The sequence below is a fragment of the Canis aureus genome, chromosome 12, assembly GCF_053574225.1.
Source record: "Canis aureus isolate CA01 chromosome 12, VMU_Caureus_v.1.0, whole genome shotgun sequence".
In the NCBI taxonomy this organism is placed as follows: Eukaryota; Metazoa; Chordata; class Mammalia; order Carnivora; family Canidae; genus Canis; species Canis aureus.
Window position 1 is genome coordinate 36,384,422 of NC_135622.1, and position 72,089 is coordinate 36,456,510.

General features: G+C 35.0%; 2 long non-coding RNA genes across 3 annotated transcripts in view; both read right to left on the reverse strand.

The window, feature by feature from the left end:
* Positions 1 to 10,815: 10,815 nt before the first annotated feature.
* Positions 10,816 to 30,122, reverse strand: LOC144324674 (uncharacterized). Its single transcript, XR_013390099.1, has 3 exons — positions 29,980 to 30,122; positions 11,373 to 11,467; positions 10,816 to 11,066 (listed from the first exon to the last, which is right to left on the reverse strand). It is a non-coding gene; the product is annotated as an uncharacterized LOC144324674 (long non-coding RNA).
* A 29,025-nt stretch (positions 30,123 to 59,147) lies between these two features.
* Positions 59,148 to 72,089, reverse strand: part of LOC144280988 (uncharacterized) — a 19,328-nt gene continuing 6,386 nt past the window's right edge. For both annotated transcript variants that reach the window (XR_013349439.1, XR_013349440.1), the window contains one exon: positions 59,148 to 59,833. This is a non-coding gene — a long non-coding RNA (uncharacterized LOC144280988). The remainder of the gene's footprint in view (positions 59,834 to 72,089) is intronic.

The window sequence follows — 72,089 nt, forward strand, 5'->3', positions numbered from 1 at the left end:
CCACTCTTACAGACACTAATTAGTTTGGGGTGAACTTGAGCATTTTTAAAAACTCCCCAGGTGATTCTAATGCATGGCAAAGGTGCAGCAAACCATTTTGGACTTCTATTCCATATTGTCAAGAAGCCTCTCAGAGCCAGCTGTTTTTCTCTAGTGTCACCCTGAGAAGGCAGTTGTTATGTCCCAGGAATGGTTTAGAATTTAGCCAGTTCTCATGACTCATGACTCTGCTCATGACCTTCTGGTTTCTACACTGGATTTCTTGAATGAAGAGTTGCTGGGTGAGCTGGTCTGACATCTAAGAGGAAGTGGAAAAACTGAAGGGTTGCCCTGTATTGCTCTCTTCCTGCATTATTACTTAGAGTCCCTCTCAGGGCCAGAGGACACAGGGAAGGAGAGTGAGCTAATACTTTATGTATGAACAGAAATGAAACCTGCTGAAAACATTCATGGAGTGTGGGGAAGGTGGAGAGGTAGCAAATAAGAACTTTTGTGGAAAGTTGCTCTAAGCTTTACATTTTATGACAACCTCCTTTAAATTCTAAGAGCCATATATTTGGAGGGGTAGGACTTTCCCCCATGTTTTACTTTTAGTTTTTAAAATAGTCATTGAAAAAAATAAACCTGCTTTTGAATTACCTAAGTGTTTAAGTTCATCCTGGAAAAAAAAAAAAAAGTTCTTATTGGCAGAAAGTCTTTGGTCTCTGTTGGTTGGCTTCCTAGTTCCTCTTGCCTTAGTCTTTGTTCTTTACCTGCCACTCCCAACCTTCCTTGCTCCGTGGGGTTAAATCTTAGGCTTAATTGGAGGCTTCTACTCATTTACCTAGGTTAGATTTAAAAGCTGGCTAGACCAAGAGGGCTCAAAAATATGGGCCTCTTTGTCTGTAATATTTTCCAATCACTTGGTACATACAAATTGTCATGTTAATATTCTCAGTAGGTGACGGCAAAAGGAAAATCAAAGTGGTCATTTTATAATCATCTGTTAGGCCATATGAATTAAACTACATTCAACTGGCCCAACATCTCGTAACGGTCAGCATTGTTTTTCTTTCACTTGCAGCTCTCCATATTGAACACGGTCATTCATGGAGCTTTGTGTTTTAAAGAACCCTCTCAGAACACTTTTATAAAGACCATAGGATGTAACATTTTGGTTACAAAATAACATTTTGTAAATTTGTACCAAGGACCTAACAATCTGAGTTCTTTGAGCAGTTAGGTCTAGTGATGTATATAGTAAATTGATATTTCTTGTAGTGCATGCTTTTAATATATATTTTTGTTATTTATGTTTCCATGAAAAATCTGTCTTTGCTTTGGACATATGTACCTTTCATAAGATTTAAAATTTTCTTTATAGATTTTTTTCTATTTTCTTATTCGACAAGAATACTCTTTTCCTCCACCCTAGCCCAGCACTGTGACCCTTAATCATCCTAGAAGGGGAGACTCAGGTCTAACTGACCTTTCCTAGGAGTTAAGAACAACGATGTTTGCTGAGAAAGCCATCAAGGGACAAGCTCACTCCAACACACGTTTCTAGGGTCTGGGCATGGCATCACCCTTATTCAAGCATATGAGCATAAGAGGATAAACATACTCTTGCTGGTAGAAGAGTGCCCAGGAACTGGCAATCTTGTTGACAGCAATAAACCCTTTATATTATATTATATTATATTATATTATATTATATTATATTATATTATTTATATCATTTCATATTCACATGAAAGTATCAAGAGAACATTTCTTTCCATGTCAGGAATGTCAGCCGGAATCTAAGAATCACTATAGCCTTAAGGAGCCAAATTTTAGGGGTATGCTTTCCAGTGAATGAGGTAAAAATCTGTTTAGGTACTTTCTTTTGTCCTTTTGCTTCCCCACACCCAACCAGGTTACATTCTGTTTACCCCTAGATTGTTTAACTTAACCAATGTCTCCCTCTGGTTCACATAGAAAAGAACTAGACCTAGAGTCTGGGAGTCTGGGACCCTGGGCTCTAGCTCTGTTCTCCCACTGACTTGTACTGTGAGCTTGGGCCAAAGAGTCCTGCTACTTCTCAGTTTCATCTTTTGTGGGTCACGTGTTTCACGTGTCCCTATTGTCTCTTCTGCTTCTGTTATTCCAGGGTTTTTGTGTCAGCTCTCCATGAGTACAATCTTTCACAGTGGGTGTGTGTATTAGCAGCATCTGAGACAGAGAAATTTGAAAACGTGGGTTGAGATTTGAACCCTGTCAGGCACTCTGTTGTTTTACCCAGTTTTACATTCTAATTACTTACACTTAAACTCTATTAAAAATGGGAACAAACTTTATTTTGAACAGAGAATGTTTCTTGTAAGTATAAACAATAGCTTTGATTCTAACAAGCTTCTTTGTTATGAGAAATAATCACTCATTAACAACCTATCTTATGACTTGCACGATGATGAAATGTTTTTTGAGAGTACTCTGCCACACTGGAATTCACTGGGGGTGAGAAATGTGATAAGGAATTTAGTTTGCTGATTGAAATAGGATGAGCATTAAAGTGCAAACCTCTATATTCCAAATCTGCTAATGCCTGCCTATTCCTTAGGCTACTAAAGGTCTCCCAAACTTTGAATTACTAACTTTATAAGTAGCATGCAAGATTGAACATACTACACTGTTAACTTCTCTAATTGTATTTTTAACTAAAAGCAAAAGTCCATAAACATCTAGCAATACAGAAAAACTGAAAATTTCTGGAGCATGTTTCTAAAGACAAATGTCAGATCAACTATTAGCATATATGACTAATAACATTGGCAATGTACTAAGTGTTTTATAGCAGTTTACACCTTTCAAAGGGCATGGTATATGTTATTTTATTTGTTACTCTCATCTACCCCAGGATATGGGTAGAGAAAGCATTATTATTGAAAATCTGAAACTGCTCTAAAAATATATCTTAAATAAATAGTAGCAAAAGTTAATACTCCAGTGAAAGCATACTGACATATGAGAAAATTACACAACACACAGACACACATACATGCAGAGAGAGAGAGAGAAAGAGAGAGAGAAAGAAAGAGAGAGAGAAAGAAAGAAAGAAAAAGAAAGAGAAAGAAAGAAAGAAAGAAAGAAAGAAAGAAAGAAAGAAAGAAAGAAAAGAGAATAATCTGAGTGCTGAAAGGATCTCAAAGCAATGACACTCCATTACTAAGGAGCACATCTAGCTCCCAGAATTGGTTTCTACATTCCATTCCCCACTGAAAAGAACTGCAACTCATTTGACAAATAGCTGCAATGGCTGATTTCTAGTCTGAGGCAGGAAAAACATAAGGTGAGCCTGGAATATCTGTAGCAGAAAGCAATAGGCTCAGAAACAATAAGTTCATTTGAAAATGACATGGAAGACAGCTTGAAGGGGCTCCCACTGACCAAAGTTGGACAGTTTGAGCATGAAAGAGTTATGGAAATGGATTATAACACACTGATACTGATATTTATGAGGTGGTAGTGATGCCTGTGAGATTGTGTGTGTGGAGGGGTACAAAATAAGGCACTTTTCAGAAAAATAGCAATTAGTGAATGTGAAAGAAATGGTAGAATTAAGAAATCACTATTAGCAACCCTCAATGTAATAACTAAATTGGGCAAGGATCTTTTTCAGATGGTAATACTTTTAGATGAAATGCGGTTAGAGAATAGGATATTTAGTCAAACTAATGATTCACTCCCACAAATTATTTACAAATTGAATTTTTAAGGAGAAATGTGCTTTATGAATAGAGAGATCTGGCGGTCAGCTCCTTAACAGTCAAACAGCATGATGGTTAGTGCGACAATTTGATTCCTTAGGCTCCTAATGCTTTATAATAAAAAGTACCAATAACGCTTTTGCTATTCTTTCCAAATATGTTTAACTTCAATTCATTCCTAAAAAAGCAATCAGAAAATTCAAAATGTAATCTGTTCTTCAAAATAATGGCTTGTACTCCTCCAGAAAACAAAACACAATGTCTTGAAAAACAAAAGAAACAGACATAAAGGTATGTGACTTCTAGAGAACATTTTATTGAGAATGCATTATTTTATTTTTAAAGATTTATTTATTTATTTTAGAGAAAGAGAGAGTGCACAGAGTGCACATGTGTGTGCATGCACATACACAGGCATAGGAACAAATGGGGGGGGCAGAGGGAGAGAATCTCAAGCTGACTCTCTACTGAGCTTGGAGCCCCATATGGGACTTGATCTCAGGGCCCATGAGATCATGACCTGAGCTGAAACCCAGAGTCAGACACTTAACTGACTGAGCCACCCAGGCGCCCCATTGGGAACATTTTAATATGGACAGTAGATGGTATTGTTAATTTTCTTGATAGGAAGATGTTTTTATCCTTAGGAGATGCATGATGTCATATTTAGGGCTGAAGTGTCAGGATTTATGTAACTATGTATCAAATTGCTCAGGAAAAATGTGAGACAGAGAGAGAAAAAGGGAGATGGTGAATATAGGTGAAGGGCATTAAAATGTTTATTGCACTAGTCTTTAAACTCTTTGTCAGTTTGAAAAATTCAAAATATGAATCTGAGAATGAAGAAACAAATATAGCCAGAGGTAGATGTCAGGTATAATGAAGACATTTGATGAGATGCATTGGCCTAAACTCTTAACTAACACACCTGCTGAACTTACCCAGTTCACAACTGCTCAGTAGGAGATGGGTGATCAGAAGCTTTCAAATACATTCTCTTGTACTGAGAAGACTGGCAGAGAGTTCTCAGGACACAGAATAAAAGTCCACACCTTCTTGCTTACCTGCAACTGCAGTTTCCAGAGCTAGACAAACTTAATCTCATTTATTCTAATACTAGGGCCTCCAGAAGGATGGAGGCGGAGTCCCCTCCACCATCAAGAGGGGACTTTCTCACTGGCCTCTTCTGGGAATGGGGCTCCAGTTTTCTTCTCTATCTCACCTCTCCTACCTCCTCACCCATTTTTAATTTGGTTCTGTAACCCCTCTGTTTCCACTCCCCCCTCTCCACCCACTCTTTCTTTTTACTTCTTACTCTGGTGCTGCCTCAATGATTGCAGGAAGTTCCTTTAAAAATAACTCTAGGGATCCCTGGACAGCTTAGTGGTTCAGCGCCGCCTTTGGCCCGGGTCGTGATCCTGGAGACCCGGGATCGAGTCCCCACATCGGGCTCCCTGCATGGAGTCTGCTTCTCCCTCTGCCTGTGTCTCTGACTCTCTCTCTCTCTCTCTGTGTCTCTCATGAATAAATAGGTAAAAATCTTAAAAAAAAAATCTTTAAATTTATCAGGCAGTAGAGTTTTCAAATTACTTTTTTTAGCTTTTTACCTTTTAATCCTTGTATCAGACTCTATTCCACCAACACCATGTGGATTATTTTTGAAGACCAAGTTTAAATTAATCATTTGAATTCACTCTTTATTGGAGAAATATCGGTAATAAGACACAAAGATGAATTATAGGTGTTCTATAAAGCATTCACATATCAAACTCCTAATCCACTTGAACTATAGAAGATATCTATCTTTCACTAGAAAAAGCTTTTTAAAGAGATAAAACACGGATCCATTCTTCTAGATATTCTAAAATGCCCCAGTTATGTTGATGGAACAAAATTCTTTCAAGGAGGAATATACACGTTCTTTCTTCTCTTAAGTGACTAGTGGAAGAAGATTCTAAAGACAGCAATTCATTTGGATCTAGAAATCAGCTATAAGGAGTAAGGAATTAAAAGGATAAGAAAAATATAGATAAAAATTGCAGCAGTCATGTTGGGACTTTAAAACAATGTGGCCTAGGCTGGCTAAAATATGGAAGCAACTTCTCTATCCATACAAAAGTTAAATCAACCCTATAATAAGCTTCACGACCTCATTATTTTTCATTTGAAGAAAAATATAGGAGAATCAATTTTTAACACTTGGAGAAAGAAATGGACATCATTTTTGTTTGCTTTCTGTTGACTGTTGTATGTGGGTATTTCCTTTGTGAATGTGCTGCCTAAGGCATCTTAATTATGTAATTTATTTAATGTTTCTTGGGATTTAATTTGACCAGTAATGCATTCAAAATGCATTTAATGTCAGTTTGTGTTCATTTAAGACTCTAGTGAGTCCTGGCATATACTTATAAACATGGAACTCCATATACAGAGTTCCTGGTTTTATATTTCAGAAAAAAGTCTCACTTTTATAGATCTGAAATAACAAGATAGTGATACAAATGCTGTATTTTCCTGATAAATAAACTATGCATGGATTTTTTTTCACTGCAAGTATTGCATGCTATTTTAATCTAATTAACTTAAACAATCACTTTTGAAAGCAGTTGTGGGAAAGACAGTATGTTGGTTGATGCAACACATGGTTCATGGTTTATGTTGAAATGAACAAGACACAAGTTGAAACATAAAGGAACTTTCAGTCTTATACAAGGCATGAAGTGAGCATGTTCTATCAGGCTGTGAACCAAAGTCGAAGTTGGGGTGTCTTTACATAATTCTAATTTCTGTAGACTCAGCATTTAGCAGTGACTTAGATACAGTCATACTTAGAAGGCAGTCAATAAATGCTTGTCGAGGCAATAAATATGCATAAATAAATACAGTGCACTACCATATAGAACCATAGACAAAATGCAATTAGAAAAAAAAAAAAAAGAAAAAAAAAAAGACACCTGGGTGGCTCAGTGGTTGAGAATCTACCTTTCACTCAAGGATTGATCCTGGCGTCCTGGGATGGAGTTCCACATCAGGCTCCCTGTGGAGCTTCTCTCTGTGTCTTTCTTGAATAAATAAATAAAATCTTTAAAATGAAAAAAAAATTAAAACAGAGGCAGGGAAGATCACCCCTGGTTGAGAATAAAAGAAAAGACTGTGGAAGAGGTACTACCTTAATTGAATCTTGAAAAATGAGTAAGTCTAAAATAGGGATGCGAAAGTGGGGTGGGGACATTGACCATGGCAATGAAAGTATTTCCAATTGATGACTTCCTAAGGATGTCCAAGTGTCTGTGAAAGTGCTTCTCGGTCTGAAAGCTGCCAGAATAAATTTAATATGTAAGGGAAATAGAATTTGAGGTGTTTCCTAAGAACAGTGTGGTCTTTGATTTAGAAATGAGAAATTGCTGAGGAATTGGATGAAGGTATCTCCAGAATATGGAGGAGGTTGCTGTATGGCAGTGGGGTGTATTGTAGGAAATAGAGTTTTGTTTTTTGTTTTTTGTTTTTTAAATCAGGCAGTCTTGGCTTGAAGTCTTGGTTCTGATTCCCACAGACTGCTATTTTGAGACAGTTTTTTAAACACTTTGAGCTTCATTTTTTCCTCTTTTGTAAAATGGAACAATTGTTACTGTCTCTCCAGACTGTTGTAAGGATTAAATGAGGTAATGTTTATATGAAGTATCTGACCCCTGGTGAGTGCTCAATATTCCAAAGTGGGCAAACTCTGAACCAATTATGTCATAACATTTCCCTTAAAAAGTGGAATACAAACACATCGAATTCTTTCCATGGTGTAGTTCTGTCAGTTTATCCTTGTATACAATATTTCTTAGAGATGTTTATAATTTATCTGTCTCTCCAGGGTTTTATTCAAGGCTCTGTACCCAAGAGGAACCTAATAAGTACTTCTTAAAAATAATTTCCACCAACACTTCATTCTGAGCTTGCTTTGGTTCCAAACAACTCTGAACCATATCAATATCACTGACAAGTTTCATCTGTATCTTTAATTACCAATTTGAATTGATAATGTGTCAACCCTGAAAACATTATCTCTAACAGTCTTATTAAGTAAGCAAATGCCAATCATGTGGTCTGCTGTTTAAAAAACAAAGTATAAAAATTTCTCCCTTAAATAGGCTTTTATTGTTTCACTGATTTTGCCAATTGCAATTGTAGTGTGCTATTTGGGTTATAATTATATATTCCCCCAAACAGCAAGAAGCAAACAGGTATTTGTAGTACATCGAGTCTCACTTAAACTTGCTGCTGACTTGTTGGCTCTTGGATCACAACATTCTCCTTTTCTAACATGTTTAATTACTTCAATTACTTATTATTTTATTTTATTCTATATTTAAATTACTTAGAGTTGCTTCTTTCTTTTGTGCGCTTAGGGTGTCCTTATATGTAGCAGGAGACTAGTATTGTCAGAGTTTAGTTAGGCAGAAGCCAGTACATTGGAATTAGAGTGACATTTTTCTTTATGCTGAACAAAAGGAAAGCTCTGGACTTTTAAGCCCTGAAGTGGAATTACTGGAATCTACTTCTTTAATATATGCAAGTAGCTGGTACCAGAGGCAGTGCTCCCTAGAGGATTAGTAAGTCAAGGACATTTTGTTCCATCTATAGGACAATATACTGCTTTTCCATTGTAACACAGGATCTTCATTTCTAAAAGCTGAATAGAATACTGCTTACAAAGGAAAAACAAACATTTTCAGCTGGTTAAATTCGAGATGTTGAGTAAATTCATTACAATGCCTGTAGCGTTTTTATTTGATCTTGAATTGGAAAGGTTTTCCTATTCTCAAAGCTTTTGTTTCTCAAGGTTTTGTTGAGATATCCAAACAAATACTTAAAACTATATTTGAAATACTAAACTTTAATATTCTTGTACTTAAGTATTAATTGCAGTTGTGTTGCTAGTTGAACCTAACCCTGTATTTGTTGATTATTTAGTCAAAGATTAATTATGTGAGGAATAGGAATATAAGCATCTTCCTACAATTTAACATAGTTATTTGGACAGTTGAAGTAGAAAGAATGATGTCTCTACAAGAAAGTACTCAAAGTAGTCATGGAAGTAGTTAAGAGGAAATTCAACACAGAAAGAAATACAGAAAATCAGCCCTGAAGGAAGGTAGTGCAATGGTAAATGTACAACTTTCCAAGATAAGGAGAACAGGCTTATGACATCTTGGTTATGTGAATTGTTTGTCTTGATTTCCTTATCTATTTGCAACTTTTTTTTCTGTCTTGTGTACTATATTTATGGAAACCATACTAAATCCAGAAATAAAGCAGATATAAATGCATAGTTAAAAATCATTTAACACTAATCATTTATTGTTTAATAAAGAAAAGTATTTAACAAAATATGATTAAATTCTTATCCCTCGGGCAGCCCAGGTAGCTCAGCGGTTTAGCACTGCCTTCAGCCCAGGGTGTGATCCTGGAGACCTGGGATCGAGTCCCATGTCAGGCTCTCTGATGGAGCCTGCTTCTCCCTCTGCCTGTGTCTCTACCTCTCTTTCTCTGTGTCTCTCATGAATAAATTAAAAAAGCTAAAAATTTACTTCTAAATTCTTATCCTTCTTTGTTCTACGAAAGCTTTTCAATATGAGCCTTTTAGAAGGCAACTTGGAACATATTAAGATAATGTCCTCAACTGCCCTTTCCAAGAAAAAGAAAAGTGTCATATTTACTTTAACTTTGGATAAAAGCCAAGGGCAAAATATTGAGTCACACTGTTATAGAGTCAATTTCACTGCACTCTACCACATGAATAGAGCCTTTTGGTGAAATGTTTGGATAAATGGGTAAAATCTTGCAAATCATGAGGAATGAAAGCATTTCTCTTATAGCAGTTGTTCCAAGTTTGGTTCTTGGATCAGCAATATTAGAATCCTCTGGGAACATGTGAGAAATGCAAAATTTCTGGTCCTGTCCCAGATCTCTAGCATCATGAACTTTAGATAACTCTGATGGATGCTTAAGTCGAGAACTATCATCTTAGACTGTCTATTCCCTGTATAAATAACCTCAGACGGGCTTCTAATTCTTTGTATCATTTTAAAAAATCATTTAAAATATACAAGTTTATTAAATAAAACTTGAAAATTATAAAATAGAAGATGAAAAAGCAGAGGAGGAAGGGCATGAGGATGATGAGGTCAACATATTTCCTCTCACTCAAATGCAAGAATTTTGACTTTTTTTGTGATTTTTCCATTAAACATTTTTCCCCTGCAATATTAATTTTAAAATATCTGTATATTACAGCCTACATTTTAAATGTCACAACACTTTTCTGTGTTATTATCTGGATGTATAAATCTCATTTTCAGATCTTCAAAATATCCCATTCATTTAACTATCTGCCTATGGTTGGACACTTCAATTTCACAATTATAGATAACCCTCTGATCAATATATGTGTGTATAAAGCCTTTCTATTTATTTATTTATTTATTTATTTTTAAAGATTCTATTTATTTATTCATGACAGAGAGAGAGAGAGAGAAGGAGAGAGAGAGAGAGGCAGAGACACAGGCAGAAGGAGAAGCAGGCTCCATGCAGGGAACCCGATGTGGGACTTGATCCCAGGACTCCAGGATCACCCCGGGAGCCAAAGGCAGTTGCTCAAACGCTGAGCCACCCAGGCATCCCGACCTTTTTAAATGTGCCCTTAGAGAGTCCTGTGAGTAGACTTCCTGGCTGAGTGTAGATGATTATATTGTAAGATGCTTCTATTGGTTAAATTCTGAACATTGTCTTAACTCTCCAAGACCCATTTATTTCTGAGGCATAGAATTTATTTAGCTCAGGAGGCAATCCTATGTAAATATTCACACCCTGTCCCCCATGCCCTCATTCTTTTTTTTTTTTTTTTGAGTATTTATATGTCTACTAAAGTTTGTAGCAAATCTTCTAAATTTTGTCCCATGCCCAATCTTAGAATCTAAATTTCTGGTACTACCTTCATCATCTCCCCATTGCAGGTCTTCAAAAGGTACTTTGAAAGAAAGTTTGGTATAAGGCTGGATTCCCAGTAGTTTTATTTTATTTTAAAGATTTTATTGATTGATTGATTGATTGAGAGCAGAGGGAGGGGCAAAAGGATTGGGGGAGAGAGAGAATCCTCAGTAGGCTCCACACTGAGCATGGAGCCCAATGTAGGGCTCAATCCCAGGACCCTGAGACCATGACCTGAGCCAAAGTCAGATGCTTAATCAACCGAGCCACCCAGATAGATACCCCTACCACCCTCTGTATTACTGTCTTTGCTTCCTTTTCAGGGTCTTGTGTGATTTTTTTCCTTTCTCTTCTTTATGTCTGCAAAAGAGAAATATTTGTAATTAGGAGATGGTTTTATATTTATTTTCCTAATCTAGGTTTAATATGTTTGCTAGACCTACCTATTCATTGGTTAGTTTGCAATCAATCCAGAAGCCCACAAAGGTCTTATTTCTCTGTATTTTTCTAACTTCCTCATAACTTGTCTGTGTCCCTATTTTCCAACTTCCCAGTGCTCTGTTCTTGCATCATTCCATTATTGATATTTTACACAGGAAAAGAAGAATAGAGATAGCCAAATATCATCATGCTCCATATCATCAAATTCTTTTTAAAATTTCTTACCCAGGCTTATCTTCCTGAGAGATATGGCTGTAGGTTAGAAATCTGGAGCCAGAGTGGGATATTCAGCAGACAAAGGAGCCCTGTGCTTATTCTTTCTGTAAATGGATTCAGAATAGTTGACAAATAAATATACTTTTTAAAAGTCATCTTTCCTTTACTTAAGGAGCACTTAAAAGAAACTACATTCAGTCTTTCAGTCCAGGGGGAATGTCCAATATAATGAATTTACTTCCACAGAAGCCTAAGAAAGTGAATTCAGCTTTGAAAGTGTTTAGTTTGCACCCAGGGAATAGTTTACATGCCTGGAGAAACTCTATCAAGATACAACAGGAATTTGGGAAATTGACTCAGTGCTAGGCTAATATTAACAATAATCCATCCAGCATTTTTGTACCCTACATCCTTATGTTTACAACGTCTTCAATACGCTACTTGCTTTCTACCACATGTCTCCAGATCATATTCATAAAAGAATTTCAAATATAACCACACAGGTCACTTCATTTTATCCTCTTAAAGATGGGATGAGAAAGCAAGTGGATGAACAAAATGAAATAGATAAATTTTTTAATAAAATAAGAGATTGGTTAAGTAACTCCACCGAAACCTACAAAAAGTAGAAATTGATTAATTTATTAATCAGTGGGTACCCATATATTGCTACTAAATGAAGGGAATAACATCCATAGACTCCAAAGTTCAGAAGAGGCCTGCTATGGTTATCAGAGAATAGTATCAGGCAAAAATATATCAAAATAACAGAAATTTCACCAAATTTCAGTGATTTCATTGTTTTAAACAGAAGCCTTATACATATCTATTTTAGAAAGAGTGAAAAGATGAAAGATGAAGAAAAGATGAAGACACTTAAATTTCCAGGAATTTTGAGATTGGGAGGTGAAAATTCTTTCATTAAGAAAGAGGTAGAAATGCAGTATAAAATGTAACAAGCATCTTAAATGCATAGCTGTGCTCACAAAAGCATAAGGGAAACTGACAGGGGCCAAAATCAAAGAAAGAATGGAAAGTTAGAAATGTGTGGGCCAAGAGGGAATGGTTGGCTTGAGAATATTTGCCAGTCCCCATAAAGCCTTGGCTTGTAATGGATGTGTAAGGACTGGATATAATTCTTTGGCCTCTGTAGGGTTGGACCTGATGTGCTTGCATAATGCTAGAACTTCTTTGGAAGTTTCTGATCATATCCTTTCTCAGAGCTTAGCTTCTCACCACTCTATTCATAAGAAGATCCCATAACAGAGGAGCTGGAGCCCCTAGTTTTATCATCCCTCCACTTTTACCTCACAGCTGGCCTAGGTAATAACAAAGATGAGGGATAGGTTTATATATGCAGCTTCACATCCAACATCAACTTGTTCTTCCTAATGCTCAGGCACTCCTGTGAAGTCCTGTCTTCCTAAACTCGTTTGCTACTTGTAATGATTTTATCTGGGTGCCTTATTTTCTTTTATGCTATGACCTTGCCTGTCTTTCCTGTTCATTCAGACATGTCTGTATAAGGATTTAGGTTAATTGAGGGGTACAGAATTTAAGTTTTGTCAATGAGTTTCTAGGTACTAGGAAAATCAAAGATAGTAGCTAAACACGAGTTTCTTTGTCTCTGAACAATTCAAATATAATCATGTTAGCTCTGTCTAAGCAAAATACATAAAAACCACTGATTGTGAAAGGACATGGAGGGCAAGGAGTGATGACTGCATGAACCTTATATGAAAGTCTTACATTAGCCCAGGTAACATGTTGTAGTGTATATAAGTTGCACTGGGGCTTTCATAAACATCCTTTTAGTTAATTGTGTCATTTTCTCTCCTTTCCTTATGTGAATAAGACCTGAGAGGGAAGGTAGCAGAATTCCTGCTTTGTCATGCCATGACTGTCCAAACACTACTAATTTTTATGAAACTATAAAAAATATGAAGAATGATGTTGCTTAATAAATGCAAGTCATTGTGAGAAGTCAAGTAGGTGCTCTTTTGGAGTTGGTTGAGAAGAATTGGAGGTGAGAAAAGAGACAAAGAGAATAGGTTTTAGCTTTTGGATCTGTGAGGCTTCTTATCTAGTATTCCACCCTAAGAAAAAAGAAGTGTATGATGGTAGTAGCATGGGGGTTATTGTACTTCTGCAGTCATAAGACATTCCTCATTAGGAGTGAGGAGAAGAAAATAAAAGGTGGGGAAATAGAGCAGAGGGATTAAGAATGAACAGCTGGGTTGATACATTGAAAACCTTTATATCATTAAGCTGCTGATTTATTCATTCAATAATGCATTCATATTCAATGTGGTTAGGGAAGACTGGAGGGACAATCCATTATGAACCTCTGTATCATATACCACGAAACACTTCATCAATCTCACTAATTTCTTCACATGTCTTTCCCTGAAGATTTTCAGCCACAGACTCTCACTTTTCCCCCAGGTAGGCTATTCCTGTGCCATTGCTTTAATTGCATGACTGCTCCTCATAACAGTAAATTAAAACATCTAAATCTGAATCTAGACAAATAATTTGTTCTACCACATTTCTCCCAGTGAGTTAAGTTAGGTAGTTTTTATAAAAGGACATGTGTTTAACAAATCTTGACATTTGGGTTTAGCGCATGAATTAGCCATTCTGGCCACGGCTTTGATCTGCATAGATGCTAGCTCAGCACTGAGAGGCTGTGTGGAATGTGATTCACCAGAGCAGTTCTGGGCAGAACCAATGACCTGGAAAACTCATTCTTGACCTTTCTGGCCACGGGTATCCTCTTATCTCATAGTGGTTACAATCGCCATGATCAGTATTTAATAATTCAAGTATATATTAAAATACCCAAATTCTCACCTACTTTAAATTGACTCTAAGTATTAACACAATGGTTTCTTTAAAGTAAAAATTAATGTTGCAATTTAACAAATAATTAACACAAGCCTGTAAAACAGCAAAAATTATTATACCTTTTCCCCAAAAAGGTTGAAAAAAGTGTAAACAGCTGTCATAGTAGAAAAGCTTTTCTAGATATAATGTGTAAAATGTAGGCGCTTTAATGTGCATTTATCAAGAGACAACAAGCAAAGGGGTTAGAGTGTGGCATTTTGAGTCAGACACACTTGGGTTCAGATGCTAAGCCTCATTTTCCTCATCTGTAAGATGGGGTTACAAATAGGACCTCTTGTGTAAAAGCACTCTGAGGATCAAATGAGAGTGTATGAGGCATTTAACAATGCATTACTCTATTCAGACACAATAGAGCTAGCTAGTGTCAGAATCTTTACAAATATATTGGTTTACAATCTATGGTGTTTTACCTTTCTGACTGAAGCACTCAACAGTCTGCTACGCATTCTATAAACTCAACTTATTAAGAATTTTTGCAGCAAGAAAGAATTTTTTAAAAATGAACTATACCACATATAGCTTTTTTTCGGGAATACAGGTCTGGGAGAACAAACTTTTAACTAAGGCTCTACCATATATTGGGGTTACAGCATACCCACTATTCACAACTGTTCCTCATCCCTGACCAAAGACTGCATATCAATAAAACCTTGTACTCTTCTTACTGTATTAGTGATGATCACTATGAATATTAAAGACAAATTTTTAAAAAGATTTTATTTATTTATTCATGAGACACACACACACACACACACACACACACACACACACACAGAGGCAGAGACACAGGCAGAGGGAGAAGCAGGCTCCATGCAGGGAGCCTGATACAGGACTCGATCCCAGGTCTCCAGGATCACACCTGGGGCTGCAGGCGGCGCTAAACTGCTGTGCCACCGGGGCTGCCCTAAAGACAAAATTTTTTTATTTTTTTTCTTTATTCATTCAAACCAATAAAGACTTATTAGATTTTTCTTAGGAGTTAAGCACCTGCTTTGCATTATGGGGGCTACAAAGGCAATGGGAACAGAGTCTTGGCCTCCACTTTCCACATCGATCATCAGCAGCATTTTTTATGATTCTTCTTTTTTCTAAATATAATTATTATTTTCTTAGTGTTAAAATTTGTATTAATCATTAGAGAAATATCTTTTATGCCATTCACAGATCCCTTCTTTGAATAAGTCACAGTGATGATGGATATGCAGAAGATAAAGCCTCCCCTATGATTACATAAAGTTCTTCTATTTCTGAATAAAAGAGAAACATGCATAAATGGGAAAACAGCTGTACTATGTAGTCAGCAAGTTGCATAGTTATCTCATCTTGCTGAGACAATGCAGCTTTGATTATACATTTTTTTGATAGTCACTACTAATAAGGATAGTTCTTAGGTGTTAATGTTGTAAATTCTTTAGAAAAAAGGTAAGTGAGCCTAAAAGATATTCAAGATATCAAAGATGGCAATGGTAATTTCAAGCATAACTCTCTTTCTATTGCTTAAGCTTTTATACTATAATAAATGTGGCAAATGACATTCTGGTATGGATTGGAATAATTCTGTCTCACTTCTTTGACCCTAAAGCAGTCTTTCTAACTTGGATTGAAAATCTGTACCATCAACACATCCTCTTACTGAACTCACATACTGTCTTTACTGACACTTCAAGACAGTGGTATAATTTTTCCTTCAAAAGAGTGAAGTTTTATTGATCTCATTCTAAGGAACTAAAGGAATTGAATGATAGCACAGGGAGGCTACTGCTGTCACCAGTACTTGTCATCATCTGCACAAGAATCAAGTCATGAGAGAAAGAGGTTTGAAATGCCATTGGGAAATCTTGGCTGTCTGCAAATGTGCACATTAGAGGCCAATGGTTTCACCCATGGCATACAAGTTTCCCAAGTGAAGTACTTATCAACCTTTTTCCATTTCAAAACACATGTAGAAAAATAATAATATTTCCTGGGGGTAAATCAGAGTAAATTTGGGAGTAGCTATACAAGATGTGGTGATAAAATAATTACATCTCTTTTTAAAGCAAAGTATTAAGAATAATACTTGATATTTAACTGGAAAAATACATCCAAGTAAAACCTTGACATTTCAAATGAGAAACCTGAGCTTGCTTCAGTGAACATAACTGTAATTTTAACAGATTTTTATACTTGAAATGGCCACAGCAATTTCTGATTAAGACTTTTTAAAAGATGTTAAAATGATGATGTCTCCAAAATTTGATAGTCATTACCAACAAGAAACTTTTAAATAGGTGATAAAAAATTTAAAACCATTATTATAAAAATTAATAATTGGAAATTAGGCTTAAAGAATATAGGCAGGGTTCTTGTTGAAATTTTCTGTGATAATAAAAAGGGATCTTGGATGTAGATTTTTAAAATAATTATGGAGCTCTGATTTGTGGAACATGTATACATTGTTAGAGCCGTCACCCTATGTTAGCCTGGATATCACTAAAAAGACACAAATAATAGAAGTACCAGAATAAAGACTTCAATTATTGACTATTGCATGGATAGCCGTCACCCTATGTTAGCCTGGATATCACTAAAAAGACACAAATAATAGAAGTACCAGAATAAAGACTTCAATTATTGACTATTGCATGGAATTGTATCCAAGGAATTGTACCCATCTCTTCCAATAGCCTATATATAGTTTGGACTGCTATTCTGTGTGGTTCTCCTTGAGTACCTCTATCAGTAACGCTGCCTTTTTTTTTTCAGAATGGCAGAGATACTCTTTGGCTCCATACTTGAATATCAGAGTTCATGGTGAAAGCCAGATATGGCTAGGAGTGCTTGCAACTTGAGAAGACCAGGCAATACTGTCATACCCCATTCCCCTTGGGCTGAGCTCCAGATGAGGAATCTAATAATCAGAGGTAATTGTCTTTGGGATTTCTACCAGCCTCTCACTACCACTAGGGTTGCCGATTCCAGAGGGTATCCTTATTTAACGGTACCTACCTCTGTAACTCTTTAGTAGCATACACAATTTGCAAACTTTTTATGAAGGTTTGCCATAGGGTCCAGAATAACTGATTGAATACCTATATACCTAATCATAGGATAACAGTGAAGTGCTCCTCCTTTCCTAAAAACTGGGAGATATTTATAGGAGAGTGAATAACATATTTATCTTATGAATTGCTGGTTTAGTTCCTAATGCAAAGAAAGAGCTCAATATTTTGAAAGAATAAGTAAATAATGCAAGAAGTAGGTTTGCTCCCTGATGGTTAAGACTACTCAAGATAATGCACTTGGGAGCATTAATGAGCCATGGGCAACACTATTGGAATAGTAGCTTAATTTATTCCACAAATTTATTCAGCAAATGTTATTCAACAAATTTGTTTATTTAACAAATAATTATTAAATTCTTACCATGAACCAGGCACTGTTCTGAGTGCTAAGGATCTAGTAGTGAATAGAAGAGTCATAAATCCCTCATGGGAAATGGAAGACACAGAAATAAACAGTATAAGTAAGTTCAATGTATATATGTTAGATGTTTATGAGATATGAAAAAAGCAAGATATTGATAAAGAATAGGGAAGGCTAGAGAATTTTAAAAAAGGAATTCTGAGAAAATGACAATTGAACAAAGACATAAAAGAACTAAGGAAAGAAGCCTACCAGTGTATGGGAAGAGCATACGGCTGGTGGAGGGAAAAGCAAAGGTAAAGGCCCTGAGACTAGAACACTCTGGTATGCTCAAGAGATGACGAGGAGGCCACTCTGGCTGGAATGGAGTGAGCAAAGAGGAAATTAACAGGGAAGAGTAGTGGTCCATGTCACATAGAACCCCGCAGGCTGCATTAAGAACATATTCTTTCAATCTGAGTGAGATAGATGAAATGCCAGAGGTAAAGGGGGTGAACAAAGGATTAATATGACCCAGCTTTTAACAGGACCTGTCTGTATGCCCTACTGAGAATAAACCAAAAAAGCAAAAAGACAGAAGCCAGCATACCAGTTAGGAGGCTTTTGTAGTAATTCAGAGGAGACATGGTAGTGATTTGGGAAAAAGGCAGAAGCAGTGCAAATGATGATGAGTCAGGTTTAGGATATGTATCAAAGACAGAGTGAGGAAGATTTGCTGATGGAGTCAATGTGGGACATGAAAGAAAAAAAGGAGTCAAGGCTGGTATTTGTATTCATAGCCTGAGCAACTGAAAGAGTTAAGCCATTGTGAAGACTGCCTTTAGATTTACCTGGTATAAACCTATCAGTGAAATTATTTATCAAAATGGGACTCAGAGAAACAACTTTGGCTATATGTCCCTAGTACTATCTTCTTTTAAAAATCATTTTGTAGAAAATGGCATATATAAAAGTTTAGAAGGTAATATAATAAACCAACTTCAATAACGATCAACATTTTGTAAGTTTTATATCTTCTATTCCCCTTATACACATTTCTATTTTTCTGGAGCGTCTTAAAGCATACTAGCCATCATGTTACTATTAGAGAACAGTCAAGAGAATGTGATGCCAGGTGACCCACCAGCGGGACCTAGGCAATCAGATGCTCCCTACTCTGCTCCCTACTCTGTCCCCTGCCCTTGGAATGTATGCTCTGCAGATTGTTCTCACAGTGGGGGCTTCTTCAAGGATGCAGCCTGGAAAGAGTAAGGTGTTGTTGAGACTATTTGGACTAAATATATGGTTGAACCAAGTTAAGTCCTCTATGTAACTTTTAAGATTCTGACAGGTGCAGATATCTACTCATCTTGTGGCCACTCAAAGTAGGCCTCATTTGTAAGTTCCCTTGTTTATTAAACGTGTCATCTACCATTGTGGAGTGGTCTACCTCTTCCTGCAGACTCTCCTTGCACTCTGGGTAGGGAGGCCAGTTTTAGATTTCACCCAGGCAGCTCCTGAGGTTGCAACCTAAGAGCTATTTCCCTCTTAACTCATTCAGTATACTTCACTAATTGACAATGAAATTTTTATGTACCCGTTATGACATTATTATACCTGAGAAAGTGTTTCTTAAAACCAGAACATACCCTACTACTCTATCTTTCTGCCATTTCTTAACACCATTTAATATGCTAGCCATATTCATATTTCCCTAATTGTCTCAAAATTATCTACTAACAAGTGGTTTGTTCAGATCAAGGCGCAAACAAGTGCCTCACATCGTATTTGATTGTTATGCCTTTTAAGTCTCTTTCATTCAATAATAGCCCCGTCCCTTATTTTCTCTCCATATTTCTGATTTTTAAATTATTATTATTATTAATTTATTTTATTTTACAGAAACTGGGTCATTTGTCTTGTAGAATGTCCCATATTATGAACTTGGCTGCTCATCTTTTCCTGAGAGATTTTTGTAAATGGCTCTCTACCTTTTTTTTTTTTTTAATGATAGTTTTTTTGCTGTTTGTTCTTTTTAAGGCTTGATTTAGTGCAACTTCAGTAGTTTTGGACAGAATCTACATAGGTAGTATTGATTACTTCCTATTGCACCATTAGATTTTTTAATCCATTGATGAATATTGCTTACATCCATTATTAATAAAATTGGGATTGCAAAATGGTGGCTTTCTAAGTCTATCATTTCTCCTGTAGTTTTATCACGCATTCTATAGGAAAGAACCCTCTCTTATCAAATATTTGATTACCCTGAAATAAAGTTTTAGAGGAAACAAAAAGGTATTTAGTATTTTTCTTTATTTCTTAATCTGCAGAATACTGAATTTGTCCATTGAATTGTCCATTGTGGTAAATAGTGACTTTTAGTTTCGAAAAATCATCATGAACTCATAGGTTATTATATATTTGATGTGTTGCAATCCATTGTAGTAATTTTTTTGTGTATGACTTATTTATGCTATGCTAGGCCAGTGAAAGCCCCCTTCTTTGTCTCTTTGGCATGGGTTTATTAGTCTTTGGTAGGTTTCTGGCATAAAATATTCATTGTATATTTCCTGTACCAGACATAGAATCAGCCATTTCTCTTAGTTTCTGTTAGTGTGAAATGGTATTCAAGGACCACAAGATGTATGTTAGGGGTAAATTGCTATAGATTGTCATTGTCTCTTGGATCAGAACTTTATAAAGGGAAAAGAAAAGGATACTAATCCTGGGATTTGTACATCCTGACATGCCTTACTAGAGATTCAGTATTTATTGGCATTTTGGTCAGGACTGATCTAAGTATTTCCAAAGGGAGCAGCATCCTACCTCTGGTCACTAAGCCCCAATAATACTCCCACAAACACTACCAATCACTGTTAAATTTAAATACTTTCAGGAGGAGTTGTTATTTTTGGTTGAGGTCCACTGAAGATTATACCCTCTCTTGGTTTCATTTCCAAGTTTACAAAAAAAAAAAAAATATATATATATATATATATATATATATATATATATATGAGTACGATTTTGGCATTACAATTGTTTTAATGTTTTTCTGAACATTAAGAGATGCTCTGAACAGAAAATGTGACCATCTGAAAATTAGATGAATAGAGTTATTCATTATAAAATTGGTATTAGATTTCATATATTAGCCTAGTGTGATTTTGTTTAATGATGGTGCTCATTGACAGACTGGGGGTTATACTGGGGTATACTGATACATTTTATTTTATTTCATTTTTTAGAAACACAAGACTGAGAACCAGAACCTGGATTTTGGTAAGTTTAACAAGATAATTTCACTTTTGAAGATTTATTATATTTTTCTTAGTCACTCTCCATTTAACTTACTTTGTACATATTTTTATTCACTTCATTCCTGGTGAAGAAAGTATGTATACTGGTGATACATAAACATTCCAGAAGAAGAAAAGGAATAACATGGTATTTGGAATTTCCTATTAGCCTATTTGTAGTGAAGAGCTAATTCTACAACAATTGCTCATTGGATCAATGGTTTCAGTTAGTACTTATTTGGTACTGGCCAGACAATCTGAGTTGGCCCAAACAGAAAAGGGGCATTTACTGGGTCACATAACTGACAGTCTGAGATTAGGACAAGCTTCCGACATGCCTTAGTTCAGATGCATAAATAAAGTTATTAGAAACAGATTCTGAGTCTATTGTCTCTGAGTTTGAGTTGCTGGCATTTTTAGTTTGGTTCCATTCAATGTCACAAGATGGATGCAGTTGGGCCGAGTCTTACCTCTTCCAAATCCCAGACACAGAAGATAAAGGGAGATAGAGATAGAGATAGAGATAGAGATAGAGATAGAGATAGAGATAGATAGAGATAGAGATAGAGATAGAGATAGATAAATAATGAGATTGAGAGTGAGAGATTTCTGGAAGCTCCAGAAAACATGCCTGCGTATCTCATTGGCTCTACCAGATTAGTACTCACTCAGAAATGATCACTTTGGCCAAGGGGATTGGTTCCTCTGGTTTATCTAAACCTATTGGAGTATTTTCATGGAGAAAATCATGAGGAGGCTTGAGGGAAAAAAGAATGGGGAAGGGATGCTTTTAGTGGATGGTTATTGCTAGGGATGATGGATGCTGGAAGCAAACTAGCTAATTACTTAAGTTCCTCAATCTGGTTATTGAAAGCCTTGAGAATAAAAACTAAAAAAGCCATAGAGCCTATTGTTTAAGAGTTAATTTACTTAAATCTCAAAATTAAGGATATCTATGAACTATAGAGTCTATTATTTTAAAAAGAATTTCATATTGTCATCTTATTTTTTCATATTGTCATCTTAAATGAAATAAGAACTACCATTTCATATTGCAAGCAGTGGTTATTGGAGATCTACAAATCTGCAGCTTGCATATATTAATGTTCACTCTTAACCATGCCATAAACTAAGATGCAGTCATGCATTAACTCATAGAAGTTATTAGGTCAAAATTATATATATTCATTTTTAAAGCAAGTCTTTAAAGAGGGTCCATTGAAATCTCTGTTTATTTTTCCTTCTTTGTTTTGCTTACTTAACCACATTAGCGTTGGATAATAAAATGACCTATTATGATAATGATAAGTTAAGCAAACATAAAAAGCAACAATGGTTTTATGTTCTTAGAATATAAGAATTAGTGAAAATGGAGAATTAAAGCCATATAGGACACTGGTATTTCCTTGAAAAGGAGATGGAACATACATCTTGATCTTTAACAGGTAAACTGGAATTATTCTTTCTTGGTGAACATAGAACTAGTAGAGCAGAATTTAACCTGCCAGAGCAATAAATTATTCCTAAGACATATTTTCATAACAATAAAGACCATTTTATATATGGGAAAAAATGTTGACATGTTGGGATGACATGACATGTTGACAATAAACGAAGTCAGATAGGAGGAAGACATGATATTAGTTGTGGCCCCAAGTCCAACTACAGTGACAGAGGCTGAAGTTTATCCCACTATCCTCTTTACAATTCTCCCAGGAAGAAAGTCCCACTGAAATCCTAAAGGAGCTACTTCCAAAACATATATAAAGAAATGTATACAAAGGGCTCAAAGTGCGAACTGCTGTGGTTGTTGAAGTGCACTGCCTTTTTCCTCCTTTAGGAATTGTATGTTTTATTCCACTAGCTCCTGAGAGCTACTCAAAGATGTGCCATTAGTTATTATCCCTCTTTGAGGATTTCCTTTGGAAGATTGGGTGAGGAAGGAGACTGTGTCCCCGAAGCTCCTTCCAAGAGCAACTTGTATCCATGGAGCAGTAATGACTTGATTCTCTTGACTCAATTCAAGATAACTCTAAGAAATCATTCCAGTACTGGAGCTGTGCATGGGGTTGGGTGATATCTGATTGGGATTGCATTGCCCAATCCCAATTCAGTTTTCTTTCCATCTCTTAATCTTTACATCTTGCAAAAACACTCTCTAGGATGCAGGTAGCAACATTTTCTTAAAGATCTCAGTGTTTTCTCGGGTATCATGGCACTAAAGATAGAAAACATTTCTTAATAGTGCTCTGTAAAATTTGAGAGAAAGCAGGAGGATGTTTTCTTTTGTGAGAGGGGGTTGAGGCAGTGTTAGGATGTATAATCAGCTTTGGGTTACACCAAGCGTTTCTAGATTCTGCTGTGATGGCCAATGTTCACTTTTGGTGTAGATACTGCAGTTTCTGGGATTGCTAGGAGCATCTTTTGTTGTAACCTATACGTTTTGGGGATTATACAACTCAATTTACTACAATGTCAAGCAAAGTGCTTTGTATTTAACGGGCCTCTTGAAAACATGGGCTAAATTCATTCATGCATGATTATTAAGTGAATAATTAAATTGATAAATTATTTGTATTAAAATCAGTGGCATAATATACTTTCTTCCTTAAAGAATGGTCATGTTAATTGAATACGAAATTGATTAATTTTGTTTAATTCAATTTAGTAACTTATTTCACCAAAATTTATTATCCAGGTCTTAGCAACTCCACTTACTAGTTTTGCATCTTGAGCAAATTTTCTAACCTTGCTGAGTTTCACTCTCATCATCTAGAGAACCAGAATAACAATAGAATTTACTTTATTAATGTGAGAACTGAATGTAATAAAGCATGTCAAGCTATCAGCACAGTGCCTCTCACAGAGTAAGCATTTTATAAGTGCTTACTGTTGCTGCAATTAGTATTAAAATAGAAGCAGATTTTATGGCCAGTCACCCTTCCGATGGCATCCCTCATCTTCATGACCCTGTTCATCTGACCCTTGCTTTCTCTCTGCCCTTGAGCTAGTAGCTCAACATTCTATCAAGTGTGAGTGAGGTTCCTCTTAGATTATTGGTCTTGCCCTTTTCATAGGATTGCTTTTCTCTGAGAGTGACATAGTAAGCTCTTCTCTGAGGGCAGTGTGTTCTTCCTGAGTGCTCAGTCTGCTTTATTTCTATGTTCAATAATGTCATAATACCATTTTTTTTCTAAACTGCGTTTTTCTTTTTATAGAAGCCTTTTGTCATAAGGAAAGTGCCGGGTAAGTGACACTCAGTTCAATGTCCTCAAAGCCTTTGTGTTGTCCCAAGGGAGTTAAGTTGACCAGGGTTATATGAAGGAATGGAGATTCAGAGGTTTTTCCTAAGGAGGTAGCACAAGCAGAACCGTAGCATTACAGTCAGAATTACCCGAGTTCAAATTTGGAGTGGCCTGTAGTACTTTGTATGTGATCTTTCCTTTCATCTTTATATCTTCACAACTTTGTGTGTATGTATGTGTGAGGGTACTTTTAATATGTCTGTTTTAAAAATGAGGAAATAAAGGTTCAGTGAACAACCATCACTATTAGTATTATTACAGCTATACTTTAAAAGGTATGTTATTTATTCGGGATTGGCTATAATGATTAAACGTGAGTGTAGGGACTACTGGGCACTACATTTATAGGGCTGGCACCATCCCCCATCGTTTTCATCACTTATACTATTTAATCCTCACTACAACTTTTTAGGGCAAATCCTGTTGTGATTTTTATTACACAGACAAGAAACTTGAAGCTTGTCCTCATGAGGAAGTCAGGGTTCAGAGAGGTGTCCTAACTCCATACCTCCCCACACCTTGTTTCTTTGCATAGTCACTTCTAGTCCTCAGCAGAAAAGTAGGGTTGCTTACAGACCTCACTCTCATTTTAAGCAGCAAAGTTAGGCAAGCAAAGAGAAAAAAAGAAAAAGAAAACATTAAAACTTGTTTGTGGGATAGCTTTTCATGTAGCCTTTCTTTCTCTGGCATGTAGACTCTAAGTGCCATGAGGGAAAGGATTTGTGTCTATTTTATTCCCTCTTTATCCCTGGCACTAGAAAGTGCCTGGCTCACTCTATCTCTTAAGATGGTAATGAATGAAGTTGGGGAGTATGTGTCTCTGCTGAAGCAGGTCCCTACCAGCTGGGGAATATTTCTGAGATATTTCCAGCAGAAATGTTACAACTACAGGCGCATTAAAGAATAACTAGAAAAGTCATAGCATGGTGTGTCTAGAGGTACAGAGGAAATGGTTAGAGCCAGTGCTCTGGTTACACTCAGAAGCTAGAGATCCAATATCCTCTAAATTTTATAAAAATGTTTTGTATTTGAGCTGTACTCCCTAGAGTCTGGACTATGAATCTAAAGTCTTTCCTAAATTTTTACCTTTCCATTCCTAGTCTTTTGACTTGTTTTTCTATTTTTTTCTATTTTATTTTTTTTTACTTATTCCTATTGTTTTTTCTATTTCCAAGAATATATTTTTTCCCCCTAAATTACATTTCTCTGAGTCTTCTTAGAAGTTGTTGTCACCAGATTTGATGCCTTACTTTTTCTCTTGAACTACTTTTTTTTTAATGTATTTTTCTAAAGTACATTTCTGGACATTTTTATTCAGGAGTGATAAATAGCTGGTGTACTACTGGGTCACTGGACCTTGGAAACTCTTTCTGTTGCTCTGGCACCTGAGTGACATGATTTGGCCAGACTCCCAACTGGTCAAACTGTAGACATTACTCTGCTGTCCTCTGGTAATTAATAAAATGGAAAAGAAGTCTCATGTGAAAAAAAAATTTATTTTTATTTTGTATGCAAACATTTTTTTTCTCTGCCTGAATGCCTGAAGGATTAAAAAAATTTTCTTGGAGTTAACACTCTGCACAAAAATACATTCACAAATAGAGCTCTTTAATTTTTTATCCATCATTCTGAGCCTTCAACTTAGAAAAATTCTCTTTGTTACTTATCTAATTTTGGTTTTGCCTTTCTTCTGTTTGTCCTCTCGCTCTTGGGAAATTTCCTAAATCTGTTGTCCACTAAAGTTGTCTTCATCTTAGCATATTTCCAACAGGTTGTTAAAGTAATAAGTTGATCTTCAACATCAGGAATTGGTGAAATATGGTACATAGCCTGTTTTTATAGGGCCCATGAGCTAAAAATGGTTTTTATATTTTTAAAGAGTAGCTTAAAAATAATGATGATGATGATGATAATAATAATAATAATAATAGGCAGCAGCAACACAGGCTATATCTGGAATTCACAGCCTAAAATACTTATCATATTATTCTTTATAGACAAGTTTGATGACTCCTGTTTCTAAATCAAATACTCATTTTGCTGTAGTATCTAATCTGTTCTTACTGCCTCAACTTAATTTTTAAATTTATTTAACCTTATTTTTTATCTGAAAACATTTATTTCCTTGTCTTTGGTTTATTTTTTTATGAATTCAATAATTTTATTTTTCTAGAGATAGCCCTTCTTTCCTTGGCAATAGAAAATGGGAGAGGAAGTTTCAAGTAAAAAGAAAATAGCCTGTTTTAGAATATGAGGATACGAGAGTGAGGATTTATGTCTTTTTTTATTGTATTATTTTTATGTATTATCTCTAGTGCTTGAAAGTGGGAATTAGGATGTTAGCTACCAGGAAAGCACTTTTCTTTTGTCAGGAAAATTTACTTTGTTGCAAAGTTTGTATATATGTATTCATATTTAAATTGTTGTTCAGTTAATTTTCAGCTGAAAATTGTTGTTCAGCTGACCTATGGGCTTTCCTCACTCACTATCTCCAGATGGAAAGCTGGGATGCCTATATCCATGAAAAATTCTTTTGTTTAAAGGAAGAATAGAAAAAGTCATCAGAGAGGCTGTTTTTATTTTCTTTTTCTTTATTCCCCCACGATTTTTAGGGGAGAGGTGTCATTTCAAACTGACATGGCTGTTTTATGAGTCTGCAGTAGTAAATTTCATGGTTTACCTGTGATTAGGGCACATCAGTTGGAAGAATGGTGATGAGGGTCATAGCCTGGTGTATGTATCTGGATACTAAAATAGTTTCTGAAATTCTTAAATTTGTTCAATTTGCTAGTCTTTCAAGTATCCCCAAGGGACTCTTCTCCTCTCTTGAGTCATGCCAGTTTTAGATTAGTAGTTCCCAGGGCTCCGTTGGAAATCCTGTTCATTTATTACCTATGTGGGTACCTTCTCACATCCTTCACTTCTGCTGATTTGTCAGCTGGTTATTGCTTTTTGTAACTTGGTCTTACCTTTAGTGTATCTTAAAAGAAACCTTTCAAAATTTTGTCTTAATGACAAATATCTTCTCCATTTTCTCGTACTGATAAAGTGTTTAAATATAATTTTAATTTTGGATCTTTCAAAGAAATTTTGGAAGGGAAGAGAATTAGTTGATTGTTCTTAAACAGCTATCCTTAAAGATAGGTACTTCAATGCATTTCCACAGAAGTTAATTCTTTTAGTCCTCAGAAAACCTTGTGAAATAGAAAACTTTTTAAAAAATCTCTACATTCCTTATAAAGAAAACAAGCTTCAGAGAGATTAAGTGACTGTCTCAGGGTCACATGACTGGTAAATGGTTTCAGCTCCTAGGTCTCATGCCATGTCCTCCACCTGGAGATTTATACAGAGGTGGAACAGGTCCACTCCTCTGGTATGATTAGAAGTGATGCTAGGAATGTCCTTTATCTAAAACATCAACCACATCACCTTCCCTTCCACCACTATTATGAAACTATTGGGTTAAAAAAAATTAAGTTCTTAGAATTCAGTGAAAATATTAATTTTCTTTACTGTAACCAATTTAAAAAAATTGATCCAGACTACCTTCTGATCTGCTGGTATTTGACTTTCATCCATTTGATCCCCTTACAGCTCAATGCATCCTATTTCCACAACTTGCAGTTTAAAAGGCAAGTGATTTGTATCCATCAGCTCAGCAGTGACAACAGGGCTAAATCCATCATTGGGTATTACTTGGTGTTCCTGCACAGGCTGCCAAATGCCTTCCAAAGCCACTGAAATTGATGGTGACAATTTCCCACATTCTTCATTTATGGTTTACATTGTGACTTTCTTCCACTTCAATCTCTCTAGGGACTAAATCCAGTCTGTTTTGTGTTAGATTTTGCAGTTATAACCTATTTTATCTTTTGAAGTTATACCCTGAGCCTTTTGTTACATCTGTGAATCAGCCAAAACACTTACAGGTAGTAAGACTTCCTTTTTAGGTTCTGTTACCTTTGATTGTTTTCTTTAAATGGCCAGGGAGGAATACATTATAATTGGTGGTGTCAAATGCTCCCAGCATTTCTGTTTTGATTTGATCATCTTCCTATTTTGTTGGGTTTTATTTTACAATGACTTGTACTTCTAGTAAGTTGATCCATGTACACTGAATTTTGGTCCAATTCCACTCTGTTGGACTGGTTACACTGAAAGCACATCTGATGGTGGGACATCATGGTACCTTCTACTACCTTTACAGTTAATGGGAGTTGGTTGGGTGCAAAAAGAAGAAGCAGAAATGCTTGAGTAGTAGGCACTAAAGACAGTTTTAGCCATGCAGCGTCAATGCAGATGGCTATTTTCCATGGCACTATATTGAGTTGGGCTGCTTATTTTCAACACAGGTCTTATACAATTCGTGAAGCAAAGAGAAAGAACTCCAAAAAGTCAGAAACTACTGACAGTAGTTAAGACAAATCAACTGGGAATGTATCCTTAGTGTGAGAAGCCCTCAGTTCACTTTTCCAGTAGCATATGGAATAAAACTTTTTTACTTATACGTATTGAATTGGCCTTGAAGTTCTATGGCTGAATAGGGATAACATTTTTAAACTTGCTATTGTTTTTACATAAGATTTTGATTGTTTTTGAATTTATTCTTTAAGTTTAATTAGTAACTGAGATTTCTAACCTTTAAAATCTGTGGAGCTTTTCCTTCTTTGTTTTCCTCATTTGAGCCCCGTTTTCCTGATGATGTATAGAATTAATGTAAAGGAAATGTAGTAGATAAAATTATGGTGTCAAATCCAAACTCAACTAGAATTTTTATTATCTATGCTGTTATAAAGAAACCATCTTTTCTTGATAGTATCTATGTCCAAAGTTCTTAGAAAGCTTCTTTGAGTTCAAGAAGATACAAAGGGGGCAGCCCGGGGGGCTCAGCGGTTTAGCGCCGCCTGCAGCCCCGGGTGTGATCCTGGAGACGCGGGATCGAGTCCCATGTCAGGCTCCCTGTATGGAGCCTCCCTCTGCCTGTGTGTGTGTGTCTCTCTCTCTCTCTTTCTGTGTCTATTATGAATAAATAAATAAAATCCTTAAAAAAAAAAAAGAAGATACAAAGGTGAATAAAATTTGTACTCTAACTGTAAAGGCTAATTTTTCCTGAAGGAGATATCTGACACATTATGTATGAGTGGATTAAAAACATAAAAGTTAGTGTTTCATAAAGTTTTAGCTTGAATGTATATTTTAGGGGGAGAATGATATAAACAAGTGGGAGGGGAAGACAGATGACAATGGAATTATTGTCTAGAAAATGACTTTACTCAAATAGACACATACACATGTTATGTTCCACATTCATTAAAGTAGAAATTGTGTTCAAGCAAGAATGTACTTACTCCATGACCAGCTTTTTATTATCTTTGTATCCTCTTCTTTCTATCCAGTTCCTGCTCATGAGGTCAGCTGTGGGCATACAATAACAACCCATGGAGGGGAGATCCTAGAGACATTTTCAGTTTACGGGATGCCCTTGTACATCTGCAGCTATTGCTGCTTCCCCCCTCTGATGATAATTTCTTATGAATTTTATCAGAATCCCATAGGAACCTTTATTGGGAGGTTAACTCTGAAGCTACTTGCTTTACTGACTATACCTTCGTTATTCTACACTTGAAAATATCTGGCACAAATAAAGCATTTCAGGATAATAACTTTCTTTACAGCTACATTACTAACCCAAAATTCATTCTTTGTAATTTTTCATACCGTTTTTTAATTGTTTTATGTATATACCAGGATTTTCTCCTTCAATACTTTTCAATCTTCAGTAAGGTGTCATATCTTGGAGTGATTTATCCTATTATGGCTCCTTCTATAATCACATTCACTTTGGATTAAATGACATAATCTCTGAGCAGCGTCTGTGGAGGGAGAAGCAATTCTAAATTTAAAAATATATGGATTCTAAAATTGAAAACCTGTGTGGTTAATGCAAGTGGAGTGGCCACACATGGAGCAGGTAGAAAGTTCTTAATAAGAACCCACTGAAGAAAAAAAAAAAAAAAAAAGAACCCACTAAGAACAAATTTCAAGTCAGTTACCAATACATTGATAGCTATCCATGTCAGGGCTTGGGTATAGTCTTTGAATAGTTCTAGAAATCTTATAGAATAGAAATAAAGCTTATTTTCATGGTGTACAAGACCTTTTATGTCCAGCTCTGGACATCTATTCTGGCTTCAACTTTAAGTATTAGTTTCCTGTAAACAGAATGTTCTATATTTCCATTCCTGTCCCTATGCTGTCTTTTTACCTGGAATAGGTCTACCTTCCCAAGGTTACTAGGCTAGACTCTTTGTATCAATCATTTATCTTAGGTATAACCTTCGAAGAATACTCTCTCAGACATTCTATATCTACTTCTTAAATGAATACCATGCACCATATTGTATGTAAATTATTTGTTTGCACATTCTGTTTAAAATTCTTTGTTGTGTTCTGGGAACCAACCCAGTGCCTGACACAGAGTATATTTATACATGTGTTGCAACATCAGAAACAGAAAAACAGATGGAACGACAGCCACAAATAGATAAATGTTAGCCTAATCAGAAAGAGTATAAGGAAACTCATTTCAAATTTAGTGTAGATAAAAATTGTTTCATGCCTACCACCATGAGACTTCTCTTCCACACACACAAACTTTGGTTATTTTTCTCCAATAAGTAGAATTTATTTGATCTTCTTTGCCTCCTGAATCAAATTCAAATGCCTTATGTAGGCACAGAAAATATGAATTCTGGATCTTAATTTCCCTGTCCCAATTTCTTCTACTACTCATTCTTTACTTACAATTCTTTCCACTTACCAGTTGTATGGTAATTATTTCTCTTGGAACCTCAACTTTCTTCTCTGTAAAATGAGAATAAATGATATAAACTTTATAATATTAGTGAAATAATGATATATATACTACTAGTCTAGAATCATTGTTCAAAATGTTAATTACTATTGATATTCAGATAAATATTATGACTCCCCAGTAGTTTACTCCATCTAAACATTTAAAATATGTCTTGGGATGTGTTCTTTTTTGCCTCTTTGCTTTTGTTTGCTTTATTTGTATTTTCCTATTCAAACAATAATTAGTATTCAAAAATTTATCTTCAAGAACCTAAGTGCTTTGTAAAGTATTCTTTGACAATCTAATCTTTTTTTTTTATTTTTTTGACAATCTAATCTGATGTGATATTTCTTTTTATTTTTATATAGATTATCACGTTTATAATAAATACAAAAATTGCTGAATTGATTCATGCAGCCTTCCAACACATATCTATTGAACACTTACTGTGTATAAGTCATTATGTTAGACAGTACAGATAGGTGGTAAATGACATACCACTGTCATTCCACCCAAGGAATTTTTGGTGGAATGGTTTACAGAAGGAAATCTGGAGTCAGATTGTTGATATCTGTAACTAGGTTCCACCACTTACTAACCACATGACCTGGAAAAATTATTTAGACTTTAGTTCTTAAAAACAAAATAAAACAAACAAAAACAAAAACAAAACAAACCCCCCAAAACTCTGGCTTTTATAGGTATAGATTACCAAGAAGAGTATGTGGCACAAAGTAAGCACTAAATAAATGTTATCAGTACATTATTATTATTCTAGAAAAAGTGAGTAATTTTAAACACTTAAACAATGAATTTTTATTATAATTTTTTAAAATTTAATACTTAAAAGGGAATTTGAGAAATCTGTCTCAGGCCCTAATCTGAGATTCAAAAATACTCTAAGGTAGATGGAAAATTTACATGCTGATTAAATATTTTCAAAGACCCTACAGAATAGTGCAGACTTCAAGGTAGTGAAATAAAAGCTGCCCAAAAGACTTCTACTTCCCAGAAATAGCTAACCAAATGGTTTGGACTAATCCTTCCAGTAGTGGTAACTAAAAGAACTAGTCAAAAATCTGTTATAGTGAGATATTGCCAGACTATGATAAAGTGTTCGATAATAGCCACTGAATTAAACCAGAGCTGTTTCTACCCAAGGACATTTTCCTAAAGCAGGTCAGAGCTGGGGCTCTATGAGAGATAACTAAGGGACAGCAGTCAAATTCCTTTGGTCACCAGAAGCAAAGCTCTCAGAGAATCACTTGTCCCCTTCCCCTCTTCATCTCCCAATTCTAAGAAAGTTGTTAAGAGACATGGAGAACTTTAAGGCAAACTCCTTGAACTAAAGAGAAAAGGTCAAATTTCAGTCTTCAAAGGTGAAACCTTATTTTAGATGCTCCCTATTTTAGGCAAGGACCCTAAAAAGCTACACTATACAGCAGGAATACGAATAGTATCCAAATCATCTAGGTATCACAGAAAATTCTGATGCCCTGGGTTTGGAGTGTTAGATTCTCAGGAACTTGGAAGAAATATTAAAAAAATAAATAAAATAAAACCATTTCTGACACAAGATAATGAAACTCTAGATCTCAAATTATTTCTAGAAAGAATTTACCAAATAAAGTATCCAGCAAGCAATTAAAGTTTATGAGGCACATGAGGCAATTAAATACAAACCAAATCAGCAGACATAATCACCAACAGAAATAAACTCATAAGAGCAGAAACATGGAGATCATCCAAAACAGAATATAATAGCCCTATGTTTATTATATTCTTAGAAATAAAATCTAAATGCAAAAAGTTTCTGAAAAGCATTGGAAACACAAAATATATTTTTTTCAGATTTCAAAAGGATCCAATTAGAAATGATATAACTAAAAATTATAATAACTGATATTAAAAACTAACAGATGAACTTTATGGCAGATGAGATACAATTGAAGATAAAATTATGAATAGGAAGATAGCTCAGAAGAAATTCAGGAGGAAACAAGAAGAATTGGAAAAAAAGAAATGTAGTTGAGGGAATAATCAATATAAAGGATAGAATAAGAGTGTCTGAAATTCACACATTTGCTAGAATTCCAGAGGAGTGGAGGAAAAAAATAGGAAAAAGTAACATAAGATGGTACTGACAATTTTCTAAAACTGATCAATAAGCCCAATGGATGTCAAACTGGATATTAAAAAGAAATTTACATTTGAACACACACAGTAAAAGTACAGAAACCAAAGTGTGTATAACTTCCAAACTATAGAAAACATGGAATAGTATAAACCAGTTGTGGTTGCTTTGCAATATGTCAAATTGGCTAAACTAACCTACATTTCCCATTCCTATCCTGTAGATTTCTGGTTAGGGTAGTCTACAAGAGAAATTCTTTTGAGATATTTGGAAGGTAGAAGTGAAGCAGCAACTTTTCTGTAGCTCACACATATTTTTTCTTACCTGTGGGCCATCCTCCATTGATTTGAGTCAATTGGCAAGCCTGAAATTGCTCATCTTTAAATCTTCCTTCAGCTTTTACAACTCCTGAGTCAGGGGAGTGTGCATTTAGTAACATGAGGAAGCTCTTTGGCTTCTGCAGGCCCCCTATCATCAAGGGGAAAGACAACAAGAACTCTCACAAGTTCCAGCTTGTTCTTGCTCTCCTCTACTTTACCTCCAGATTTCTTTCCCAACAGCCTACTCTATGGATTACAAGCTGTACCATCAGATGTGAAAATGACAGCCTCGTAGAGACTGCTTAACCAATTCCCATAATTGTGCAAGGTCAAATACATGTTGCTAAATCCCTTTATATATGTCTTTATTTCTCTATATCATCATTTTTCCTAATGGTATTGTTTCTGTAATTGAACTCTGATGCAGTAATCAATTATGCTAAATCAATGTAAGAAAAGAGAGAAAAATGAACATAGAGCAATCATTATCTATAGCAGTCAAATAGTAAGATGGTAGATTGAAACTCAAATATACTAGTAATTAGACAAAATGTAAATGTCCTAAATGCTCTATATAAAATTCAAAGATTGTTGAACTAGATTCAAAAGCACAACACTCACACTGTTATGTTGTTCACAAGAGACACATTTAAAATATATGAAAAAAGTAGAAGAGTAGCAAGATAAACCTAGAGAAATGTAAGAAAAGAAAGAGTAAGTAAAATAATACAACTAATCACACAAATATAATCAGATAATAGAGTTTGAAAAATCTTATGAAAAAGTTAATTCTAATAAATACTAATATCTAGTTGAAATGGAAACATTCCGAACAAAATGCAACTTATCTCCATCCAACACAGTGAGAAATAAATATAAGAATCATATATATATTTTTAAAGATTGTATTTATTTATTCATGAGAGAGACAGAGAGAGAGACACACAGAGACACAGGCAGAGGGAGAAGCAGGCTCCATGCAGAGAGCCTGACATGGGACTCCATCCCCGGTCTCCAGAATCACGCCCTGGGCTGCAGGCGGCGCTAAACTGCTGAGCCACCCAGGATGTCCCTAAGAATCATATATTTTTAAAGAAATCTTGATTTAATGTTCTTCACATACACAGACACACACAGACACATACACACACACAATCACAGACAGAGGCACCCATGCCTTGCCATCAAATTCTACTGAATATTTTAAGAATAAATAATTCCAATTTTTATACAAATTTTTTCAGAACAAAAAAATCAGGAATTCCTTATCTTATATTTTTAAGGCAGTATAATCATGATTATAAAATCTAGAAGGTTTTTACAAAAAAAATATAGAACAATCTCTGTCATGAACATAGATATTAAAGTTCTAAATAAAATACTAGTAAACCAATCTGTTTATTTATTAAAAAAATAATACCTCACAATTAAGTTAGATTCATATCAGGGTACAAGGCTGGTTTTACATTAACATATGAAATAATGTAATTCACCACATTAACTTAACAGAGAAGAAAAATCATATGATTATCTCATTAGATACAGATATAGCATTGCTATAATTCAATATCTGGTTATGCTGGAAATTTATAAACTAGAAAGATGAGATAATTTTTTAACTTAATAAAGTATATCATAGAGAAAACTTAGACCAATCTTCATACTTATAAGTGAAACCTGAGAAGCATTTCCTTGGATGTTAGGAAATAGAAGTCTGTGCTTGCTTCCAATATTGCAGCTAAATAAATTAAATGCATACTTATTGTGAAAAAAGAACTGAAAATGTAATATAAAAACAAGAACCTAAATATCACTCTACTACCACCAGATTGCCAAAATTTTAAGGTTGAAAACATCAAATATTGGTGAAGGTATAGAACAAGAACTCTCATAAATTGATGGTGGAAATATAAATGATCATAGCTACTTTGGAAAGCAGCTTGACACTATCTGAAAGATGCTGAAACACACATATGTTATTTGGCAGTCCCATTATGTGTACCTAAATATGCTGGGAAACATGAACAAGGGCATTCATAGCAAGACTGTCATAACTCAAAACTAGAAATACTTAATTTTCATCAATATTACAATATGTAAACAGTTATATATTCATTCAGAAAATTAGACCTCCATATGTACATATGCATACCAAAAATAAATAAAACTTCATAATGTTGAGTGAAAGAAGTCAGATATAAAAGAATACCAACTGTTTGATTCCATTTATATAAATTTCAAAAATAGGCAACAAATTAAACACATTGTTTCGAGATGGACAATTAGATAGTAAAATGATAAGGAAAGGCAAAAGGAGTAGATTTCAGAATATTCAATAGTATCATTATTATTCAAATTAGGAAGGACATTATGTTCCAGAGGAGCACATGGAGCTTTCAGATGTTAGCCATGCTCCCATTGGTGGGAGTTAGAGAGATGTTTATTTATACAATTTATCAAATTGTATATGTTTTTTTGGATTTTCTGTATGCTCACTATGTATTAAACTTAAAAATAAGGCAGTGCAGAAAGACAAAAGAAATAATGTGGATATTGACAAGGAAGAAATACAAATCTCAACTATTAGGAGATGATGTATGATTATATATGTAGAAAATGTTTAGAAATCTACAAACTCTCCAGCCCCTAGAGTGGCTAGGTATGAAGATGAAGAGGAAGGCAGGGCCCCAAAACAATGGGACTTCATTGAAGGGATCTAAGTGCATGAGTGACTTGATCAATCATGAATCTAACTTGAAAATCCTAGTTTTAATCTGGCTTGATGTATTAAGGCTTTGCCTCTGAACTGAGATATTACATTCTTTCTGGTTATAGCCCCTAGGTAGTACCTTTTCCATAGTACAGTTTCAATAACTATGTATGGATAAGATTTACTGGGAAATTGGCCCTTTACAAATATTGTATTAATTTGAACAAAATATTTTTTCTTTAACATTCTCATACTAACATAATATTAGAAGGCTTCTGAAAATTATGGATTACATTTGTAAGTTTTCTTGTTCTACATACAAATATCAGCATAAATATTGTGTCTACATATCTAATGCAAAATGATGACTATAGATTAATACATTCGGTGGAATTTAGCCTAAATGTTATTTTAGCATAAAAAATAATCAACCAACCAAACATACAAATAAACAAATACACCTAAATGAAATTTTGCCTGAATTGTCTAGAAAATTATTTTCCTTTTCACTTAATACTGCAAATGTAGATGCAGATTTGATTGATTATAAAATGGTTTTGAGTCATCCTCCAAGTACTCTCATCTAGAAAATGACTTCAGATCAGTTATTTCCAAGCTAATAGTTCAGGATCAGCCTCATGATTTTCTAAAAAAGAGATGCATTAAAATACATAGCAATTCAAACCCTTATAGTAATGTTTATAATGTACAAATACATTAAATATTACTAGGATGTTAATGAAATATTAAAGGTATGACCTAAAATAAAAATAACAAAAGAAGTATTAAATTTAAATTAGCATTGCAATACTATCTTAACACTTATTAAATATTCCATATAGCAAAACACATTTAGCATTAGAAAATGTAGTCACACTTAACAAGAATACTTTTTGTGTTTGAAACCTCATATGTAAAGTTGCAGCATTATACTCTTTTTTTCCTTCTAATTTGTTCTCCAGAGACAGTGAGGTGATTGTAAATAGTGAAAGGAAGACAAAGGCTTACTAAATCAAATAATTGTTTAATAGAATTATGGGCAATTTAAAGTAACCCATAAAATGTGATATTTTTGCCTAGTATTATTTAAATTCTCCATGAAAATATGTATATACGGTCACATATAGTCTAGTTGCTGTATATTTTGGCTTCCTATTGCTACATTTCTACCTGGGGATATAATAGCAGGTTACATTAAGGAGCAGAATTTTATGATTTTGAAAGGGCATTAGCTGATTGAAGAAACACACAATAGATTGATTTTATGCAGTAATATGCCATATAGGAGTATCTTGAGCTGAGTTTTTCCATTCTGGGTTGCGGCTCAAGATAGGGAAACTTTAAATCTGACCACTGCTACTCAGGCACCTGTCCAGTATTGTAGGGGCTGCCATTAAATTTTTATTCATTTCCAGGTGTTTGTGAGCATTATTTGGAAAAAAAAAAAAAACAACTCAGTGTTAATGCTCTATAGGTTGGCATTTGAGGCTCTGTACAATTTGTATTGATTTTTATTTCCAGTTTGTTATTTTTGTTTTTGTTTTTTAAAGAGTGAAAATGACAGAAAAAGCAGGGGGAACTACAGAGGAAAAGGGAGAAGCGAGCTCCCCACTAAGTGGGGAACCTGACATGGGGCTCAATCCCAGGACCTTGGAATCATGAACTGAGCTGAAGGCAGACACTTAACTTACTGAACCACCCAGGCACTCCCTTCATTTCCAGTTTTAATGTCCTTTTATTATAAGCCTTTGCTTCTACACGTTTACTATTGCTTCCCTCCTAAATGTTGTACATTTGCCTATGTGTTTATACTTGCAGAAATGTGAATATACCTCCTATTTGCCTATTAAAGGTGATCCTGCCCTCCTTCAAAATTCAAATTAAATTTTAATTTCTTATGAAATATCTCCTTATACTTTATAATTGGAAAGAGTAAGTCTTAAAGTCCTCTGGTATTTTTTTTTTTTAACTTCAAACAGTCTTCATTTATATACAGCCTAGTGAAGTCATAAAAGTTCTCCCAAATGGAATGTAAAGTTCTTAAAAGCAAAAATTGTCATTTTTCCTTTGGCCTTCAGCACAAAAACTTGCTCAAAGAAAATGCCTTTCCCACCCTCACCTAACTTCTTTAAAATTCCAATCTTAAAGATTGATGAAGTCCTCCAGATTACATACAAAAATGTAGTCCTGCTGGATGCTTAATGCATTAGTATGCTCTCAGTAGGTGAGGCTGCAGTAACAGTCTCCCAATCTTGTTGACTCATAACAGAGGTGTATTTCTTTTTTTTTTAAATTTCTTTTTATTGGAGTTCAATTTGCTAACATATAGCATAACACCCAGTGCTCATCCCATCAAGTGCCTCCCTGAGTGCTCGTCACCCAGTCACCCCAACCCCCGCCCACCTCCCCTTCCACCACCCCTTGTTCGTTTCCCAGAGTTAGGAGTCTCTCATGTTCTGTTGCCCTCTCTGATATTTCCCACTCATTTTTCTCCTTTCCCCTTTATTTCCTTTCACTATTTTTATATTCCCAAATGAATGAGACAATATAATGTTTGTCCTTCTCTGATTGACTTATTTCACTCAGCATAATACCCTCCAGTTCCATCCACATCGAAGCAAATGGTGGGTTATTTGTCATTTTTAATGGCTGCGTAATATTTCATTGTATACATAAACCACAGCTTCTTTATCCATTCATCTTTCGATGGACACTGAGGCTCCTTCCACAGTTTGGCTATTGTGGACATTGCTGCTATAAACATTGGGGTGCAGGTGTCCTGGTGTTTCACTGCATCTGTATCTTTGGGGTAAATCCCCAACAGTGCAATTGTTGGGTCATAGGGCAGGTCTATTTTTAACTCTTTGAGGAACCTCCGCACAGTTTTCCAGAGTGGCTGCACAAGTTCACATTCCCACCAACAGAGCAAGAGGGTTCCCCTTTCTCCACATCCTCTCCAACATTTGTTGTTTCCTGCCTTGTTAATTTTCCCCATTCTCACTGGTGTGAGGTGGTATCTCATTGTGGTTTTGATTTGTATTTCCCTGATGGCAAGTGATGCAGAGCATTTTCTCATGTGCTTGTTGGCCATGTGTATGTCTTCCTCTGTGAAATTTCTATTCATATATTTCTTTTTGATGGTATTTGTAGACTGCAGTGGCTGTGGTGGTCATGATTGGTGTGGCCCTCCTGTCTTCATTCCAAGATTCAAACTGAAGAAGCAGTTCCTAGTCTCGACCTACCCATCTTATGACGGAGAAGAAAACAAGGGTGACTGCAGAAGCATGCAAATGGTTTGTAAAATCTATCCTATGCTTAGGATCCTAAATGTCTTTTCTGCTTATATTTCATTATCCAAAGCAAGCCAAATGCTCCTAACAATGAGAGGAAAGAGTAGATGCTGCCTACAGAGAGGTACTGAAAGCTCAGGACAGTCTGTGGGGATGTATAATGTTCTTACTGGGAAGAGGGGCAGCTGTATATTCTACTTTACTTAGTCTGTGGTACTTTTCTTGTTCTCTGTTTGTTTCAGAATTTCCCCAATGATCATCTTAATTTCCCCTCTAGTTCAATACTCATATTAGTTATTTTTATTAATTGTTGACATTTGAATCCATTTTTCAAATTCATTTTCTGCCTCTCTACCTTCGGCTATATGACCACAGATAAAGTTCCCTTTGTCTGGAGTATCTCTCAACTATACACTAAATATTTTATCATAACTATTGTATAAAATGCAGAAAATGTTCACTAAATATGTATCAAATCAGGTGCCTGGAAGGCTCAATTGGTTAAGCATCTGCCTTCAACTCAGGTCATGACCCCAGGGTTCTGGGATCAAGCCCTGAGCCTGACTCCCTGCTCAGTGGGGAGTTGACTTCTCTCTCTGCCTCTGCCCCTCCCCCTGCTCATTCTCTTTTTCTCTCTCTCTTTCTCAAATAAATAAACAAAATATTTTAAAAATGTATCAAATCATTCTTAATAATCAAATTATTGTTAATTTTTATAATGTACCCATTGTTATGGTACTCCAGGGTCCATCCTTACCTTTGAGACTAAGCTTAGTGTACCTACTTTTGGCAAGAGTAGCCTATAGAAGTTCTGAGGATAGTGATTGTGAGATTCTAGTTGAACCAAAGTAAGGTGAAGGGATATTCTGAGAGATAAGCTAAATCCCTTCTAGAACTTAAATTAGGCAAAATTTTTGTTGCCTAGTTTTTCATTTAAGACTGAGCAATTTAAAAATTTTTCTAACTTAGATTATAGATAGAATAGAAATAATCTCTACTCCTAGTAGTAAGGAAAAGTGATGATTGGGTCCAAAGTTATTATCAATTTTAGCTTTATGAGTTATAGGTTTATATTTACCTTTCTTTTTTTTTTAAGATTTTATTTATTTATTCATAGAGACAGAGAGAGAGGCAGAGACACAGGCAGAGGGAGAAGCAGGCATCATACAGAGAGCCTGACGTGGGACTCGATCCAGGGTCTCCAGGATCACGCCCTGGGCTGCAGGCGGCGCTAAACCGCTGCGCCACTGGGGCTGCCCTATATTTACCTTTCTATAGTTGTTTTTCCTTAGTAATAAGTTTTTTTTTAAAGATTTTTATTTATTTATTCATGAGAGATACACAGAGAGAGGCAGAGACATAGGTAGAGGGAGAAGCAGGCTCCTTGGAGGGAGCCTAATGTGGGACTTGATCCAGGGACCTGGGATAATGCCCTGAGCCAAAGGCAGATGGTCAACCACTGAGCCACCCAGGCACCCAATAACAAGTTTCTAAATGATAAGATGTTATGTGGTATTACATAAGATGGTGCATAGTCAAAAGAGACAAAGGAGTCAACACATATAAAGGATATAACAATAAATTTATAGGCACCCAACATCAGAGCACCTAAGTATCTAAAGCAAATATTAACAGAATTGAAGGGAGAAACATATAGAAATATAGTATAGTGGAGACTTCAATATTCCATTTTTAACATTATCCAGAAAGAAAATCAAAGAAGAAACAGCACAGAGTGCTTGGCTGGTACAGTTGGTTAAGCACCCAACTCTTGGTTTTCAGCCCAGGTTGTGATCTCAGGGTTATGAGATAGAGCCCCATGTCAGGCTCTGCTCTCAGCATAGAGTCTGCTTAAGACTCTCTTCCCTTTTCCTCTGCCCCTCAAATAAATAAATCTTAAAAAAAAAAGGAAACAGCATAACTGAATAACACTATAGCCTACATGGGCCTAACAGATAAATATAATACATTCCATCTAAAAGCACCAGAATACACACTTATCTCAAGCTCATACAGAACATGTTTTGAGATAGATCAAATGTTGGGCCACAAAAAGAATCATAAAACTTTAAGAAGATTGAAATAATATCAAATAACTCTTGAGACTGCCTTGTTATGAATTAGACATCAATAACTGGAGGAAAACTGGAAAATTCACAAATATATGGAAATTAAACAACATACCTCTGAACAATCAAGGGGTCAAAGAAATAAAAATGGAAATTAAAAATACTTTGAAATAAATCCAAATGGAAATACAACACATCAAAACCTATGGTATGTTGCAAAAGCAGTTCTAAAAGGGCAGTGTATAGCAAAAAATACATTAAGAAAAAAGAAAGATCTCAAATAAACAACCTAACTTTACTTCAAGGAAATAGTAAAATAAGAATAAATGAAACTCAACGTTAATAAAAGGAAGGAAATAATAGATCAAAGTAGAAACAAATGAAAAAGACTTCAAAAAGAAAAAATCAACAAAAGAATTGACTTATTTTGGAATAAACAAAATTGACAAACTTTTAGCTAGACTAACTCAAAGAAAAATAAAATATACATGAAAGAGGAGACATTACAACTTATACTACATAAATGTAAAGGATCATTTGAGGATATTATGAACAATTATATGCCAACACACTGGATAATCTAGAGGAAATGGATAAATTTCCAGAAACATATAACCTACAAAGACTGAATCATGAATAGAAAATCTGAATAGGCAAGTACCAACTAAGGAGAATGAATCAATACTCAAGAGCCTCCTAACAAAGAAACGTCAAGGACCAGGTAGTTTCACTGGTGACTTCTACCAAACATCTAAAGAGTAATTAATGCTAATTGTTCTCAAGTTCTTCCAAAAAATTGAAGAGGAGGGAACACTTCCAAACCCATTTTATGAGGCAAGCATTACTCTGATATCAAAACCAAGTAAGGATACACCAAGGAAAGAAATTACAGGTCAACTCCCTGATAAATATAGATGCAGATTCTTTTAAAATATTAGCAAATTGTATTTATTTATATTAAAAGAAACATATACCATGATGAAGTGGGATTTATCCCTGGAACCCAAGAAGAGTTGAACATATGCAAATGAATGAATATGATTACACCACATTAATAAAATGAATGATAAAAAATAATACGATCCTCTCAACAGATACAGAAAAAGTGTCTGACGAAACTCAACACCATTTCATAATAAAATCTCTCAAAATTGGGTGTAATAGGAACATACCTCAAAATAATAGGGCCATATATGAAAAACTCATAGACAACATCATACTCAATGACAAAAGTTTCAAATATTTTCCTCTAAGATCAGGAAAAAGATAAAGGTATCTACTCTCACACCTGTCCAAAGCAATTAGGCAAGATAAAGGCCTCCAAATCAGAAAATGATCTCTCTTTGTAGATGACATGATCATATACAAAGAATCCACCAAAAAAACTGTTAGAAATTATTAATGAATTTGGTAAAGTAAGGCTATAAAATAAACATACAAAAATCAATTGCACTTCTATATACTAACAACAAACCATCTGAAAGAGAAACAAAGAAAATGATCCCATTTACAACAGCACCAAAACAATAAAATATTTTAGAGATGAAAGATCTACACACTGAAAACTGTAAAACACTGTTGAAAGAAATTGAAGAAGATAAAGATAATGGAAAGATATCCTAAGCTGATGGATGGAGCAAATTAACATTGTTAAAATGTCCATTCTACCCAAAGCAATCTACAAATTCAATGCTATCTTTACCAAAATTTCAATGACATTTTTCATAGAAATAGGAAAAAAATAATAAAATGCCTATGGGACCGCTAAAGACCCTAATATCCAAAGTAATCTTGACAAAGAACAAAGCTTCAGGTATCACACTTTCTAATTTCAAACTATATTACAATGCTATACTAATCAAAACAGTATGTCACTGGAATAAAAACAGAGACATAGGTCAATGGAAAGGGAGTAAGGGCCCAGAAATAAACCTCACATATACTGCCAATTAATCTGACAAAGGTATGGGAGTTGGAGCGGGGAGGATAGTCTCTTCAACAAATAGTGTTGGGAAAGTTGGATATTCACAGGCAAAAGAATGAAATTGGGCCCCTATCTTACACCACTCACAAAAATTAACTCAAAATAGGATTAAAGATTTAAATGTAAGACTTAAAACTGTAAAACTCCTAGAAGAAAACATAGGGAAAATATTCCTTCACATTTTTGGATGTGGCACCCAAAGTAAAGCAACACAAAAATGAGTAAGTAGGATGATGTCACTAAAAATAAATAAATAAATAAATAAATAAATAAATAAATAAATAAATAAAAAAAAATAAAAAAATTAAAAAAAAAATCTGCACAGTAAAAGAAATGTCAACAAAATGGAAAAGTAAACTACTAAGTGGGAGAATATATTTGAAAACCATATATCCGATAAAGGGTTACTACCAAAGGTATATATGGAGGTCAACAAATCAATAGCAAAAAAACACAGTCTGTTTTAAAAATGGCCAGAGGAACTGAATAGACATTTTTCCAAGGAAGACATACACATGGGCAACAAGTACATGAAAAGTTGTTCAACATCCCTAATAGGGAAATGCAAATCAAAGCCACCATGAGGTATCACAGCATGCCTTTTAGAATGGCTGTTATAAAAAGATAAGAGATAACAAATGTTGATGAGGATGTGAAGACAAGGGAACTCTTGTGTGCTGTTGCTGGGGATGCAAAATTGTACAATCACTGTGGAAATCAGTATGGATGTTCCTCAAGAAATTAAAGATAAGGGGATCCTTGGGTGACTCAGCGGTTAACGCCTGCCTTCCGCGCAGGGCGTGATCCTGGAGTCCCGGGATCGAGTCCCACGTCAGGCTCCCTGCATGGAGCCTGCTTCTCCCTCTGCCTGTGTCTCTGCCTCTCTCTCTCTCTCTCTCTCTCACTCACTCACTCACTCTCTTTGTGGCTCTCATGAATAAATAAATAAATAAATAAGGAACTTAAAGATATAACTACATTATCATCCAGCATTCCTATTTATGGGCATATATGTGAAGGAAATAAAATCAGTATGCTGAAAGGAGATCTGCTCATCCAAATTCACTACAGCATTATTCACAGTAGCCAAGACATTAAGACAGAAATCTTTGTCACATGTTATTTCATGGCTTGATATCTTATTCCTTTTTAAGGCTGAATAGAAATAATATTCCATTGTCTGGATGTACCACAGTTTACCCATTCACATACTCAAGGACATCTTGACTGTTTTCAAATTTTGGCTTATGAATAATTGTACTATAAACATCTGTTTTTGTTTTTTTGTGTAGTCATGTTTTCAATTCATTTGTTTTAATATCAAGGAACACAATTGCTGAATTGTATGGTAAGGCTGTGTGTAGTTTTGTAAGACACTATTTTCCAAATGGCTGTACCATTTTGTGTTTTCAAGAGCAATGCACATTAAATTCTTGTTGCTTCACATCCTTACCAGCATTTGGTGTTGTCAGTGCTTGGGATTTTGGCCATTCTAATAGGTGTGTTGTGTGGTACCTCATTATTGTTTTTGTTTGCCGTTTCCTGATGCCATGCTACGTTAAACATCGTCTCATATTCTAATTTACCATTTGTATATCTTCTTTGGTGAAATGTCTGTTTAGGACTTTAATCTATTTTAAAATCAGGCTGTTCACATTATTATTGAGTTTTAAGAATACTTTGTACATATGATAACAGTCCTTTATTAGATGTGTCTCTTGAAAATATTTTCTCCAAGTGTTTTATCTTTTCATTTTTTTGCTATTGCCTTTCTCAGGGCAGAAGTTTTAGATATCAATGAAGTCCAGTTTATCAATTATTTCTTTTATGGATTGTGTCCTATGTTGTATCTAAAAAATAACCATTATACTCATGTAGATTTCTCTCCAATGTTATCTTCTAGAAATTTTATTGTGTTTCACTTTACCTTTCGGTCCATAATGCATCTTTTAAAAAAATATTTTATTTATTCATGAGAGACAGACAGAGAGAGAGAGAGAGAGAGAGAGAGATTGACACGCAGAGACACAGGCAGAGGGAGAAGCAGGCTCCATGCAGGGAGCCCGACGTGGGACTCAATCCCAGGACTCCAGGGTCACGCACTGGGCAGAAGGCAGGCACTAAACCGCTGAGCCACCCAGGCATCCTGATCCATAATGCATCTTGAGTTAATTTTTGTGAAGGGTATATAGTCTCTAGATTCATTTTTTACATGTGGATGTCTAGTTCTAGCACCATTTCTTGAAAAGACTATCTTCGCTCCAGTGTATTGCCTTTGATATTTTGTCAAAGATCAATTGACTATCTTTATGTGGGTGCATTTCTAGGTTTTCTCTTCTGTTCCATTGATCTGTTGGCCTATTCTTTCACCAGTACCCACCATCTGGATTACTTGCTTTACAGTAAGTCTTAAATTTGGGTTGTGTAAGTCCTCTGGAGTTATTATTCTTCTATATTGTGTTGGCTATTCTGGGTCTTTTGCTTCTCCATGTAAACTTAGAACTAATTTGTCAATATCTGCAAAATAAGTTGCTAGGATTTTGATTCAGATTGCATTAGGTCTATATCAAGTTTGTAAGTACTGACATCTTGACAATATTGAACCTTCCTATTCATGAATATGGATTATCTCTCCATTTATTTATTCTTTGATTTCTTTCATTAGAAAGTTATAATTTTCCTCATATAGCTGTTACACATCCTTTGTTAGATTGATACTTAAGTATTTTATTTGTTTGGGTTCTAATATAATAGTGATGTGTTTTTAATTTCAAATTCCACTTATTCATTGCTAACATACAGTAAAGTGATTGACTTTTGTATATTAACTTTGTATTTTGCAAGCCTCTATAATGACTTAGTTCCAATTTTTTTTTGCCTATTCTTTGGATTTTCTACTTAGATGATCATGTCATTTACAAAAAAGACAGTTTTATTTCCTCCTTCCCAATATGAATACCTTTTCTTTCCTTGTCTTCTTGCATTAAGTAGGACTTCCAGTATGATGTTGGAAAATAGTCATGAGAAGGGACATCTTTGCTGTATTCTTGGTATCAGCAGTAAAGCTTAAACTTTCTCACCATGATGTTAGCTGTAGGTATTTGTAGATGTTTTTTATTAAGTTGAGCAAATTCTCTCTATTCTAGTTTCCTTAGGGCATCATTTATTTTTCAAATATCTTCTCAGACCCTTACACTTTTTTTTTATTGTTTTAAGTCTCTTAATTCTCTTTTTGCAGTGGGGCCTATAAACCTTACTAGTACAAAATCAACACTATGAAAAGAAGTCAAGGGCTTGGATGTGCACATGCTGCCTAGTTCTTCCTTCTCAGGAACAAAAATATTTAGAGATAAAGCTTGGTGGAAAGAAAATACTAAATATAAACAACACCACCGGGATCCCTGGGTGGCACAGTGGTTTGGCGCCTGCCTTTGGCCCAGGGCGTGATCCTGGAGACCCGGGATCGAATCCCACATCAGGCTCCCAGTGCATGGAGCCTGCTTCTCCCTCTGCCTGTGTCTCTGCCTCTCTCTCTCTCTCTGTGACTATCATAAATAAATAAAAAAAAAATTAAAAAAAAAAAAAACAAAAAAACAACACCACCTTGAAATTTCTTGCTTGAATATCATCTACCTCTTTTTTTTTTTTTTTTTTTTTATTTGTGATAGTCACAGAGAGAGAGAGAGAATGAGGCAGAGATACAGGCAGAGGGAGAAGCAGGCTCCATGCACTGGGAGCCCAACGTGGGATTCGATCCCGGGTCTCCAGGATCGCGCCCTGGGCCAAAGGCAGGCGCCAAACCGCTGCGCCACCCAGGGATCCCCCATACCTCTTTTCTTTTTTATTCTGTCTTCTCCCTTGCTCTCTTGTACACATGTAGGACTTTTATTAAAGAATTTTCACATTCTAAGAATTGAGGCTTTCTTAATATAAGTTTTAGATCTTCTAGATCCTAAACTTTGCTATTGTTGTTGCACAACTTTGGGTGAGATTTTCCACTTTGAATTGACTATGCTTTTTTAGACTAATGATAGAGTATGTCTTGAACACATGCACACACTCCAACTTGAATCATATTTTATGGTAGATATATAAAAAGTGCATAATTTAAAAAATTAAGTGATATTCTGATTTTAGAAACACTAATAATAATGATAATTAAAGCAAAATTTATGTGTTCTTTGGTAGAATACACATAATAAATTTTTACAAGATTGCTTCATTTACTTGTAATAGAAACAACATAATAAAATTTGTAAATATGTGATTAGCTAGGAAGTGTCATTTTATGGATAATTTACCTCCAGCTATTTTTTTCTGATATTTATATTTGAAATAGCATCTGCACAGAAAAGAAAGGAGATGCTTCATTGTCATTTTAATCAAATGTAGAGGATAATGGGTGGGAGCTTTTTTTTTTTGCTAAATAATGAAAGAGGACTCTCAGTTGGAAAAATGGGAAATGCAAAAGAAGTGGTTATATATGTGTACATGGAGATTTACAGGAAGGAAATATGTACAGGTGATGGCTAAGCTGAATAACTTGCATTGATTAATCTCAAGACACGTATAAATGTTTTGGGGAGAAATACAATCCATTAAGGCTGCCAAGTTGCAAACACCCAGCTATACCCCTTTTGGCTGTGGACTCCATACAATAAAATGTAAGTGGTGCCCTCTGGATTAGTGCAATGCTGTGGTCCTGCAGCATTCTACACATGACACATTGAATTTAAAGCACTGTTAATAACACAAATATAATGCTCATAGATTTAAACATTTCCCCTAAAGGAGACCAAGGGGAAATCTCTGGAATCATTCCTTCAGGCATTACAAAGTTTCATCTTATTTTTTCGACTGAAAGTTGAAGTGTTGAATTAATAACTAAGTCACTGCCTGCACTTAGAGTTAGGGTTCTGTTCTAAAGAATTTGATAAGATTCCACTGTGTCCTCTAAAAATTCCCATAAGATGATCAAAAAGGAAGACAATATTTCAGTGTACCTTAAAAAAAACAAATGGGAAGTTTTCCCATGCATCTTTTTTCTTCATCACCATATTGATAGATTTATCTGCACTAAACAAATTCTTTATGCCAGTGTGGTGGTGGATATCTCCTCGAGCAGATTGATGATTTCAAAATTCAATTATATGTCTGGCATTCAGTTGACTTGACAACAAATACAGCAAGCAGCTTACATGAGTGAAATTGTATATGCCCCTTCTAAATGGAAGTGCTGAATAAGTTTTCTGTTGAATAAAATTTTAATTTTGACTACACTAGTTTTATATTTATCAAAGGACATTGTTTATATACTGTAATTCTTGGTATCTTCTCCTTACTATGGAATTAGAAAAGAATAATTTTGCCAGATCATTTCAATTCCTAATTTTAAAATGTTAAAGATCTTATTTAACTCATCATAAGGTAGACTTAAGCTTTAGCCATTTAAAAAGACTGAGACATACATAATTAGCTAAGTTTATATAATAATGAGACATATCAAAGTTAAGAGTTGAAGGGGAGTTTAGTCATTATCTTGATCTGTGCTATCCAGTATGGTAGCCACTACCACTTGTGACTGTCAAGCGCTTGATATGTGACTAATACAAATTGAAACTTGCTGTAAGTATAAAATACACATCATTTATCAATGATTTGGGATAAAAATATATGTAAAATATCTCAATAATTATTTTTATATTGATTGTATGTTGACATGGTAATATTATGGATACACTGAATTAAATAAATAATGTTAAAATTAATTTTACCTATTCCTTTTTCAGGGAAGACTCCAGAAAATTTAGTTATAAATGTGGTTTATGTTATGTTCCTATCAGTGATCATTGCTCTGGATCAATCTCAATTCAAGGTTAGAAAACCAATCACTAATTGACTGGATTCTCCTAATTTCCAATCCACTGTACTACATTCAATATATTTGATGTACATTTGATTTTTATAGTAACCTGGTGAGAAATATGGATTGGGAATTAAGTGAATTGGTGAATGTAGTGTGCCTAATAATTGGAACACATGGGCTTGGATTTAATCTTTCATGACTCCTAGAACGTGTAGTTTATAACTACCTGTCATTATGAGTGCAGGAATCGCTGCAGGTGGAACAGCTAGTTTTTGTTTTGTTTTGTTTTGTTTTTGTAATTGCAACTTGTCATAGGGGAGGAATTAGTAAAAGGGCATCCAGCAATACTTTAAAGTCCCTATATTTTTTAATAGTCACTGTCTGTCATTTTTAATACATTATAAAAACTAGGAGAAGTGAAAAAATACTATATCCAGATTTCAACAAATTACTTGATAAAGCTTCTAAAATATACTGAGCATAACATGGTAAAGATGTGGATTAATTGATTAAAATCTCAATATCTGGCCTCTCTTTAAAGGCTAGAATGTTTGCTAATATTGGGCTAGCATAGTTATGTTTGGAAGAGAGTGACGGCTGCCCTCATGCACCTTTGAGTCTGACACCCTCCCCATTCCTCTCCATTGTCTTTGAATATTCTCTTTCATGATCTGCCTGATTCTATAGGTGTTTGGGTTTGTGGCTTCCAGACTTAATGCTCTCAAAGGTACTTTCTAAATTGCAGTGCCTATCTATGAGCCCACAGTAATCTAATTGGTTTGTAAACCTCATAATTGAAAGCTATTCAACAGCTAGGTAGATGATACTATTACTCTTTCTCACATCACGTATACAACCTAATGTACTTTCTTCAACTGCAGATTTATTATCTTTATGTGTTTGCTGGGTTCATTATACTTATAACATTTTTATGTTTATGCTCTTCCTCTGATGCTGTGCTTTCAATATATATCATTCTATTGAACACTACATAGCTCCCTATTGACCATTTTACAAAAGTGATGTGTATTAGCCTGGCCTCCAAGGTTTTGCTTGGGTAGTCCCCCACCCACTGTTTTTCTTGCTTTCTTATAAACTCTCATACAGAGATTTGACTCTTATAATATATCTCCTTCCTGTCGCTCCCAATTGAGCTGTGGTATAGTACTGTGGTTTCCAAATAGCAGGCAATGCCTTTCTAATTATATGTAAAAGTCTTATTCAAATACATACAGATTTCTCTGTTGTTACATCAGATTTACTGAGTCAAAACCATTGAAGATGGGATCTATAGGTCTATTGCATAATATATTACTTACCATTTACCCTGAATTCAAAATATCTGTATTTGACTCAGCTATGTGACCTGCATAAATCACTTAACCTCTCAACCGAAGTTTCTTAATCTAACTTGTACTAATAGTGTCTACCTTAAAAGGCTGTTAAGCAGATTAAATAAGGTAATATACGTAGAGTGATTATAACAATTTCAGGTATAGAAAGCAGTATGTAAGTATGTGTTAAGTGTGCTAACTAGACAAATCAGAAGTTTCTCCATGTGGTTTTGACATGAATAAGGCTTAAGAACCAAAGGGATGGAAAGAAGGTGCTGAAATGGTTGGCCCATTTCTCATTTAAGATCTGTCTTCTCTTCCACTTCCAGTTATTCTCAATGGAGGTAGTGCCATATTCAGAGGATGCTTGGCAAATATGTAGAGACATGTTCAAGTTGTCACATGATTGGACAGGATTGTGAGTGGGAAGATATTAGATATCCTTCAGTGTAAGGACAGTCATCACATGATTAGATGACCAGCATCAAGGTACTAGACATCTGTCAGTGTGAGGACAATCTTACACAATAAGGAATTATTCCAAATCCTCACCATATTTGAATAGGGAATATTTGAATATTTGAAAGGGCATCCTCTTACACTGTTAGTGGGAATGTGAACTGCTGCAGCCACTCTGGAAAACTGTGTGGAGGTTCCTCAAAGAGTTAAAAATAGATCTGCCCTAGGACCCAGCAATTGCACTGCTGGGGATTTACCCCAAAGATACAGATGCAATGAAACACCGGGACACCTGCACCCCGAAGTTTATAGCAGCAATGTCCACAATAGCCAAACTGTGGAAGGAGCCTCGGTGTCCATCGAAAGATGAATGGATAAAGAAGATGTGGTCTATGTATACAATGGAATATTACTCAGCCATTAGAAACGACAAATACCCACCATTTGCTTCGATGTGGATGGAACTGGAGCCTATTATGCTGAGTGAAATGAGTCAATCGGAGAAGGACAAACATTATATGGTCTCATTCATTTGAGGAATATAAAAAATAGTGAAAGGGAATAAAGGGGAAAGGAGAAAAAATAAGTGGGAAATATCAGAAAGGGAGACAGAACATGAAAGACTCCTAACTCTGGGAAACGAACTAGGGGTGGTGGAAGGGGAAGTGGGGGGGTGGGGGTGACTGGGTGGCGGGCACTGAAAGGGCACTTGACAGGATGAGCACTGGGTGTTATTCTGTATGTTGACAAACTGAACACCAATAAAAATAAATTTATTAAAAAATAATAAAAAAATTAAAAAAGAAAAGAAAAAGGAGGCATGATGTCTGATAGGCTAGAAACTCAAAACTCAGATCTAGAAGAGATTTCTTAATCCATTTTGCATAGTACTAAGTAAAACTGAATTCTTTTAGAATACATATAAGTGTTCTGCTAAATTAATACATGCTTATTTCAGGCCATTTTGTAGTATTTTAGATGCTTTCAGTGGGGATGTATGTTCTTTCTCACCAAGTAGATTTTACAGTCTTCCAGGAAAGAAAATGTTGCCCTGATTCCTTTTGTATCTCTTCACAGCAGGCATTCAATAAGTGGTGTTGACAGCCTGACTCAAGTTTAAAGAGAAGCAGAAAAACTCAGAGAGTAGAGTCAGAAGTTTAAAGTAAATTGAAGAAAGAGTTCCTGAAAAATGTTAGTTCACCAGAAGAAAACCAGCAAAAGGTAAAGAAAACAGAGAAAGCTTTCAAGGCAGTATTGGGTAATGTAATGTTGAGGCAATTGGAAAATTCAGTGGTTAGAGACATATACAGATGTGCCTTATCTTAGGAAGACCCTCTATAGGCATTGACAATTTTAAAACAAAGACAAATTAGAGAGAATTTTTTTTTTTTCCAGTGGGGATAGGGCAGGAAAGACAGAATGTCAATCACACAAGATTGTGATTGGGCATCTGCAATGTGCTGACAATTTTGTATTGAAAAGGATAGATTCTTTTCAGTTGCTTTAAGTACATCCACTTACAATGGACCTAGCTACATTCAAAGTAGGGTCCAGTTAATGAAACATTTTATTTAAGCTTTTTGGCAACATATGATTTCAAAATATGAACGGACCACTATGTTGAATAAACTCAGTAATGATTTTATTGTAGGCCTGAAAAATCAGGAAATATCATATTCACCACAGTAAATAGATACCATCATCATTCTCACGATTCCATCTCAAACAGGTATTTAGACAAACAAAAAACAAAAGAGAGAGCAAACATACTGTAGATGATCTCAGTTGAAAGCAGATGAGGGACTATGTAGCGGAAATTGGAATGGAATGTTTACTTTGCTGATGCACAATGAATGCAGCTTGAAATCAACTTGACTGCATTGATCACAATGGCAAAGAATGACATATCAGTGCAAAATGATGTGATAGCAAAGTCTCCATTTGTTTACTATTATCATCATTACTTTAGAAATTCTTCAAAAGATCTATAGATCACACACATATATATATACCTAATTTTTAAGTATGCTCATATAAGAATTATTATTTCAAAATGAATCATGAAGAAAATGTGGAAAATAAAATACCTAATTTTCAGTTCAGTATGGCTTTCTAAATATAGGATTTGCCTTTCCTACCATTTCAATTTCATGGAAACATACATTTAAGAAAATGGGATGTATAGGAATTTAGAAATTTGGGAAGAGTGAACAAAGCTGCAGTTTTAAAAGAAATAAAACGTGATATTAGGTTGACAATAGAATGCAAGATTGCTGAAAAGTACATACCAGGCAAAGGTAGGTACTCAAAAAAACCACCTTTTCCTACAGGTGATAAGTTTTAGAGAAGGAAGTCATATAAGGTCTGGTTGGTAATTAATAACAGGGCTGTGAAATAAGTTTGCCAATTGTATTAATCAGGTTCTCAAATGTGAGCAAAAAATGCTACTCTGAATGGAGGAGATAAGGATTTGTGTGGCTCAGAATTGCAAGAAGTTTAGAGAACCAGGCTGTAGGCTGGGCTGCCAGGAACAACCACCATATCCAAGCCACGGAAGTGGTCTTACTATGAAATTTCTGTAACATCATTCAGGTAAGCATTACAATGACTTACCATTGAACCACATCTGTTCAAGGACATGAATTTTGTAGGCGTGGGCATAGATCTTCCCTTTTGGAGCTTCAAATCTGTCACATATGTATTTTGATTGGCAGAGTCTGGGCCAGATAATTAGAAAAGAGAATCACTAGAGTTTCAATTTTAATAAAGGGAGGCATTCTTTGCCTCAGCAAGACTCATATGATGGAAAATTCTCCTGACATGGAAAAGGCTTCAGATGCTGGGTAAAGGAAAACTAATGACAAATATCTATTCATTATCTTTTCCATTCTTTCCTAATTTTGGATAGATAGATAGAATTGGAGGAATAAGATATAAATAAGGAATTCTTAAAAAAAAGATTTTTTTATTTTAGAGAGGGAGAAAGTAAGAGCACAAGTAGGAGGGGCAGAAGGAGAGGGAGAGAGAATCTCAAGTAGATTCTGAGCTGAGTGTGGAGCCTGACTTTGGGCTTGATCCCTGGACTCTGAGATCACAGTCTGAGCTCAAATCAAGAGTTAGATGCCTAACCAAATGAGCCACCCAGGTGCTGCATATTAAGGAATTTTAATTTAGACATTCTCACAAGAGATTATGAGAGTTATGGAGACTGAGGTATGGAGAAGATTCCAGATAACTTACATCTAACATGAAGAAGTGAGCCCCCCCACACACACCTTTCTGAACAAAGTATTCTCATGCACTTTTAAAATGCTAACTCACCACAAGTCCTGCCTTTTGCTCCAATGCATAACCACTAGATATAGGACTCCTAAGTTAGAACTGTTTTTCCCCCTGTATGTTTTTTTTTTCAGTGTTTCTTAGATGCTAATGTAAAAATATGAACATTCAACAAGATCCCAAGCATGTAAGGAAACCCAAAAAGAGGAAATGCAACAAAATTAAGAAATGATAACACACACAAAAATTAATACAGGTATAAAAGAAAATTTAAAATGACTTATTAGTATCTGCTAGGAGAGAATAAAATGACAGACTTCAATGGAAAAGCAAATTTGAAGTCTTGGGAATTAAGAAACAAGTTAACTAAACTAAAAGTAAGTAGTGGGGGGTAAGGTAAGAGAAAGGTTATAGCTGAAATTAAATTCACAAATTGGAAGATTTTTTGAACTTTATTAAGTAGTAACTGAAAAATTTAATTGTATGTATTTAAAGTACACAATGTAATGATTTGATATACATAAATATCATAGAATGATTACCAAGATCAAGATAATTAACACATCCAACACTTCAAACTGTTAACTTCTTTTTGTTTGGTGAGAATGATTATTTACTCTTAGCAACTTTCAAGTGTACAATACTAAATTACTGACACCGTGTTATATAGTCACCATGCTGTACATCAGATTCTTAGAAACTTACTCTTCTTACAACTGGAAATTTGTACAGTTTGATGTATATCACCTCATTTTCCCTACCACTCATGTGATTCTTATAGACTGTGATAAAAATTATGAAACTTTATTCAATCTGAAAGAAAAAATAAAGATAGGATCTATTCAGGAAGTCTGTACTGCTTAGGATCAATCTTAATTGAGAGAAAGACAACAAACATAATTGTGACTTTAAAAAAGTATGCCTAAAAAAGGTAAACTTTTTGTTGGTCATATGAAAGTCTGCAAGGAGGCCACCCAGAGATATGCTCTTAAGGGACCCCTGATCTCATCCAGTTCAGAATGTTGACCTTAATACTCACATTCTAGGCAGGAGGACAGATGAAGGTGATAAAGAGAAGTGTCAAAGAATGAGTGGCTTGTTTTCAAAGAAGGTGCCAAAAGGTTGCCACAGGATGCTTCTACCCCAAGCCCACCAGTCAGAACCCCAGAATTTAGTTTCATGCCATGTCTAGCTGCAAGCAAGGCTGAAAAATATAGTTTTCAGCTGGTTGGGGAAGAGAGGATGAATTAAATGTGCTATATGTTTGCCTTATTCAAGAGGTAACAGTAAATATTTCTTCTCAAAGTTCATAAGAAAATATGTACAGATAAGATTTTTAAAGCCTAAGTATAGTCACTAATAGTAATAGCAAATGTGACCCTCTAAAATAGCAAAGAAAAAAAATAATGAAAAAATTAATCTGGTAAACACAAGGAGCAGAACTGAAGAAAAATAGAAATAAGCACACTCAGCAAAGAGAAAACACTGTATCCTTGCATTTATGGCATGAACCCAGCTTGGTCTTAATGTTTTGCTTTTAATAAAATATCGAATTTGGTTTGCTAATATTTTAGATATCTGGTTCATGTTTATTATAGATTAGAAAAACTATATACATATATATATGATGCAGGAACATATTTAGATACATGGGAATTTAATGACACACATAAAAGTAGCATTTCAAGTGGTATAAGATTAATATTTATGCTTTAACAAAGCATCTAACAAAAAGTCAGATCCCTTACCCTCACTTCTATTTACAAAAGAAAAGAAATCCAAAATATATCAATGGAAAAACTATAAAGTATAAGGAGCAATTGAAATAACCTACTGGCATGTAAATTTTTTCTAAGCCCAGAAAACATAAAAGTTAAATATGGACCAAATTTGCTACATATAAATTGAAAAGTTCTCCATCATGAAAAGTCCATTAAAAGGCATAAAAGTCAAGCAAAAACCCCAGAAAAACAAATAAGACATATGATAGACATTGATTTATGTATTAATAAAAAAAAGTCTTGCAAAATCTTTTGTAAAAAAACTCAACTCAGTGGGAAAATGGTGTGAACAGGCTATTCAAAAAGGAAATATGAATGGTTAATAAACATGAAAATGCTAAATTTTATTACTGACATGAACACTTCAAACAAAGCCAACAATGAAATATCATTCTCACTCATTTCCATTGGAGAATTGGAAATGACAAAGATCAGCAATATTCAGGGTTGGAGAAATAGGCACTTTAATAGAATTTTGTTCTCTGGTACATGTCAAAGATACTAAAAGAATTAAAAATACTTATTAAAAACAAGATAACAGGCCCAAAATGAATTGGTGCTCAACTGCTCATGCTAATGCTCTCATCAGCTACCACATTGAAAGCTAACTTAACTCCAGTTTCAGTGGTCCCAGAAATGGAATCTTAAGCCAGTAATCAGGAGTCATCTGATCAGTCAGTTAATTGGCCATCCCTGAAGGAAAGGAATTTTTCACCCTAGTCTTTCTTGTTCCCACTCCTTTTGCCTATAAAATTCTTTCATTTTGTATACCTCTCCAGGGCTCCTCTCTACTGCTGCTGGATGTTGCCTGATTTGAATCCATTTTTGCCCAAATGCACTCAGAATTTTTAATATGCCTCAGTTTATCTTTTAACAGTTATACTGTCAAAAGAGACAACTGGGACGCCTGGGTAGCTTAGTGGTTGAGCATCTGCCTTTGGCTCAGAGTGTGATCCCTGCCAGGGTCCTGGGATCAATTCCACATTGGGCTCCCCCAAGGGAGCCTGCTTCTCCCTCTGCCTGTGTCTCTGCCTCTCTGCGTCTCTCATGAATAAAAAAATAAAATCTTAATAGAATAAAAATTTAAAAAAATAAAGAAGAAGGAACTGAAGGAGACCTTCATAGCCTGTAGGAGCAATGAGCAATCAGGCCAAGATACCTGCTGAGCCCCTTGGTCTGGCTGCCTTCCAGTTGTCTCTGGAGGTGGTGGGCACGTCTTGTTTCACATCCTAGCTCTGCAGCCTTTGTGTTATGAGCTATAAAATTTCTTTTTTCCTTTTCTTTTCTTTTCTTTCTTTTTTTTTTTTTTTCCTGTGGACTGGACCTAGAACCCAGCCAGAGTGGCACTGGGTTGAATTTCAAAAGCCAAACAGGGTCTGCAGTCAACCTGGGTCTGACTTGGAAACAGGAGTGGGTTTGGTTTGGACTTGGTCTGACCTGGCACCCAGAGTTCATAGACCGGGTCCAACTAGGAAGCCCAATAGAATTCCTGGACAGACCAGGTCCACACAGTCAGTTTGGGTCCGACTTAAACTCAGCTAAGGTCAGTGTGAGACCTCTGGTGGAAAAAAATTGTTTTAAGGCTAAACAAACAGGTTACCCTTACCAAAGATAATCTTGAATTACAGTGGCCACAGTGGAGAATTTTTTTAATTGAAGTTTGATTTGCCAACGTATATATGACACACAATGCTCATCCCATCAAGCGCCGTCCTCAGTGTCCATCACCCAGCTACCCCATCCCCCTCACCCACTTCCCCTTCCACTACCCCTTGTTCATTTCCCAGGTTTAGGAGTCTTTCACGGTTTGTCTCCCTCTCTGATATTTCCCCACTCAGTTCCCCTCCTTTCCCTTATAATCCCTTTCACTATTTCTTATACTCCCTTTATGAATGAAACCATATAGTGTTTGTCCTTCTCCATTTGTATATATATATACCACATCGTCTTTATCCATTCATCTCTCGATGGATTTCGAAGCTCCTTCCACAGTTTGGGTATTGTGGACACTGCTGCTATACACATTGGGGTGCAGGTGTCCTGCTGTTTCACTGCATCTGTATCTTTGGGGTAAATTCCCAGTAGTGCAATTGCTGGGTCATAGGGTAGCTCTATTTTTTAACTCTTTGAGTTAAAAGTTTAACTTGGTAGTGGCTGTATCAGTTCACATTCCCACCAACAGTGCAAGAGGGTTCCCCTTTCTCCACATCCTTTCCAACATTTGTTGTTTCCTGTCTTGTTAATTTTCCCCATTCTCACTGGTGTGAGGTGGTATCTCATTGTGGTTTTTATTTGTATTTCCCTGATGGCAAGTGGAAAATTTAAACTAGATGTTTCCATTTATGAGGTGCCCTAAAACAAACAAAAAAGGAAACAAACAAAAAAGAAAGAAAGAAAGAAAGAAAGAAAGAAAGAAAGAAAGAAAGGAAAAAAAGAGAGAAATAAAAAGGTTCTTAGTCAAGTACTCACTACAAAGGGTAGAGGGGAAATTACTTTTCCTCTTCTTGGTGACCAGGATGAAATTCACTTGCTCTGGAGACTGAAGACAGGATCCTGGAAAAATGGAGAAGCTGGCCCACAGTAAGATTCTTTTTTTTTTTTTTTTAAATGAAAGTCACAGAGAGAGAGAGAGAGGGGCAGAGACATAGGCAGAGGGAGAAGCAGGCTCCATGCACCGGGAGCCTGACGTGGGATTCGATCCTGGGTCTCCAGGATCGCGCCCGGGGCCAAAGGCAGGCGCCAAACCGCTGCGCCACCCAGGGATCCCCACAGTAAGATTCTTAACTGCAGTTCTTTCTCCCAAATCTGTATCTGTGGTTCTTGGCAAGAGAGGAAGGTAAAATTTCATCTTTTCCCTTCCTTTCCAAAATCAGATTGGCAGACAAGAAAGCATTTGTAAGAATTAGATCTTTGAATTGTGACTCCTGAATTTGCTTTCAAGTACCCATTGGTTTGTCTGTCTCATCTTGTGTCCTGCAAATTTAGTCTGGCAATTGTTAGGTTGGAGGCCCCTCAAAATATGGTTGGACAGAAATGTGGGTTGCACACCATCTGTGACTAGGGTCCTACTCACTGTTGCCAGCTCTCAGAGAAATTGCCTTTCTTCTGCTTATGTTTAGGATTGTCTCTGTACCTAGTATCCTTTGCACACTCTTTGGGAATGCCTCTGACATCGGAGGGGTTGTTCCATAACTCCAGGAATATTTACTGTGCATCACAGCTGACACTTGACAAGATATTTGAAAGGATTTTTTATTTTTAAGTAGCTCTATGGTTAGAAGTTGGTCAGGTTGGAAGCTGATTTTCAAATACTAACAGGAACTTTTTTTAATGCCTTCTCACCTTAGTTTAAATGAAACTCTGTATCCAGAGGGAACAAAAACATTATAAGCTTTTGTGGAAGCATTTGTTGAAACATTCTAAAGACAAACAGCTCTAAATCTAGAACACAGAAATCTTTTGATTTCCATCTTAGTTGAAGGTCTTCTCCCTGATTAAAAAGAAGCACATCAAGGTTAATGTAGTTGGCTAGATAGGTCAACATCCTGATATTGTTCAGGTTGTAACCCACGTTTTTGAGGAATTTGAGACAACTGTATTTGTCTTACAGATTGTAAGAACAGAAATGCAGCTCTAGAAAAAAAAATGACAACTACAAACCAACCATCCCCCTTACCAATCCCCAAACCTCCTTTGTCTCAAAATAAAGTATTTAAAACACTTTTTATTCTCACACTTAAATAAAGTTAATGCCCTGCTTAGAAGAAAGAAAATAAAAAATGTTAGATTATAAAACATTTTGAAAAAGAAAATAATTCATGGTGATGAACAGGGGGAAGAAAAAGTCAGGTTAAGAAAAAGAATAGGAGTATTAGGAAATTGTGTTGATTTTCGAAAAGCAAGGGAATAGCGAAAGAAGAAAAGAAAAAAGAAAATCCAAGAAAAGTTTTTTAAGGTGCTAATTTTTATTATTCAACTCATTCACCACCTTCTTAATCCTAGAAAGTTCAATGCTAATTATTTTATTTTTCCGGCAAATTTATTCGCAATCTCAAAAGTCTTTATCAGTGATAAGTTGTAATATACATCATCTGTTTTGAAAACCGATTTGTTTCCATGAAATTGATATTTTAGGGAACAATTTGAGCATATGTGAATTTTGCATTTGCTCAAGCATGGTTGTATCTGCAAGAAATAGTAGATGCAAAAAACTGTCCAAGTAAAGTGATTCAGGTAGGAATCAGGTAGGAATACGCAAAACATACACACCTCAAACATCTTCTGGCTACATCAGTTCACTGTTTTTGGTATTACAACTTTCCCAGTGATTTCTGTTAATCCTCCTTCTACCTCTTCATAATAACTCACAAGCTGTAACCTCTGTTGCTCACTTACACAAGCCAATTTCAGATCTTTTTTTCCAGGTAAAATGACTTGTGTATTTTAGTACTTATGTATAGCTTAGCTACTTAACATGTGTAAAACTGTTCTGTCCATATTCATTAGGCTCCTATGTTTTGTTTTTTTCCCAGTGTTTCACTGAAGAAGCTTTCACTATGTGCCTCAGTCTCATTTGTTGTTGTTGTTGCATAAACCTTATGGTTTTTATTGCACAATTTTGCAGAGTGCACTGATTTTTAGGGACATGTGTGTCTCATTATCTTAGAACTGACTACATGGGAATATTTTATTAATTAGGACTTCTTCAATGGTTCCTTCTTTTGCTCTATGGTCATTTCACCTACAGATTAAAGTCTTGACTGAGATTTTTTTCAATCAATAAGGAAATTTAAGAATTTGACATTTTATTACTATTGAGTTTAGCTGTCAAGTAATCTTGTTGGATATTCTGTTGTGTCTAAATTCCAGATTCCTTGTGCTTCTTCCATTGTTTCAACTGAGAGTTCATCTGACAACCAGTAGACTCAATTTGGAAAAAAGAAATTATATTTTGAGTGTATACCTTATGAGTATTTGTAGAAATTATTTGTAGAACTTGAGAGAGGTATGGTGTTGCCACATAGTTTCTAATAAAGTGGTTGGAAAACTACCTCTCCAGTTCTCATGTAAATAAAGCTCAACATTTGTCAGAGCCAGCAAATGCCAATTGTGAGATTCAAAATTCACGAATTCAGTAGACTCTTAATTGGGATTTCATCAAAGTATTCCATCTGATGTAATAAAGCTGTTAAATATCTTTTGCTACATTTTTTCCTCTTAAATCGAACTCGTGACATCTTTAATAGATAATTTTTAAATGTAGAAGGTCACTTTACACATTTATGTACTATCTCACGTTCAACTTTCAAAGATATTTTATTTAAAACATACAGATTGAAAATCTTTTCAAAATTATACTGTATTGAATATTAAATTATATGGGCCATAACTGGAATTTGCCAGTTTTTCTCACCTAGAGAATTTAACTGTAGTTGAATTAGATATTTCATTACAGGACCAATCTCTATAGTGAAGAGGACATTGAAGTTTGTAGGAATGAAGAGATTGAAGAGTTTGATTTTGGAGCAATAATATGTTTATTGCACAGGCCATTAGCTATTTGTAAAGACTTAAGTGACTTATTTCTTTTGATGTCAGTTCCTTCTTTAAAAAAATTAGAGTTGAGATAATTGTTCTGTACTATTCCTTTCAGCTTTAACATTGTTGACATAGAAGTGACTTTCTATGTCATCTTATTCAATTGTAGTGTGATATAATTTCATCAGCAGACAAGGAATTTTGTTACTAATTCAGTGCTGACTCATTATTGTTTTCCTGTCTTTGTCTAAGAACCCTTGTGCCATTAAGAACTTTAAAATTTTTTTTCCCAAGGGCTTATTTTACTTAAAATTCACTTAGACTTTGGTTAATTTCTTTTTTTTTAAGATTTTATTTATTTATTCATGAGAGATACAGAGAGAGAGGCACAGATATAGGCAAAGGGAAAGGGAGAAGCAGGCTCCCTGGAGGGAGTCCAATGTGGGACTCCATCCCAGGACCCTGGGATCATGACCTGAGCCAAAGGCAAATGCTCAACCACTGAGTCACCCAGGTGTCCCAGCCTTTGGTTCATTTCTGATTGATTAAGATTACTCTTTTTTTTCTCTTATTATTTTAAAAAGCTGTCCCTTTATGGAGTTAATTTTTTTTCTGTGGTTTCATTCAAAACAATTAGGATTACTTTTTTTTTTTAATTTGAGAGAGACAGAGAGAGAAAGAGTGTACAGAGGGAGAAGGAGAGGGAGAAGCAGACTCTCTGCTAAGCAAAGAGCCCAATGTGGGGCTCGATCCCAGGACCCCCAAGATCATGACCTAAGCCAAAGGCAGATGCTTAACCGACTGAGCCACCTAGGTGCCCAAACACACTGATAGGTTTAAAGCATTTCAATTCTTCAACTGACCTCCATGGACTGGAAAAATAAAGGGGTGGGGGGAAGTGACTCTTTTAAGATGATCTATCTCTTGGCATAAAACATGTAGTAGATTAGATTTGCTCTCCATTTTCACCAGCTCTCTAAAGCTGTGAAATCAAGAGGCCGGAAACAAGATTTTCCATAGTACTTTGAACAACCTCCCAAAATTTTACTTAATTATATGTTGCCATAATCTCAACATTCATAAAATGCAATTTTTAGTTTTTAACTTATACAAGGAAATTTATAGCTAAGTCAATTAGGGGCATTGGGAGGTATATTCCAGTAAAATTATTTGATATTTAGAAAGATGAAAATGAATGTTAAATAAATGCATTATATTACATTTATGATAACCTTAATAAGGGAAAATGTTATATCCATTAAAGAGAATAAGATGCATGTATAATGGAAAGAGTAAAAGACAAACTATTCAAGGGAACAGAGAAATTACAGAATGTGTAAGTTAATAAAGAACTGGTATAAAAAAGCTATCAACACATGATTTTTCAGAATGAAAGGGCTCACTGAGTTTTAAACTCAAAATGAATGAGAAAATGCCTACATTAAAGAACATATTTGTGACATTTCAGAATAGTAGGGACAAAAAAGCTTAAAAGCTTCCAAAGAAGGAAGACAATGCAAGTCACATACAAAATGAGCAATTATAGATGAGCCAGCAAATCCCAATATTTGACGGGTCACAATTCCATATTCCACTTCCTAGAAATACAGTGGAGAGGCATTATTGAAATAGGAACTTTCTCTCTTAGGTTGGTTCAGTATCCAAGACAAGCCTGAGGCCAGCAAGTAAAGGTCATCAGAGAGTATAAAAAGCATGGTGGAATGAGCCAAAGGGAGAGTAAAACCTACTAAGCATAAGGCTGAGCAGGGAACACAGAGATGCAAGGTAAGTTTTAGCTAATACTGAAAGGACAAAGGGGAGGCATTTGCCACAATGAAGCAAAGCCTTGGTCTCACTCTCAAGTGTATTTCTAAACTAAACTCTGTGTCTGGGTGTGTGCACGCGTGTGTATGTGTGTGTGTTTAGGGACAGGGATGGACAGTGATGTTCTTTAGATGAAGGATTCTGTTGAAGGAATAAATATGCAGCAGGGTCGGTCAGTCCTTTGGTTGGGCTTGGAGAAAGATGTCAATCTCCAGAGCAGCTTAGAAAGGAAAAATAGGGTGTTCCTGGGACATGGACTTTTAGGCTTAACTGAAAAAGTCCCTGGCAAAGCTCGATGATTTGATCACCCGAAGTGAAGTTCCAGGGACCTGAGGATGAACACATAAACGCATGCATGGCAGTGGGATGCAAAGAAGAATAAAGAGGGGGAAGAATGAAAGTGGAACGGCCAGAGTTTGAGAGGAGAGGGTAAGCCACACATTGGAGGATAAAGCCAAAAGATAAGCCAATCTTTGGGGGAGCACTTCATGCACAAAGGTGAAAGGCTGAGCTTAGGGCTGGCATGTGATACATTCCCAGGACATTGTAAACACCTCATGTCTTCCCCCGTTCATATTTGAATAGGTATCCGTAAAAAATAAAAATAAAAAAAATATATATATATACCAAATTCTAACTCTACCTTTTCTCAGAATTAATTGGTAGTACACATGAGTTTAGTAAAAAATTAGAGTTTTTTAGATATTAGAGTTCATGAAGTTTTGTTTTGATTCTTTTTCTTTGGACCCACATACCGTAGAGAACCATCCCTAATATTAGAAACCAAATACCCCCATCGGAGCTTCACAGTGACACATTGTGCTCTGCCTCCCTCTGGTGCTCTCCTTAGGCCCATGCTTCATTACCTTTTGAATTTCCCAAGGACACAGTTCATTTTCATAAACACAAGATGTTATAGAATTTAACAAACGCCTCACAACATTGGCTGCTGTCAGGAAAAAAGCCTAATTGGTCTAGCTGCTAAAAAATATGCTCAGAATGTTGCTCTAGACTGAAATCTCCAAGGCTGGTTTTGAAAGATCACTGAACCAGGGGGTTTGGCAATGCGTATTTTAGAAGAGAACATCAAAGTAGAAATTGAAGCATAATTTGAGATTGGATATTCGTGTTTCCCTTTTCTTTCTCATGTAGAAAAGTATAAGCTTTTTCTGAGTATGACTGCCACTCTTCCATTGTCAACACTGTGAGACCTGATGGCATCATTTCCCATTACCTAATTTACCCCAGCAGTTCTGCATTTTGAAATACTGAATAATTATTCTCTACATTGGCTCTTCATTTTGTGTGCCATGTGGGATTAACTGGAAATAATATATAAAAATTTTAGTTATCTGGAAAAGTAACAAAATGAAATATGACTTAGGAAAGCAGGTTAATGCCTTTGAGTGAAAATAAATGATAGAGAAATTCAAACACTCAATGGGAAGGTAAAAGTTGTAGAGAAATAATGCTGCAGGGTATTACATAAATGAGCAATAATAAATTAGATATTGAAATAAAACATTTCTTACAAAGGGCAACTGCAAGTTAGAAAATATTTCATATTTCCCATCGTGGTTGAGCCTATTGTTTTCAAAGTCACTGATGAGACTAAAAAAGACTATCACTTTTTAAAATAGATTCAAATCTGTATAACCTTGGAGCTCTTAATCCATTTGCATTTTACCATCTGCTTTGCATGCTTCTTAACTTAATATGCATATCAGAATTGATTCAACTTACAAGCTCCTTCAGGAAGACATGTGCTACTATTGTATTGCTGAAATGATGATATTCAACAGTCTGTAAATCTGAAAGGACAGCATGGAGAGAATACTAGACGAAGAGTTAGGGGACTTCAATCCAATCAGATCATAATTTTTAATTCACTTTGTGACCTTGAACAACATATCTAAACTCTTTAGACTTCAATTTCATATGTAAAGTGGATAAAGCAACCTTTAAGATTCTTTTCAACTCCAAAGTTTTCACGAATACATCATCCTTATACTGGGAGTAGGACTGATCATTTCAGTTAAGAAACAGACATTGCTGCCTCTACTCCTCTCTTTTGATAATCCTGTTTAGGAAAGACCTCTTGAGAGCTTCAAATGAAAAAAAAAATCATGTTCCTGTAACAAATACAACTAATAAATATTACAGACTTGATATTAAAATCTCCATACTAATAAAATGCATGAGAAACTATAAGCTAAAATTAGTTTAAGTATATCAATAATCACAATAATTATAAATATAAGAAGCTTTCTTGATGACAATCTCTTACTGAGAAAGAGAGGAAAAGACTTGCTGTAAAAGCAAAACCTAAATCCAGCTATAAGGTAATTCCAAGAGGCATTCCTATGACATAAAGAAACGGAAAGGTTGAAAAGTGAGAAATGGAAAATATGTGTTTTAAAAATTTTTAATCAAAACAAAGTTGAAAAAAAAAAGAAAAAAAAACAAAGTTGATGTAGCAATATTATCAAAATGGATAGACTTCAAAGACAAATGTACTGCTAGAGATAATGAGGTTTATCACTTCATTTCAAAAGGAATAATTCACCATAAAGGTATAACAATTCTGAAACCTGAATACATGTGCCAATGTATACCTCAAACATAATAGATAAATATTGACAGAATTACCAAAGAAAAATTGCCAAACAGAATTTTGATGGGACATTTTTAAGCACTGATAGATCAAACAATCTAATAAACAACCTGAACTGATAGGCACGTATAGAACCCTGCAGCCAATATTGAGACAATGCATATACTTTTCCAAAGCAGCAGAGACTATTAACAAACATTTATAAAGAATTTGCGCATTTGTGTCTATGATGATGTAATCTGCATTATGGTATTAAATGTCATAAATGTGCAGATCGAAAACAAGCTCTACAAAACTCCTTAGACCTTGGAGTCTTTCATTCTGGTAGCTAAAGAGAGCAAAAAATATGTGATTTTTAATGAAAAGTTTTATGTAATTTGATAAATTTATGTATCTTACCACCATAATCAATATATAGAAAACTTCCATTACTGCAGTTTGGATCCTAGGTAATCATTGCTATGTTTTCTATCATTATATACATAAGATTTGTCTCTTTTAGATTTTGTAGAAATGGAAACATACAGTGTGTACTTTCCTGTGTCTGGTTTCTTTTTTCTTTTTTTTCTTTTTTATTTATTTATTTTTTTTCTGTGTCTGGTTTCTTTCACTTAGTGTGCTGTTTTTAGATTCAGCCACATTGTTCTTGATAGACATTCTGGTTGTTCCCAGTTTTTGACTAAAGAAAAAAGTTGCCATGAACATTCTTGTACAAACGTTTTTGTGCATACATGTTTTCAGGTTTCCTGAGTGAATATCTTAGTTGAATAGCTGAATCATATGGTAATTGTATGTTTAAAGTCTTTTAAAAAATCAGTCTCCCAAAGGTTTGACCTCAGTGTTCCCACCAGCCACATATGAGTGCCAGTTGCTCTACTACCTGAATAAGTGTTTTCAACTTTAGACATTTGGGTAGGCATGTACAGCATTACCTTATTGCAATTTAAAATGATATTTCTCTGATGACTAATGATAATGAATATCTTTTCATGCACTTATTAGTTATTTGTGTATTGTTTTTTAATGAAGTATCTGTTCAAATTATTTGCCCATTTTTAAACTGGATCTCCTTCACATTATTCATTTGTAAATATTCTTTATATATTTTGCTTACAAGTCTTTTATCACATGTATGTATTGCAAATATCTTCTCCTGGATTCTGACTTTCTATTTAACATTGTCTTCGCAAAAATAGTAATTTTTAATTCTGATGAAGTTCAGTTCTTTTATGATTCCTTTTTGTGTGTGTGTGACTTAGGAACTCTTTGCCTAGTCCAAGATCACATAACTTTCTCTTAAATTTTCTTCTAGAATTTTATAATTTCAGTTTTTACATTTAAATCTAAGATCCATTTTGAATTAATATTTTTAAGATGCAAATAAGAGGTGAGATTTATTTTTTCCCATATAGCTAGCCAGTTGTTCTAATACCACTACTGAAGAAGCTATTTTGTGTTCTTTTGGTGGTGTCATGGTTTCTTGATTCTTCATGTTCCTTAAGAATCCACAGATGGATCTTAATTCTTTCTTCATCATCATCTTTGCATTTCCAGGGTAAACCCTATATGTTATCCTTCTTAAATGTTATTAGAATTTACTTACTATAAACTGCTAAGGGTTTTATATTTATATGCATAATGCTGTGGTCTGTAGCTCCTGTTTTCAGAGCTACTTACTTTGGAATTAGAGTGATAACTAGCTTTATAAAGTGATTTGATAAGTATTTATTTCTCTGTTTTCTGAAAGAGTATGTATATGGTTATTATTTCATCCATAAATGTCTGACATAATTCATTGAAATCATAAGGTCCTACAGTTTCTGTGAAAATTATAGAAAAATCAGTGTTTTTAATGAATATTGAAAAAATTATTTCTATATCATCTTGTGTTAGTTTTGGCTCATTGTGATTTTTAAGGAATTTATGTTTTTCTTAAAGGTAGCAATATATTGTTATCAAGTAAAAATTATCCTTTACTATTTTTTTAATGTCTGTGAAATCTTTAGTGATCTCCTCTGTCATTTCTGGTAATCTATGTCTTTTCTCTCTCTCTCTCGCTCTCACTTGATCAGACTAATTAGTTACTAATTTTGTTGACTTTCTCAAAGAAATAATTTTTGCTTTAACTTATTTTTCTTTATTGTTTTTTTATTTTATTGATTTTCAATTATGTAGTCATTACTTTCATGAGACTAATTTGTTTTAATTAGCCCCCCTTTTTTATAGTTTCTTGAAAGAAAAGCTTACCTTATTTATTCTTAGACCTTTTGTCTTTTCTAATGTAAATATGTAAAGCTATAATTCTCTTTCTAAGCATTGTTTTGGCCAAATCTTACAAATTTTGATATATTAATGATTTAATTTTCATCACTTCAAGGTATTTTCTAATTCTTTTGGTGATTCTTTCTTTAACATATTTATTTAGAAGTGCATTGTTTCATGTCCATATATTTGGGAATTTCCCAGATAGCCTTGTTAATTTCTGTGCTAATTCTCTTGTTGTCAGAGAACATACTGTGTATTTGAATCTTTTAAAATTTATTGACTTGTTTTATAGTCCAACATATGGTTTATCTTGGTGGCATGTGGCATGTTCAATTGAAAATAATGTATGTGCTGCTGTTCTTTGGTAAAGTGTTCTGTAAATAAATGTCAATCAGGTCAAGTTGTTAGAATGTGTTGTTCATTTTCTGTAACTTCACTGATTTTCTGTCCAATGTTATTTTATAACTAAGAATGTTGAAATATCTAATTATAATAATAGATTTGTGCCTCTCTCCTTTAAGTCCTGCCAATTTTTTTGCTTCATGGAATTTTGAAATTCATGTTTATAATTTATATTTAGGCACATAAAATGTAAAATTATTATTTTTAAATTATTTATTTGACAGAGAGAGAGTATGAGAGAGCACAAGTGGGGGTAGCAGCAGAGGGAGAGGGAGAAGCAGACTCCTTACTGAGCAGGGAGCCCAATGCAGGGCTCAGTCCCATGACCCTGGGATCATGATTTGAGCCAAAGGCAGATACTTGAGCTACCTAGGTCCTCCAAAATGTAAAATTGTTATATGTTTATTAAGAATTGACCCGTTTATCATTATGAAACATTGAGATACTTTTTAATCATGTTAATATTATTTAATTTGCATTTTACTTTACCTATTTTCACTATAGTTTTCTTAATGTTAGTGTATTACAGTCATCTTATTGCATTATTGTATTTTTATCCTGTTGACATCTTTATATTTAAAAAAGCCTACTTAAAATGTAGATAGAATATAGTTCATTGCTGCCTTTTTTTTTTTTTTTAAGATTTTACTTATTTATTCATGAGAGACACAGAGAGAAAGAGAGAGGCAGAGACACAGACAGAGGGAGAAGCAGGCTCCATGTAGCGAGCCTGATGTGGGACTTGAGGACTCCAAGATCTCATGCCCTGGGCGGAAGGCAGGCACTAGACTACTGAGCCACCCAGGGACTCCTAATTATCGCTTTTTTAAAAAATTCAGTCTGATAATCTCTCATTTTTAACTTGAGTACTTAGATCATTCATACTTAAGTAACTTTTAACATAAGTGGCCTTAAATTTATCATCATATGTCTGATTTTTGTTAATCTTTCTTTATCTTTTGGATTAATATAATTTTGTTTAAAAACAAAAATGTAATATTTGTTTACCTTCATTTTTGGTTTATTAGCTGTACATTTTTGTGTATCTTTTTGTGTTTACTATAGATTTTATACTATATATCTTTAACTTAACATATTTTAAATTATATGTATGACTTAAAAACCTTAAAACATTTCCCTGTACTATTTCCCTTCCAGTCCTTTGTACTTTGATTATGGTATACTTTACATATGTATAGGTATAGGAATATGTTAAACCCCACAAAATATTTTTGTTTTAAATAGCCAATTTAGGGGCCCCTGGGTGGCTCAGTGGTTGAGTGTCTACCTTTGGGTCAGGGCATGATCCTGGGTCCTGAGATGGAGTTCCACTTCAGGCTCCCTGTAGGGAGCCTGCTTCTCCCTCTGGCTACGTCTCTGCCCCTCTCGCTGTGTCTCTCATGAATAAATAAATAAAATCTTTAAAAAAAATTTAAAAATAAATAGCCAAGTTAAACCCCACAAAATATTTTTGTTTTAAATAATCAATTATTTTTAAAGTTTTTTTTTTTTTAAATGAAATAAACATGTTTTTGTATTTACCCGATTATCTACCATTTTGGGTGGCTTTTCTTTCTTTTTTTGTCACCTAGTTTTTCATCTAGAATCATTTCCTTGTATCTGAAGTTTTTCTATCATCATTTCTTTTCTTTTTTTTTCAACATTTCTTTTAATGAACACTTGCTGACAAAACAATCTTTCAAATTTGTTTGCTTGAAATGTCTTCATTGCTTAATTTTTGTTGGATATTTTCACAGTGTTCTAATGTGACAATTTTTTTTTTCATCAGCTCTGGATCACTGAGTTTGATGTGTCTGTAGTCGTTTGTTTTTTTCTTCTGTAGGAAATGTCTTTTTTTAAATGCTTTTTCTCTTTATTGCTAGTTTTCAGCAATTTGATTTTAACGTGCGTTGGTGTGGTTTTCTTTGTGTTCATTTGATGTTTATTATCTTCTCGAATATGTGGGTTTATTGTTTTCACTAAATTTGGGAAACTTTTGGAGAGTTTTAGAATTTTAATTTCCTTAAATATTTTTCTATCTCCTTCCCTTTTTCTGGTACTCCAATCACATGGTGGTTATGTGTCTTGCAATTAAGTGCATGTCACTGAGACTCTTCTTTTTTCAGTCTCTTTTTTTTTTTTTTTCTCTCTTACTATATTATTTTGGGTAGTTGGTGTTGTTATGTCTTCAGGTTCATTGATCTTTCTCAGTGTCTAATACAGTGTTAATTCTTCCTAGTAATAGCTTCATTTCAGATAATTTATTTCTAGAAGTTCCATTTGATTCTCATATGTTCTGCTTCTCATTATGTTTTTCTTTAAATCTTTGAACATGATGGATACGTTAGTAATAACAATTTAACATCTTTCTCTGCTAATTCCATTGTCATTGTCATTTCTACGTCTGCTTCTGTTAGTTGATCCTTCTGGTTATAAATTAAATTTTCTGTTTTTTCATATGTCTAGTGATTTTGACTGACTGTTGGGCATTATGATTGTACTTTTTTTTTTTTTTTGAGTATTCAACTTGTTAAATTTAAAAGAAGAATGGCCTGGCAGGCAATAAAGTTCCTTACAGATCATTTTGATGCTTTTGTGATTTGTTTACAAGCTTTTGGGATTGGGACAGGTATAGAGTAGCTTCCATTCTAGCTTTATTGCTAAAGGATGATTCTTTTAGGACATTTATTGAATGCCCCATATCTTAACGGCAAGATCATCCTGATTTTGGCTGGTGGGAACACAACTTATTTCTTGCCTGGAGTGAGCACTAGGAATTATTTGCCTATAGATTACCATTAAGTTTTCTTTCCATGAAAATTGTTCTTTGCCTGGCCCACCACAAATATGTGCAGGTTCATATTCAGGTAAAGATTCAAGAGGACTGCCATGCATATCTGGATCTTTTTCTCATCATAGCTTCCTCCTCTCTGGCATTTCTTTCTTTTCCACCAATTTGAGTTTCTTTGGCTTCATTAAACCCCAATCGCTGTCTAAGAAAGATGGCAGTCTCTCTTTGAATTTTCTTTCCCTATTGTCCAGCCCTGAAAATGCATATAAGCAGAAAGCCAAGGACTCTCATTTTCAGGGATCATAGGTCTGT